This window comes from Notolepis coatsorum (assembly GCF_963971535.1).
Source record: "Notolepis coatsorum genome assembly, chromosome: 4".
Lineage (NCBI taxonomy): Eukaryota > Metazoa > Chordata > Actinopteri > Aulopiformes > Paralepididae > Notolepis > Notolepis coatsorum.
The window spans coordinates 137,522,042-137,594,130 of record NC_140168.1 but is presented as its reverse complement, the minus strand read 5'-3'; positions in this window follow the sequence as shown (position 1 = coordinate 137,594,130).

Sequence of the window (72,089 nt, the reverse complement as noted above, 5' to 3'; positions counted from 1 at the left end):
CACTCTACATTATTCTAGTGTGCAGCCTCTACATTATTCTAGTGTGCACCCTCTGTCTTATTCTAGTGTGCACCCTCTGCATTATTCTACTGTGCCCACTCTACATTATTCTACTGTGCATCCTCTACATTATTCTAGTGTGCACCCTCTACTTTATTATAGTGTGCATCCTCTACATTATTCTAGTGTGCACCCTCTGTCTTTTATTCTAGTGTGCACCCTCTGCATTATTCTACTGTGCTCCCTCTACATTATTCTACTGTGCTCCCTCTACATTATTCTACTGTGCAGCCTCTACATTATTCTAGTGTGCAGCCTCTACATTATTCTAGTGTGCCCTCTCTACATTATTCTAGTGTGCCTTCTCTACATTATTGTAGTGTGCAGCCTCTACATTATTCTAGTGTGCACTCTCTACATTATTATAGTGTGCACCCTCCACATTATTCTAGTGTGCACCCTCTACATTATTCTAGTGTGCCCTCTCTACATTATTCTAGTGTGCCACTCTACAATATTCTAGTGTGCAGCCTCTACATTATTCTAGTGTGCACCCTCTGTCTTATTCTAGTGTGCACCCTCTGCATTATTCTACTGTGCCCACTCTACATTATTCTACTGTGCATCCTCTACATTATTCTAGTGTGCACCCTCTACATTATTCTAGTGTACACCCTCTACATTATTCTAGTGTGCACCCTCTACAATATTCTAGTGCTTCTCTACATTATTCTAGTGTGCACCCTCTACATTATTCTAGTGTGCACCCTCTGTATTATTCTAGTGAGCACCCTCTACATTATTCTAGTGTGCCACTCTACATTATTCTAGTGTGCACCCTCTACATTCTTCTAGTGTGCCCCCTCTACATTATTCTAGTGTGCACTGCCTACATTATTCTAGTGTGCCTCTCTGCATTATTCTAGTGTGCACCCTCTACATTATTCTAGTGTGCACCCTCTACATTATTCTAGTGTGCACCCTCTGCAAGTCAAGTCAAGTCAAGCCTCTGTCTTATTCTAGTGTACCCCTCTGTATTCTTCTAGTGTGCACCCTCTGCATTATTCTACTGTGCTCCCTCTACATTATTCTACTGTGCATCCTCTACATTATTCTAGTGTGCACCCTCTGTCTTATTCTAGTGTGCACCCTCTGCATTATTCTACTGTGCCCACTCTAAATTATTCTACTGTGCGGCCTCTACATTATTCTAGTGTGCACCCTCTACTTTATTCTAGTGTGCACCTTCTACATTATTCTAGTGTGCCCTCTCTACATTATTCTAGTGTGCATCCTCTACATTATTCTAGTGTGCCCTCTCTACATTATTCTACTGTGCCACTCTGCATTATTCTACTGTGCACCCTCTACATTATTCTAGTGTGCAGCCTCTACATTATTCTAGTGTGCACCCTCTACATTATTCTAGTGTGCAGCCTCTACATTATTGTAGTGTGCCCTCTCTACATTATTCTACTGTGCACGCTCTGCATTATTCTACTGTGCACCCTCTACATTATTCTACTGTGCACGCTCTGCATTATTCTACTGTGCTTCTCTACATTATTCTAGTGTGCAGCCTCTACATTATTCTAGTGCGCAGCCTCTACATTATTCTAGTGTGCACCCTCTACATTATTCTAGTGTGCACCCTCTGTATTATTCTAGTGAGCACCCTCTACATTATTCTAGTGTGCAGCCTCTACATTATTCTAGTGTGTACTCTCTACATTATTATAGTGTGCACCCTCCACATTATTCTACTGTGCTCCCTCTACATTATTCTAGTGTGCACCCTCTACATTATTCTAGTGTGCACCCTCTACATTATTCTAGTGTGCACCCTCTGTATTATTCTAGTGAGCACCCTCTACATTATTCTAGTGTGCACCCTCTACATTATTCTAGTGTGCACCCTCTACATTATTCTAGTGTGCACCCTATACAATATTCTAGTGTGCAACCTCTACATTATTCTAGTGTGCACCCTCTGTATTATTCTAGTGAGCACCCTCTACATTATTCTAGTGTGCCACTCTACATTATTCTAGTGTGCACCCTCTACATTATTCTAGTGTGCCCCCTCTACATTATTCTAGTGTGCACTCTCTACATTATTCTAGTGTGCACTCCCTACATTATTCTAGTGTGCCTCTCTGCATTATTCTAGTGTGCACCCTCTACATTATTCTAGTGTGCACCCTCTACATTATTCTAGTGTGCACCCTCTGTATTATTCTATTGTGCACCCTCTACATTATTCTAGTGTGCACCCTCTACATTATTCTAGTGTGCACCCTCTACATTATTCTAGTGTGCACCCTCTGCATTATTCTAGTGTGCACTCTACATTATTCTAGTGTGCAGCCTCTGTCTTATTCTAGTGTGCCCCTCTGTATTCTTCTAGTGTGCACTCTCTGCATTATTCTACTGTGCTCCCTCTACATTATTCTACTGTGCCACTCTACATTATTCTAGTGTGCAGCCTCTACATTATTCTAGTGTGCACCCTCTGTCTTATTCTAGTGTGCACCCTCTGCATTATTCTACTGTGCCCACTCTACATTATTCTACTGTGCATCCTCTACATTATTCTAGTGTGCACCCTCTACTTTATTATAGTGTGCATCCTCTACATTATTCTAGTGTGCACCCTCTGTCTTTTATTCTAGTGTGCACCCTCTGCATTATTCTACTGTGCTCCCTCTACATTATTCTACTGTGCTCCCTCTACATTATTATACTGTGCAGCCTCTACATTATTCTAGTGTGCAGCCTCTACATTATTCTAGTGTGCCCTCTCTACATTATTCTAGTGTGCCTTCTCTACATTATTGTAGTGTGCAGCCTCTACATTATTCTAGTGTGCACTCTCTACATTATTATAGTGTGCACCCTCCACATTATTCTAGTGTGCACCCTCTACATTATTCTAGTGTGCCCTCTCTACATTATTCTAGTGTGCCACTCAACATTATTCTAGTGTGTACCCTCTGTATTATTCTAGTGAGCACCCTCTACATTATTCTACTGTGCCCACTCTACATTATTCTACTGTGCATCCTCTACATTATTCTAGTGTGCACCCTCTACATTATTCTAGTGTGCACCTCTACATTATTCTAGTGTGCACCCTCTGTATTATTCTAGTGATCACCCTCTACATTATTCTAGTGTGCCACTCTACATTATTCTAGTGTGCACCCTCTACATTCTTCTAGTGTGCCCCCTCTACATTATTCTAGTGTGCCCCCTCTACATTATTCTAGTGTGCACTCCCTACATTATTCTAGTGTGCAGCCTCTGTCTTATTCTAGTGTGCCCCTCTGTATTCTTCTAGTGTGCATCCTCTACATTATTCTACTGTGCAGCCTCAACATTATTCTAGTGTGCCACTCAACATTATTCTAGTGTGCAGCCTATGTCTTATTCTAGTGTGCACCCTCTGCATTATTCTACTGTGCCCACTCTACATTATTCTACTGTGCATCCTCTACATTATTCTAGTGTGCATCCTCTACTTTATTCTAGTGTGCATACTCTACATTATTCTAGTGTGCACCCTCTGTCTTATTCTAGTGTGCATCCTCTGCATTATTCTACTGTGCTCCCTCTACATTATTCTACTGTGCTCCCTCTACATTATTCTACTGTGCAGCCTCTACATTATTCTAGTGTGCACCCTCTACATTATTCTAGTGTGCAGCCTCTACATTATTCTAGTGTGCAGCCTCTACATTATTCTAGTGTGCATCCTCTACATTATTCTAGTGTGCATCCTCTACATTATTCTAGTGTGCAGCCTCTGCATTATTCTAGTGTGCACCCTCTACATTATTCTAGTGTGCACCCTCTACATTATTCTAGTGTGCACCCTCTGTATTATTCTATTGTGCACCCTCTACATTATTCTAGTGTGCACCCTCTACATTATTCTAGTGTGCACCCTCTACATTATTCTAGTGTGCACCCTCTGCATTATTCTAGTGTGCACTCTACATTATTCTAGTGTGCAGCCTCTGTCTTATTCTAGTGTGCCCCTCTGTATTCTTCTAGTGTGCACTCTCTGCATTATTCTACTGTGCTCCCTCTACATTATTCTACTGTGCCACTCTACATTATTCTAGTGTGCAGCCTCTACATTATTCTAGTGTGCACCCTCTGTCTTATTCTAGTGTGCACCCTCTGCATTATTCTACTGTGCCCACTCTACATTATTCTACTGTGCATCCTCTACATTATTCTAGTGTGCACCCTCTACTTTATTATAGTGTGCATCCTCTACATTATTCTAGTGTGCACCCTCTGTCTTTTATTCTAGTGTGCACCCTCTGCATTATTCTACTGTGCTCCCTCTACATTATTCTACTGTGCTCCCTCTACATTATTCTACTGTGCAGCCTCTACATTATTCTAGTGTGCAGCCTCTACATTATTCTAGTGTGCCCTCTCTACATTATTCTAGTGTGCCTTCTCTACATTATTGTAGTGTGCAGCCTCTACATTATTCTAGTGTGCACTCTCTACATTATTATAGTGTGCACCCTCCACATTATTCTAGTGTGCACCCTCTACATTATTCTAGTGTGCCCTCTCTACATTATTCTAGTGTGCCACTCAACATTATTCTAGTGTGTACCCTCTGTATTATTCTAGTGAGCACCCTCTACATTATTCTACTGTGCCCACTCTACATTATTCTACTGTGCATCCTCTACATTATTCTAGTGTGCACCCTCTACATTATTCTAGTGTGCACCTCTACATTATTCTAGTGTGCACCCTCTGTATTATTCTAGTGATCACCCTCTACATTATTCTAGTGTGCCACTCTACATTATTCTAGTGTGCACCCTCTACATTCTTCTAGTGTGCCCCCTCTACATTATTCTAGTGTGCCCCCTCTACATTATTCTAGTGTGCACTCCCTACATTATTCTAGTGTGCAGCCTCTGTCTTATTCTAGTGTGCCCCTCTGTATTCTTCTAGTGTGCATCCTCTACATTATTCTACTGTGCAGCCTCAACATTATTCTAGTGTGCCACTCAACATTATTCTAGTGTGCAGCCTATGTCTTATTCTAGTGTGCACCCTCTGCATTATTCTACTGTGCCCACTCTACATTATTCTACTGTACATCCTCTACATTATTCTAGTGTGCATCCTCTACTTTATTCTAGTGTGCATACTCTACATTATTCTAGTGTGCACCCTCTGTCTTATTCTAGTGTGCATCCTCTGCATTATTCTACTGTGCTCCCTCTACATTATTCTACTGTGCTCCCTCTACATTATTCTACTGTGCAGCCTCTACATTATTCTAGTGTGCACCCTCTACATTATTCTAGTGTGCACCCTCTGTCTTATTCTAGTGTGCACCCTCTGCATTATTCTACTGTGCCCACTCTACATTATTCTACTGTGCAGCCTCTACATTATTCTAGTGTGCCCCCTCTACTTTATTCTAGTGTGCCCTCTCTACATTATTCTAGTGTGCCCTCTCTACATTATTCTAGTGTGCAGCCTCTACATTATTCTAGTGTGCCCTCTCTACATTATTCTACTGTGCACCCTCTGCATTATTCTACTGTGCATTCTCTACATTATTCTAGTGTGCAGCCTCTACATTATTCTAGTGTGCACCCTCTACATTATTCTAGTGTGCAGCCTCTACATTATTCTAGTGTGCCCTCTCTACATTATTCTACTGTGCACCCTCTGCATTATTCTACTGTGCACCATCTACATTATTCTAGTGTGCACCCTCTAAATTATTCTAGTGTGCAGCCTCTACATTATTCTAGTGTGCAGCCTCTACATTATTCTAGTGTGCCACTCTACATTATTCTAGTGTGCCACTCTACATTATTCTAGTGTGCATCCTCTACATTATTCTAGTGTGCACTCTCTGCATTATTCTACTGTGCTCCCTCTACATTATTCTACTGTGCCACTCTACAATATTCTAGTGTGCAGCCTCTACATTATTCTAGTGTGCACCCTCTGTCTTATTCTAGTGTGCACCCTCTGCATTATTCTACTGTGCCCACTCTACATTATTCTACTGTGCATCCTCTACATTATTCTAGTGTGCACCCTCTACATTATTCTAGTGTACACCCTCTACATTATTCTAGTGTGCACCCTCTACAATATTCTAGTGCTTCTCTACATTATTCTAGTGTGCACCCTCTACATTATTCTAGTGTGCACCCTCTGTATTATTCTAGTGAGCACCCTCTACATTATTCTAGTGTGCCACTCTACATTATTCTAGTGTGCACCCTCTACATTCTTCTAGTGTGCCCCCTCTACATTATTCTAGTGTGCACTGCCTACATTATTCTAGTGTGCCTCTCTGCATTATTCTAGTGTGCACCCTCTACATTATTCTAGTGTGCACCCTCTACATTATTCTAGTGTGCACCCTCTGCAAGTCAAGTCAAGTCAAGCCTCTGTCTTATTCTAGTGTACCCCTCTGTATTCTTCTAGTGTGCACCCTCTGCATTATTCTACTGTGCTCCCTCTACATTATTCTACTGTGCATCCTCTACATTATTCTAGTGTGCACCCTCTGTCTTATTCTAGTGTGCACCCTCTGCATTATTCTACTGTGCCCACTCTAAATTATTCTACTGTGCGGCCTCTACATTATTCTAGTGTGCACCCTCTACTTTATTCTAGTGTGCACCTTCTACATTATTCTAGTGTGCCCTCTCTACATTATTCTAGTGTGCATCCTCTACATTATTCTAGTGTGCCCTCTCTACATTATTCTACTGTGCCACTCTGCATTATTCTACTGTGCACCCTCTACATTATTCTAGTGTGCAGCCTCTACATTATTCTAGTGTGCACCCTCTACATTATTCTAGTGTGCAGCCTCTACATTATTGTAGTGTGCCCTCTCTACATTATTCTACTGTGCACGCTCTGCATTATTCTACTGTGCACCCTCTACATTATTCTACTGTGCACGCTCTGCATTATTCTACTGTGCTTCTCTACATTATTCTAGTGTGCAGCCTCTACATTATTCTAGTGCGCAGCCTCTACATTATTCTAGTGTGCACCCTCTACATTATTCTAGTGTGCACCCTCTGTATTATTCTAGTGAGCACCCTCTACATTATTCTAGTGTGCAGCCTCTACATTATTCTAGTGTGTACTCTCTACATTATTATAGTGTGCACCCTCCACATTATTCTACTGTGCTCCCTCTACATTATTCTAGTGTGCACCCTCTACATTATTCTAGTGTGCACCCTCTACATTATTCTAGTGTGCACCCTCTGTATTATTCTAGTGAGCACCCTCTACATTATTCTAGTGTGCACCCTCTACATTATTCTAGTGTGCACCCTCTACATTATTCTAGTGTGCACCCTATACAATATTCTAGTGTGCACCCTCTACATTATTCTAGTGTGCAACCTCTACATTATTCTAGTGTGCACCCTCTGTATTATTCTAGTGAGCACCCTCTACATTATTCTAGTGTGCCACTCTACATTATTCTAGTGTGCACCCTCTACATTATTCTAGTGTGCCCCCTCTACATTATTCTAGTGTGCACTCTCTACATTATTCTAGTGTGCACTCCCTACATTATTCTAGTGTGCCTCTCTGCATTATTCTAGTGTGCACCCTCTACATTATTCTAGTGTGCACCCTCTACATTATTCTAGTGTGCACCCTCTGTATTATTCTATTGTGCACCCTCTACATTATTCTAGTGTGCACCCTCTACATTATTCTAGTGTGCACCCTCTACATTATTCTAGTGTGCACCCTCTGCATTATTCTAGTGTGCACTCTACATTATTCTAGTGTGCAGCCTCTGTCTTATTCTAGTGTGCCCCTCTGTATTCTTCTAGTGTGCACTCTCTGCATTATTCTACTGTGCTCCCTCTACATTATTCTACTGTGCCACTCTACATTATTCTAGTGTGCAGCCTCTACATTATTCTAGTGTGCACCCTCTGTCTTATTCTAGTGTGCACCCTCTGCATTATTCTACTGTGCCCACTCTACATTATTCTACTGTGCATCCTCTACATTATTCTAGTGTGCACCCTCTACTTTATTATAGTGTGCATCCTCTACATTATTCTAGTGTGCACCCTCTGTCTTTTATTCTAGTGTGCACCCTCTGCATTATTCTACTGTGCTCCCTCTACATTATTCTACTGTGCTCCCTCTACATTATTCTACTGTGCAGCCTCTACATTATTCTAGTGTGCAGCCTCTACATTATTCTAGTGTGCCCTCTCTACATTATTCTAGTGTGCCTTCTCTACATTATTGTAGTGTGCAGCCTCTACATTATTCTAGTGTGCACTCTCTACATTATTATAGTGTGCACCCTCCACATTATTCTAGTGTGCACCCTCTACATTATTCTAGTGTGCCCTCTCTACATTATTCTAGTGTGCCACTCTACAATATTCTAGTGTGCAGCCTCTACATTATTCTAGTGTGCACCCTCTGTCTTATTCTAGTGTGCACCCTCTGCATTATTCTACTGTGCCCACTCTACATTATTCTACTGTGCATCCTCTACATTATTCTAGTGTGCACCCTCTACATTATTCTAGTGTACACCCTCTACATTATTCTAGTGTGCACCCTCTACAATATTCTAGTGCTTCTCTACATTATTCTAGTGTGCACCCTCTACATTATTCTAGTGTGCACCCTCTGTATTATTCTAGTGAGCACCCTCTACATTATTCTAGTGTGCCACTCTACATTATTCTAGTGTGCACCCTCTACATTCTTCTAGTGTGCCCCCTCTACATTATTCTAGTGTGCACTGCCTACATTATTCTAGTGTGCCTCTCTGCATTATTCTAGTGTGCACCCTCTACATTATTCTAGTGTGCACCCTCTACATTATTCTAGTGTGCACCCTCTGCAAGTCAAGTCAAGTCAAGCCTCTGTCTTATTCTAGTGTACCCCTCTGTATTCTTCTAGTGTGCACCCTCTGCATTATTCTACTGTGCTCCCTCTACATTATTCTACTGTGCATCCTCTACATTATTCTAGTGTGCACCCTCTGTCTTATTCTAGTGTGCACCCTCTGCATTATTCTACTGTGCCCACTCTAAATTATTCTACTGTGCGGCCTCTACATTATTCTAGTGTGCACCCTCTACTTTATTCTAGTGTGCACCTTCTACATTATTCTAGTGTGCCCTCTCTACATTATTCTAGTGTGCATCCTCTACATTATTCTAGTGTGCCCTCTCTACATTATTCTACTGTGCCACTCTGCATTATTCTACTGTGCACCCTCTACATTATTCTAGTGTGCAGCCTCTACATTATTCTAGTGTGCACCCTCTACATTATTCTAGTGTGCAGCCTCTACATTATTGTAGTGTGCCCTCTCTACATTATTCTACTGTGCACGCTCTGCATTATTCTACTGTGCACCCTCTACATTATTCTACTGTGCACGCTCTGCATTATTCTACTGTGCTTCTCTACATTATTCTAGTGTGCAGCCTCTACATTATTCTAGTGCGCAGCCTCTACATTATTCTAGTGTGCACCCTCTACATTATTCTAGTGTGCACCCTCTGTATTATTCTAGTGAGCACCCTCTACATTATTCTAGTGTGCAGCCTCTACATTATTCTAGTGTGTACTCTCTACATTATTATAGTGTGCACCCTCCACATTATTCTACTGTGCTCCCTCTACATTATTCTAGTGTGCACCCTCTACATTATTCTAGTGTGCACCCTCTACATTATTCTAGTGTGCACCCTCTGTATTATTCTAGTGAGCACCCTCTACATTATTCTAGTGTGCACCCTCTACATTATTCTAGTGTGCACCCTCTACATTATTCTAGTGTGCACCCTATACAATATTCTAGTGTGCACCCTCTACATTATTCTAGTGTGCAACCTCTACATTATTCTAGTGTGCACCCTCTGTATTATTCTAGTGAGCACCCTCTACATTATTCTAGTGTGTCACTCTACATTATTCTAGTGTGCACCCTCTACATTATTCTAGTGTGCCCCCTCTACATTATTCTAGTGTGCACTCTCTACATTATTCTAGTGTGCACTCCCTACATTATTCTAGTGTGCCTCTCTGCATTATTCTAGTGTGCACCCTCTACATTATTCTAGTGTGCACCCTCTACATTATTCTAGTGTGCACCCTCTGTATTATTCTATTGTGCACCCTCTACATTATTCTAGTGTGCACCCTCTACATTATTCTAGTGTGCACCCTCTACATTATTCTAGTGTGCACCCTCTGCATTATTCTAGTGTGCACTCTACATTATTCTAGTGTGCAGCCTCTGTCTTATTCTAGTGTGCCCCTCTGTATTCTTCTAGTGTGCACTCTCTGCATTATTCTACTGTGCTCCCTCTACATTATTCTACTGTGCCACTCTACATTATTCTAGTGTGCAGCCTCTACATTATTCTAGTGTGCACCCTCTGTCTTATTCTAGTGTGCACCCTCTGCATTATTCTACTGTGCCCACTCTACATTATTCTACTGTGCATCCTCTACATTATTCTAGTGTGCACCCTCTACTTTATTATAGTGTGCATCCTCTACATTATTCTAGTGTGCACCCTCTGTCTTTTATTCTAGTGTGCACCCTCTGCATTATTCTACTGTGCTCCCTCTACATTATTCTACTGTGCTCCCTCTACATTATTCTACTGTGCAGCCTCTACATTATTCTAGTGTGCAGCCTCTACATTATTCTAGTGTGCCCTCTCTACATTATTCTAGTGTGCCTTCTCTACATTATTGTAGTGTGCAGCCTCTACATTATTCTAGTGTGCACTCTCTACATTATTATAGTGTGCACCCTCCACATTATTCTAGTGTGCACCCTCTACATTATTCTAGTGTGCCCTCTCTACATTATTCTAGTGTGCCACTCAACATTATTCTAGTGTGTACCCTCTGTATTATTCTAGTGAGCACCCTCTACATTATTCTACTGTGCCCACTCTACATTATTCTACTGTGCATCCTCTACATTATTCTAGTGTGCACCCTCTACATTATTCTAGTGTGCACCTCTACATTATTCTAGTGTGCACCCTCTGTATTATTCTAGTGATCACCCTCTACATTATTCTAGTGTGCCACTCTACATTATTCTAGTGTGCACCCTCTACATTCTTCTAGTGTGCCCCCTCTACATTATTCTAGTGTGCCCCCTCTACATTATTCTAGTGTGCACTCCCTACATTATTCTAGTGTGCAGCCTCTGTCTTATTCTAGTGTGCCCCTCTGTATTCTTCTAGTGTGCATCCTCTACATTATTCTACTGTGCAGCCTCAACATTATTCTAGTGTGCCACTCAACATTATTCTAGTGTGCAGCCTATGTCTTATTCTAGTGTGCACCCTCTGCATTATTCTACTGTGCCCACTCTACATTATTCTACTGTGCATCCTCTACATTATTCTAGTGTGCATCCTCTACTTTATTCTAGTGTGCATACTCTACATTATTCTAGTGTGCACCCTCTGTCTTATTCTAGTGTGCATCCTCTGCATTATTCTACTGTGCTCCCTCTACATTATTCTACTGTGCTCCCTCTACATTATTCTACTGTGCAGCCTCTACATTATTCTAGTGTGCACCCTCTACATTATTCTAGTGTGCAGCCTCTACATTATTCTAGTGTGCAGCCTCTACATTATTCTAGTGTGCATCCTCTACATTATTCTAGTGTGCATCCTCTACATTATTCTAGTGTGCAGCCTCTGCATTATTCTAGTGTGCCTCTCTACATTATTCGAGTGTGCAGCCTCTACATTATTCTAGTGTGCAGCCTCTACATTATTCTAGTGTGCATCCTCTAAATTATTCTAGTGTGTAGTCTCTACATTATTCTAGTGTGCATCCTCTACATTATTCTAGTGTGCAGCCTCTGCATTATTCTAGTGTGCACCCTCTGCATTATTCTAGTTTGCACCCTCTGTATTATTCTACTGTGCAGCCTCTACATTATTCTAGTGTGCACCCTCTACATTATTCTAGTGTGCAGCCTCTACATTATTCTAGTGTGCCCTCTCTACATTATTCGAGTGTGCAGCCTCTACATTATTCTAGTGTGCAGCCTCTACATTATTCTAGTGTGCAGCCTCTACATTATTCTACTGTACAGCCTCTACATTATTCTAGTGTGCAGCCTCTACATTATTCTAGTGTGCATCCTCTACATTATTCTAGTGTGCACCCTCTGTCTTATTCTAGTGTGCACCCTCTGCATTATTCTACTGTGCCCACTCTACATTATTCTACTGTGCAGCCTCTACATTATTCTAGTGTGCCCCCTCTACTTTATTCTAGTGTGCCCTCTCTACATTATTCTAGTGTGCCCTCTCTACATTATTCTAGTGTGCAGCCTCTACATTATTCTAGTGTGCCCTCTCTACATTATTCTACTGTGCACCCTCTGCATTATTCTACTGTGCATTCTCTACATTATTCTAGTGTGCAGCCTCTACATTATTCTAGTGTGCACCCTCTACATTATTCTAGTGTGCAGCCTCTACATTATTCTAGTGTGCCCTCTCTACATTATTCTACTGTGCACCCTCTGCATTATTCTACTGTGCACCATCTACATTATTCTAGTGTGCACCCTCTAAATTATTCTAGTGTGCAGCCTCTACATTATTCTAGTGTGCAGCCTCTACATTATTCTAGTGTGCCACTCTACATTATTCTAGTGTGCCACTCTACATTATTCTAGTGTGCATCCTCTACATTATTCTAGTGTGCACTCTCTGCATTATTCTACTGTGCTCCCTCTACATTATTCTACTGTGCCACTCTACAATATTCTAGTGTGCAGCCTCTACATTATTCTAGTGTGCACCCTCTGTCTTATTCTAGTGTGCACCCTCTGCATTATTCTACTGTGCCCACTCTACATTATTCTACTGTGCATCCTCTACATTATTCTAGTGTGCACCCTCTACATTATTCTAGTGTACACCCTCTACATTATTCTAGTGTGCACCCTCTACAATATTCTAGTGCTTCTCTACATTATTCTAGTGTGCACCCTCTACATTATTCTAGTGTGCACCCTCTGTATTATTCTAGTGAGCACCCTCTACATTATTCTAGTGTGCCACTCTACATTGTTCTAGTGTGCACCCTCTACATTCTTCTAGTGTGCCCCCTCTACATTATTCTAGTGTGCACTGCCTACATTATTCTAGTGTGCCTCTCTGCATTATTCTAGTGTGCACCCTCTACATTATTCTAGTGTGCACCCTCTACATTATTCTAGTGTGCACCCTCTGCAAGTCAAGTCAAGTCAAGCCTCTGTCTTATTCTAGTGTACCCCTCTGTATTCTTCTAGTGTGCACCCTCTGCATTATTCTACTGTGCTCCCTCTACATTATTCTACTGTGCATCCTCTACATTATTCTAGTGTGCACCCTCTGTCTTATTCTAGTGTGCACCCTCTGCATTATTCTACTGTGCCCACTCTACATTATTCTACTGTGCATCCTCTACATTATTCTAGTGTGCACCCTCTACTTTATTATAGTGTGCATCCTCTACATTATTCTAGTGTGCACCCTCTGTCTTTTATTCTAGTGTGCACCCTCTGCATTATTCTACTGTGCTCCCTCTACATTATTCTACTGTGCTCCCTCTACATTATTCTACTGTGCAGCCTCTACATTATTCTAGTGTGCAGCCTCTACATTATTCTAGTGTGCCCTCTCTACATTATTCTAGTGTGCCTTCTCTACATTATTGTAGTGTGCAGCCTCTACATTATTCTAGTGTGCACTCTCTACATTATTATAGTGTGCACCCTCCACATTATTCTAGTGTGCACCCTCTACATTATTCTAGTGTGCCCTCTCTACATTATTCTAGTGTGCCACTCAACATTATTCTAGTGTGTACCCTCTGTATTATTCTAGTGAGCACCCTCTACATTATTCTACTGTGCCCACTCTACATTATTCTACTGTGCATCCTCTACATTATTCTAGTGTGCACCCTCTACATTATTCTAGTGTGCACCTCTACATTATTCTAGTGTGCACCCTCTGTATTATTCTAGTGATCACCCTCTACATTATTCTAGTGTGCCACTCTACATTATTCTAGTGTGCACCCTCTACATTCTTCTAGTGTGCCCCCTCTACATTATTCTAGTGTGCCCCCTCTACATTATTCTAGTGTGCACTCCCTACATTATTCTAGTGTGCAGCCTCTGTCTTATTCTAGTGTGCCCCTCTGTATTCTTCTAGTGTGCATCCTCTACATTATTCTACTGTGCAGCCTCAACATTATTCTAGTGTGCCACTCAACATTATTCTAGTGTGCAGCCTATGTCTTATTCTAGTGTGCACCCTCTGCATTATTCTACTGTGCCCACTCTACATTATTCTACTGTGCATCCTCTACATTATTCTAGTGTGCATCCTCTACTTTATTCTAGTGTGCATACTCTACATTATTCTAGTGTGCACCCTCTGTCTTATTCTAGTGTGCATCCTCTGCATTATTCTACTGTGCTCCCTCTACATTATTCTACTGTGCTCCCTCTACATTATTCTACTGTGCAGCCTCTACATTATTCTAGTGTGCACCCTCTACATTATTCTAGTGTGCAGCCTCTACATTATTCTAGTGTGCAGCCTCTACATTATTCTAGTGTGCATCCTCTACATTATTCTAGTGTGCATCCTCTACATTATTCTAGTGTGCAGCCTCTGCATTATTCTAGTGTGCCTCTCTACATTATTCGAGTGTGCAGCCTCTACATTATTCTAGTGTGCAGCCTCTACATTATTCTAGTGTGCATCCTCTAAATTATTCTAGTGTGTAGTCTCTACATTATTCTAGTGTGCATCCTCTACATTATTCTAGTGTGCAGCCTCTGCATTATTCTAGTGTGCACCCTCTGCATTATTCTAGTTTGCACCCTCTGTATTATTCTACTGTGCAGCCTCTACATTATTCTAGTGTGCACCCTCTACATTATTCTAGTGTGCAGCCTCTACATTATTCTAGTGTGCCCTCTCTACATTATTCGAGTGTGCAGCCTCTACATTATTCTAGTGTGCAGCCTCTACATTATTCTAGTGTGCAGCCTCTACATTATTCTACTGTACAGCCTCTACATTATTCTAGTGTGCAGCCTCTACATTATTCTAGTGTGCATCCTCTACATTATTCTAGTGTGCACCCTCTGTCTTATTCTAGTGTGCACCCTCTGCATTATTCTACTGTGCCCACTCTACATTATTCTACTGTGCAGCCTCTACATTATTCTAGTGTGCCCCCTCTACTTTATTCTAGTGTGCCCTCTCTACATTATTCTAGTGTGCCCTCTCTACATTATTCTAGTGTGCAGCCTCTACATTATTCTAGTGTGCCCTCTCTACATTATTCTACTGTGCACCCTCTGCATTATTCTACTGTGCATTCTCTACATTATTCTAGTGTGCAGCCTCTACATTATTCTAGTGTGCACCCTCTACATTATTCTAGTGTGCAGCCTCTACATTATTCTAGTGTGCCCTCTCTACATTATTCTACTGTGCACCCTCTGCATTATTCTACTGTGCACCATCTACATTATTCTAGTGTGCACCCTCTAAATTATTCTAGTGTGCAGCCTCTACATTATTCTAGTGTGCAGCCTCTACATTATTCTAGTGTGCCACTCTACATTATTCTAGTGTGCCACTCTACATTATTCTAGTGTGCATCCTCTACATTATTCTAGTGTGCACTCTCTGCATTATTCTACTGTGCTCCCTCTACATTATTCTACTGTGCCACTCTACAATATTCTAGTGTGCAGCCTCTACATTATTCTAGTGTGCACCCTCTGTCTTATTCTAGTGTGCACCCTCTGCATTATTCTACTGTGCCCACTCTACATTATTCTACTGTGCATCCTCTACATTATTCTAGTGTGCACCCTCTACATTATTCTAGTGTACACCCTCTACATTATTCTAGTGTGCACCCTCTACAATATTCTAGTGCTTCTCTACATTATTCTAGTGTGCACCCTCTACATTATTCTAGTGTGCACCCTCTGTATTATTCTAGTGAGCACCCTCTACATTATTCTAGTGTGCCACTCTACATTGTTCTAGTGTGCACCCTCTACATTCTTCTAGTGTGCCCCCTCTACATTATTCTAGTGTGCACTGCCTACATTATTCTAGTGTGCCTCTCTGCATTATTCTAGTGTGCACCCTCTACATTATTCTAGTGTGCACCCTCTACATTATTCTAGTGTGCACCCTCTGCAAGTCAAGTCAAGTCAAGCCTCTGTCTTATTCTAGTGTACCCCTCTGTATTCTTCTAGTGTGCACCCTCTGCATTATTCTACTGTGCTCCCTCTACATTATTCTACTGTGCATCCTCTACATTATTCTAGTGTGCACCCTCTGTCTTATTCTAGTGTGCACCCTCTGCATTATTCTACTGTGCCCACTCTAAATTATTCTACTGTGCGTCCTCTACATTATTCTAGTGTGCACCCTCTACTTTATTCTAGTGTGCACCCTCTACATTATTCTAGTGTGCCCTCTCTACATTATTCTAGTGTGCATCCTCTACATTATTCTAGTGTGCCCTCTCTACATTATTCTACTGTGCCACTCTGCATTATTCTACTGTGCACCCTCTACATTATTCTAGTGTGCAGCCTCTACATTATTCTAGTGTGCACCCTCTACATTATTCTAGTGTGCAGCCTCTACATTTTTGTAGTGTGCCCTCTCTACATTATTCTACTGTGCACGCTCTGCATTATTCTACTGTGCACCCTCTACATTATTCTACTGTGCACGCTCTGCATTATTCTACTGTGCTTCTCTACATTATTCTAGTGTGCAGCCTCTACATTATTCTAGTGTGCAGCCTCTACATTATTATAGTGCGCAGCCTCTACATTATTCTAGTGTGCACCCTCTACATTATTCTAGTGTGCACCCTCTGTATTATTCTAGTGAGCACCCTCTACATTATTCTAGTGTGCAGCCTCTACATTATTCTAGTGTGCACTCTCTACATTATTATAGTGTGCACCCTCCACATTATTCTACTGTGCTCCCTCTACATTATTCTAGTGTGCACCCTCTACATTATTCTAGTGTGCACCCTCTACATTATTCTAGTGTGCACCCTCTGTATTATTCTAGTGAGCACCCTCTACATTATTCTAGTGTGCACCCTCTACATTATTCTAGTGTGCACCCTCTACATTATTCTAGTGTGCACCCTATACAATATTCTAGTGTGCACCCTCTACATTATTCTAGTGTGCAACCTCTACATTATTCTAGTGTGCACCCTCTGTATTATTCTAGTGAGCACCCTCTACATTATTCTAGTGTGCCACTCTACATTATTCTAGTGTGCACCCTCTACATTATTCTAGTGTGCCCCCTCTACATTATTCTAGTGTGCACTCTCTACATTATTCTAGTGTGCACTCCCTACATTATTCTAGTGTGCCTCTCTGCATTATTCTAGTGTGCACCCTCTACATTATTCTAGTGTGCACCCTCTACATTATTCTAGTGTGCACCCTCTGTATTATTCTATTGTGCACCCTCTACATTATTCTAGTGTGCACCCTCTACATTATTCTAGTGTGCACCCTCTACATTATTCTAGTGTGCACCCTCTGCATTATTCTAGTGTGCACTCTACATTATTCTAGTGTGCAGCCTCTGTCTTATTCTAGTGTGCCCCTCTGTATTCTTCTAGTGTGCACTCTCTGCATTATTCTACTGTGCTCCCTCTACATTATTCTACTGTGCCACTCTACATTATTCTAGTGTGCAGCCTCTACATTATTCTAGTGTGCACCCTCTGTCTTATTCTAGTGTGCACCCTCTGCATTATTCTACTGTGCCCACTCTACATTATTCTACTGTGCATCCTCTACATTATTCTAGTGTGCACCCTCTACTTTATTATAGTGTGCATCCTCTACATTATTCTAGTGTGCACCCTCTGTCTTTTATTCTAGTGTGCACCCTCTGCATTATTCTACTGTGCTGCCTCTACATTATTCTACTGTGCCCTCTCTACATTATTCTAGTGTGCACCCTCTACATTATTGTAGTGTGCAGCCTCTACATTATTCTAGTGTGCACTCTCTACATTATTATAGTGTGCACCCTCCACATTATTCTAGTGTGCACCCTCTACATTATTCTAGTGTGCCCTCTCTACATTATTCTAGTGTGCCACTCAACATTATTCTAGTGTGTACCCTCTGTATTATTCTAGTGAGCACCCTCTACATTATTCTAGTGTGCACCCTCTACATTATTCTAGTGTGCACCCTCTACAATATTCTAGTGTGCACCCTCTACATTATTCTAGTGTGCACCTCTACATTATTCTAGTGTGCACTCTCTGTATTATTCTAGTGATCACCCTCTACATTATTCTAGTGTGCCACTCTACATTATTCTACTGTGCTCCCTCTACATTATTCTACTGTGCAGCCTCTACATTATTCTAGTGTGCACCCTCTACATTATTCTAGTGTGCAGCCTCTACATTATTCTAGTGTGCAGCCTCTACATTATTCTAGTGTGCATCCTCTACATTATTCTAGTGTGCATCCTCTACATTATTCTAGTGTGCAGCCTCTGCATTATTCTAGTGTGCCTCTCTACATTATTCGAGTGTGCAGCCTCTACATTATTCTAGTGTGCAGCCTCTACATTATTCTAGTGTGCATCCTCTAAATTATTCTAGTGTGCAGTCTCTACATTATTCTAGTGTGCATCCTCTACATTATTCTAGTGTGCAGCCTCTGCATTATTCTAGTGTGCACCCTCTGCATTATTCTAGTTTGCACCCTCTGTATTATTCTACTGTGCAGCCTCTACATTATTCTAGTGTGCACCCTCTACATTATTCTAGTGTGCAGCCTCTACATTATTCTAGTGTGCCCTCTCTACATTATTCGAGTGTGCAGCCTCTACATTATTCTAGTGTGCAGCCTCTACATTATTCTAGTGTGCAGCCTCTACATTATTCTACTGTACAGCCTCTACATTATTCTAGTGTGCAGCCTCTACATTATTCTAGTGTGCATCCTCTACATTATTCTAGTGTGCACCCTCTGTCTTATTCTAGTGTGCACCCTCTGCATTATTCTACTGTGCCCACTCTACATTATTCTACTGTGCAGCCTCTACATTATTCTAGTGTGCCCCCTCTACTTTATTCTAGTGTGCCCTCTCTACATTATTCTAGTGTGCCCTCTCTACATTATTCTAGTGTGCAGCCTCTACATTATTCTAGTGTGCCCTCTCTACATTATTCTACTGTGCACCCTCTGCATTATTCTACTGTGCATTCTCTACATTATTCTAGTGTGCAGCCTCTACATTATTCTAGTGTGCACCCTCTACATTATTCTAGTGTGCAGCCTCTACATTATTCTAGTGTGCCCTCTCTACATTATTCTACTGTGCACCCTCTGCATTATTCTACTGTGCACCATCTACATTATTCTAGTGTGCACCCTCTAAATTATTCTAGTGTGCAGCCTCTACATTATTCTAGTGTGCAGCCTCTACATTATTCTAGTGTGCCACTCTACATTATTCTAGTGTGCCACTCTACATTATTCTAGTGTGCATCCTCTACATTATTCTAGTGTGCACTCTCTGCATTATTCTACTGTGCTCCCTCTACATTATTCTACTGTGCCACTCTACATTATTCTAGTGTGCAGCCTCTACATTATTCTAGTGTGCACCCTCTGTCTTATTCTAGTGTGCACCCTCTGCATTATTCTACTGTGCCCACTCTACATTATTCTACTGTGCATCCTCTACATTATTCTAGTGTGCACCCTCTACTTTATTCTAGTGTGCATCCTCTACATTATTCTAGTGTGCACCCTCTGTCTTTTATTCTAGTGTGCACCCTCTGCATTATTCTACTGTGCCCCCTCTACATTATTCTACTGTGCTCCCTCTACATTATTCTACTGTGCAGCCTCTACATTATTCTAGTGTGCACCCTCTACATTATTCTAGTGTGCAGCCTCTACATTATTCTAGTGTGCCCTCTCTACATTATTCTAGTGTGCACCCTCTACATTATTGTAGTGTGCAGCCTCTACATTATTCTAGTGTGCACTCTCTACATTATTATAGTGTGCACCCTCCACATTATTCTAGTGTGCACCCTCTACATTATTCTAGTGTGCCCTCTCTACATTATTCTAGTGTGCCACTCTACATTATTCTAGTGTGTACCCTCTGTATTATTCTAGTGAGCACCCTCTACATTATTCTAGTGTGCACCCTCTACAATATTCTAGTGTGCACCCTCTACAATATTCTAGTGTGCACCCTCTACATTATTCTAGTGTGCACCCTCTACATTATTCTAGTGTGCACCCTCTGTATTATTCTAGTGATCACCCTCTACATTATTCTAGTGTGCCACTCTACATTATTCTAGTGTGCACCCTCTACATTCTTCTAGTGTGCCCCCTCTACATTATTCTAGTGTGCCCTCTCTACATTATTCTAGTGTGCACTCCCTACATTATTCTAGTGTGCAGCCTCTGTCTTATTCTAGTGTGCCCCTCTGTATTCTTCTAGTGTGCACCCTCTACATTATTCTACTGTGCAGCCTCTACATTATTCTAGTGTGCCACTCAACATTATTCTAGTGTGCAGCCTATGTCTTATTCTAGTGTGCACCCTCTGCATTATTCTACTGTGCCCACTCTACATTATTCTACTGTGCATCCTCTACATTATTCTAGTGTGCATCCTCTACTTTATTCTAGTGTGCATACTCTACATTATTCTAGTGTGCACCCTCTGTCTTATTCTAGTGTGCACCCTCTGCATTATTCTACTGTGCTCCCTCTACATTATTCTACTGTGCTCCCTCTACATTATTCTACTGTGCAGCCTCTACATTATTCTAGTGTGCACCCTCTACATTATTCTAGTGTGCAGCCTCTACATTATTCTAGTGTGCAGCCTCTACATTATTCTAGTGTGCATCCTCTACATTATTCTAGTGTGCATCCTCTACATTATTCTAGTGTGCAGCCTCTGCATTATTCTAGTGTGCCTCTCTACATTATTCGAGTGTGCAGCCTCTACATTATTCTAGTGTGCAGCCTCTACATTATTCTAGTGTGCATCCTCTAAATTATTCTAGTGTGCAGTCTCTACATTATTCTAGTGTGCATCCTCTACATTATTCTAGTGTGCAGCCTCTGCATTATTCTAGTGTGCACCCTCTGCATTATTCTAGTTTGCACCCTCTGTATTATTCTACTGTGCAGCCTCTACATTATTCTAGTGTGCACCCTCTACATTATTCTAGTGTGCAGCCTCTACATTATTCTAGTGTGCCCTCTCTACATTATTCGAGTGTGCAGCCTCTACATTATTCTAGTGTGCAGCCTCTACATTATTCTAGTGTGCAGCCTCTACATTATTCTACTGTACAGCCTCTACATTATTCTAGTGTGCAGCCTCTACATTATTCTAGTGTGCATCCTCTACATTATTCTAGTGTGCACCCTCTGTCTTATTCTAGTGTGCACCCTCTGCATTATTCTACTGTGCCCACTCTACATTATTCTACTGTGCAGCCTCTACATTATTCTAGTGTGCCCCCTCTACTTTATTCTAGTGTGCCCTCTCTACATTATTCTAGTGTGCCCTCTCTACATTATTCTAGTGTGCAGCCTCTACATTATTCTAGTGCGCCCTCTCTACATTATTCTACTGTGCACCCTCTGCATTATTCTACTGTGCATTCTCTACATTATTCTAGTGTGCAGCCTCTACATTATTCTAGTGTGCACCCTCTACATTATTCTAGTGTGCAGCCTCTACATTATTCTAGTGTGCCCTCTCTACATTATTCTACTGTGCACCCTCTGCATTATTCTACTGTGCACCATCTACATTATTCTAGTGTGCACCCTCTAAATTATTCTAGTGTGCAGCCTCTACATTATTCTAGTGTGCAGCCTCTACATTATTCTACTGTGCAGCATCTACATTATTCTAGTGTGCCACTCTACATTATTCTAGTGTGCATCCTCTACATTATTCTAGTGTGCACACTCTGTCTTATTCTAGTGTGCACCCTCTGCATTATTCTACTGTGCCCACTCTACATTATTCTACTGTGCATCCTCTACATTATTCTACTGTGCACCCTCTACTTTATTCTAGTGTGCACCCTCTACATTATTCTAGTGTGCCCTCTCTACATTATTCTAGTGTGCAGCCTCTACATTATTCTAGTGTGCCCTCTCTGCATTATTCTAGTGTGCACCCTCTACATTATTCTAGTGTGCAGCCTCTACATTATTCTAGTGTGCCTTCTCTACATTATTCTACTGTGCACCCTCTGCATTATTCTACTGTGCACCATCTACATTATTCTAGTGTGCACCCTCTACATTATTCTAGTGTGCAGCCTCTACATTATTCTAGTGTGCAGCCTCTACATTATTCTACTGTGCAGCATCTACATTATTCTAGTGTGCCACTCTACATTATTCTAGTGTGCATCCTCTACATTATTCTAGTGTGCACACTCTGTCTTATTCTAGTGTGCACCCTCTGCATTATTCTACTGTGCCCACTCTACATTATTCTACTGTGCAGCCTCTACATTATTCTACTGTGCACCCTCTACTTTATTCTAGTGTGCACCCTCTACATTATTCTAGTGTGCCCTCTCTACATTATTCTAGTGTGCATCCTCTACATTATTCTAGTGTGCCCCCTCTACATTATTCTAGTGTGCACCCTCTACATTATTCTAGTGTGCATCCTCTACATTATTCTAGTGTGCATCCTCTACATTATTCTAGTGTTTACCCTCTACATTATTCTAGTGTGCACTCTCTACATTATTCTAGTGTGCACTGCCTACATTATTCTAGTGTGCCTCTCTGCATTATTCTAGTGTGCACCCTCTACATTATTCTAGTGTGCACCCTCTACATTATTCTAGTGTACACCCTCTACATTATTCTAGTGTGCACCCTCTGTCTTATTCTAGTGTGCACCCTCTGCATTATTCTACTGTGCCCACTCTACATTATTCTAGTGTGCATCCTCTACATTATTCTAGTGTGCCCTCTCTACATTATTCTACTGTGCCACTCTGCATTATTCTACTGTGCACCCTCTACATTATTCTAGTGTGCAGCCTCTACATTATTCTAGTGTCCCCTCTCTACATTATTCTACTGTGCCACTCTGCATTATTCTACTGTGCACCCTCTACATTATTCTAGTGTGCAGCCTCTACATTATTCTAGTGTGCACCCTCTACATTATTCTAGTGTGCAGCCTCTACATTATTGTAGTGTGCCCTCTCTACATTATTCTACTGTGCACGCTCTGCATTATTCTACTGTGCACCCTCTACATTATTCTACTGTGCACGCTCTGCATTATTCTACTGTGCTTCTCTACATTATTCTAGTGTGCAGCCTCTACATTATTCTAGTGTGCAGCCTCTACATTATTCTAGTGTGCAGCCTCTACATTATTCTAGTGTGCACCCTCTACATTATTCTAGTGTGCACCCTCTGTATTATTCTAGTGAGCACCCTCTACATTATTCTAGTGTGCAGCATCTACATTATTCTAGTGTGCACTCTCTACATTATTATAGTGTGCACCCTCCACATTATTCTACTGTGCTCCCTCTACATTATTCTAGTGTGCACCCTCTACATTATTCTAGTGTGCACCCTCTACATTATTCTAGTGTGCACCCTCTGTATTATTCTAGTGAGCACCCTCTACATTATTCTAGTGTGCACCCTCTACATTATTCTAGTGTGCACCCTCTACATTATTCTAGTGTGCACCCTATACAATATTCTAGTGTGCACCCTCTACATTATTCTAGTGTGCAACCTCTACATTATTCTAGTGTGCACCCTCTGTATTATTCTAGTGAGCACCCTCTACATTATTCTAGTGTGCCACTCTACATTATTCTAGTGTGCACCCTCTGTCTTATTCTAGTGTGCACCCTCTGCATTATTCTACTGTGCCCACTCTACATTATTCTACTGTGCAGCATCTACATTATTCTAGTGTGCCACTCTACATTATTCTAGTGTGCATCCTCTACATTATTCTAGTGTGCACACTCTGTCTTATTCTAGTGTGCACCCTCTACATTATTCTAGTGTGCCCTCTCTACATTATTCTAGTGTGCACCCTCTGTCTTATTCTAGTGTGCACCCTCTGCATTATTCTACTGTGCCCACTCTACATTATTCTACTGTGCATCCTCTACATTATTCTAGTGTGCACCCTCTACTTTATTCTAGTGTGCATCCTCTACATTATTCTAGTGTGCACCCTCTGTCTTTTATTCTAGTGTGCACCCTCTGCATTATTCTACTGTGCCCCCTCTACATTATTCTACTGTGCTCCCTCTACATTATTCTACTGTGCAGCCTCTACATTATTCTAGTGTGCACCCTCTACATTATTCTAGTGTGCAGCCTCTACATTATTCTAGTGTGCCCTCTCTACATTATTCTAGTGTGCACCCTCTACATTATTGTAGTGTGCAGCCTCTACATTATTCTAGTGTGCACTCTCTACATTATTATAGTGTGCACCCTCCACATTATTCTAGTGTGCACCCTCTACATTATTCTAGTGTGCCCTCTCTACATTATTCTAGTGTGCCACTCTACATTATTCTAGTGTGTACCCTCTGTATTATTCTAGTGAGCACCCTCTACATTATTCTAGTGTGCACCCTCTACAATATTCTAGTGTGCACCCTCTACAATATTCTAGTGTGCACCCTCTACATTATTCTAGTGTGCACCCTCTACATTATTCTAGTGTGCCCTCTCTACATTATTATACTGTGCACCCTCTGCATTATTCTACTGTGCACCATCTACATTATTCTAGTGTGCACCCTCTACATTATTCTAGTGTGCAGCCTCTACATTATTCTAGTGTGCAGCCTCTACATTATTCTAGTGTGCACCCTCTACATTATTCTAGTGTGCCTCTCTTTATTATTCTAGTGAGCACCCTCTACATTATTCGAGTGTGCAGCCTCTACATTATTCTAGTGTGCACTCTCTACATTATTATAGTGTGCACCCTCCACATTAATATAGTGCTCCTCTACATTATTTGAGTGTGCACTCTCTACATTATTCTAGTGTGCGCCCTCTACATTATTCTAGTGTGCACTCTCTACATTATTCTAGTGTGCCCCTCTACATTATTCTAGTGTGTACCCTCTACATTATTCTAGTGTGCACCCTCTGTATTATTCTAGTGTGCACTCTCTACATTATTCTAGTGTGCACTGCCTACATTATTCTAGTGTGCCTCTCTCTTATTATAGTGTGCACCCTCCACATTATTCTAGTGTGCACCCTCTACATTATTCTAGTGTGCCCTCTCTACATTATTCTAGTGTGCCACTCTACATTATTCTAGTGTGTACCCTCTGTATTATTCTAGTGAGCACCCTCTACATTATTCTAGTGTGCACCCTCTACAATATTCTAGTGTGCACCCTCTACAATATTCTAGTGTGCACCCTCTACATTATTCTAGTGTGCACCCTCTACATTATTCTAGTGTGCCCTCTCTACATTATTATACTGTGCACCCTCTGCATTATTCTACTGTGCACCATCTACATTATTCTAGTGTGCACCCTCTACATTATTCTAGTGTGCAGCCTCTACATTATTCTAGTGTGCAGCCTCTACATTATTCTAGTGTGCACCCTCTACATTATTCTAGTGTGCCTCTCTTTATTATTCTAGTGAGCACCCTCTACATTATTCGAGTGTGCAGCCTCTACATTATTCTAGTGTGCACTCTCTACATTATTATAGTGTGCACCCTCCACATTAATATAGTGCTCCTCTACATTATTTGAGTGTGCACTCTCTACATTATTCTAGTGTGCGCCCTCTACATTATTCTAGTGTGCACTCTCTACATTATTCTAGTGTGCCCCTCTACATTATTCTAGTGTGTACCCTCTACATTATTCTAGTGTGCACCCTCTGTATTATTCTAGTGTGCACTCTCTACATTATTCTAGTGTGCACTGCCTACATTATTCTAGTGTGCCTCTCTGCATTATTCTAGTGTGCACCCTCTACATTATTCTAGTGTGCACCCTCTACATTATTCTAGTGTACACCCTCTACATTATTCTAGTGTGCACCCTCTGTCTTATTCTAGTGTGCACCCTCTGCATTATTCTACTGTGCCCACTCTACATTATTCTAGTGTGCATCCTCTACATTATTCTAGTGTGCCCTCTCTACATTATTCTACTGTGCCACTCTGCATTATTCTACTGTGCACCCTCTACATTATTCTAGTGTGCAGCCTCTACATTATTCTAGTGTCCCCTCTCTACATTATTCTACTGTGCCACTCTGCATTATTCTACTGTGCACCCTCTACATTATTCTAGTGTGCAGCCTCTACATTATTCTAGTGTGCACCCTCTACATTATTCTAGTGTGCAGCCTCTACATTATTGTAGTGTGCCCTCTCTACATTATTCTACTGTGCACGCTCTGCATTATTCTACTGTGCACCCTCTACATTATTCTACTGTGCACGCTCTGCATTATTCTACTGTGCTTCTCTACATTATTCTAGTGTGCAGCCTCTACATTATTCTAGTGTGCAGCCTCTACATTATTCTAGTGTGCAGCCTCTACATTATTCTAGTGTGCACCCTCTACATTATTCTAGTGTGCACCCTCTGTATTATTCTAGTGAGCACCCTCTACATTATTCTAGTGTGCAGCATCTACATTATTCTAGTGTGCACTCTCTACATTATTATAGTGTGCACCCTCCACATTATTCTACTGTGCTCCCTCTACATTATTCTAGTGTGCACCCTCTACATTATTCTAGTGTGCACCCTCTACATTATTCTAGTGTGCACCCTCTGTATTATTCTAGTGAGCACCCTCTACATTATTCTAGTGTGCACCCTCTACATTATTCTAGTGTGCATCCTCTACATTATTCTAGTGTGCACCCTATACAATATTCTAGTGTGCACCCTCTACATTATTCTAGTGTGCAACCTCTACATTATTCTAGTGTGCACCCTCTGTATTATTCTAGTGAGCACCCTCTACATTATTCTAGTGTGCCACTCTACATTATTCTAGTGTGCACCCTCTGTCTTATTCTAGTGTGCACCCTCTGCATTATTCTACTGTGCCCACTCTACATTATTCTACTGTGCAGCATCTACATTATTCTAGTGTGCCACTCTACATTATTCTAGTGTGCATCCTCTACATTATTCTAGTGTGCACACTCTGTCTTATTCTAGTGTGCACCCTCTACATTATTCTAGTGTGCCCTCTCTACATTATTCTAGTGTGCACCCTCTGTCTTATTCTAGTGTGCACCCTCTGCATTATTCTACTGTGCCCACTCTACATTATTCTACTGTGCATCCTCTACATTATTCTAGTGTGCACCCTCTACTTTATTCTAGTGTGCATCCTCTACATTATTCTAGTGTGCACCCTCTGTCTTTTATTCTAGTGTGCACCCTCTGCATTATTCTACTGTGCCCCCTCTACATTATTCTACTGTGCTCCCTCTACATTATTCTACTGTGCAGCCTCTACATTATTCTAGTGTGCACCCTCTACATTATTCTAGTGTGCAGCCTCTACATTATTCTAGTGTGCCCTCTCTACATTATTCTAGTGTGCACCCTCTACATTATTGTAGTGTGCAGCCTCTACATTATTCTAGTGTGCACTCTCTACATTATTATAGTGTGCACCCTCCACATTATTCTAGTGTGCACCCTCTACATTATTCTAGTGTGCCCTCTCTACATTATTCTAGTGTGCCACTCTACATTATTCTAGTGTGTACCCTCTGTATTATTCTAGTGAGCACCCTCTACATTATTCTAGTGTGCACCCTCTACAATATTCTAGTGTGCACCCTCTACAATATTCTAGTGTGCACCCTCTACATTATTCTAGTGTGCACCCTCTACATTATTCTAGTGTGCCCTCTCTACATTATTATACTGTGCACCCTCTGCATTATTCTACTGTGCACCATCTACATTATTCTAGTGTGCACCCTCTACATTATTCTAGTGTGCAGCCTCTACATTATTCTAGTGTGCAGCCTCTACATTATTCTAGTGTGCACCCTCTACATTATTCTAGTGTGCCTCTCTTTATTATTCTAGTGAGCACCCTCTACATTATTCGAGTGTGCAGCCTCTACATTATTCTAGTGTGCACTCTCTACATTATTATAGTGTGCACCCTCCACATTAATATAGTGCTCCTCTACATTATTTGAGTGTGCACTCTCTACATTATTCTAGTGTGCGCCCTCTACATTATTCTAGTGTGCACTCTCTACATTATTCTAGTGTGCCCCTCTACATTATTCTAGTGTGTACCCTCTACATTATTCTAGTGTGCACCCTCTGTATTGTTCTAGTGAGCACCCTCTACATTATTCTAGTGTGCCACTCTACATTATTCTAGTGTGCACCCTCTACATTATTCTAGTGTGCCCCCTCTACATTATTCTAGTGTGCACTCCCTACATTATTCTAGTGTGCAGCCTCTACATTATTCTAGTATGCACCCTCTGCATTATTCTAGTATGCATCCTCTACATTATTCTAGCGTGCCGCTCTACATTATTCTAGTGTGCACCCTCTGTATTATTCTAGTGTTTACCCTCTACATTATTATAGTGTGCATCCTCTACATTATTATAGTGTGCATCCTCTACATTATTCGAGTGTGCACCCTCTGCATTATTCTAGTGTGCACCCTCTACATTATTCTAGTGTGCACCCTCTACATTATTCTAGTGTGCATCCTCTACATTATTCTAGTGTGCATCCTCTACATTATTCTAGTGTGCCCCCTCTACATTATTCTAGTGTGCACCCTCTACATTATTCTAGTGTGCATCCTCTACATTATTCTAGTGTGCATCCTCTACATTATTCTAGTGTTTACCCTCTACATTATTCTAGTGTGCACTCTCTACATTATTCTAGTGTGCACTGCCTACATTATTCTAGTGTGCCTCTCTGCATTATTCTAGTGTGCACCCTCTACATTATTCTAGTGTGCACCCTCTACATTATTCTAGTGTACACCCTCTACATTATTCTAGTGTGCACCCTCTGTCTTATTCTAGTGTGCACCCTCTGCATTATTCTACTGTGCCCACTCTACATTATTCTAGTGTGCATCCTCTACATTATTCTAGTGTGCCCTCTCTACATTATTCTACTGTGCCACTCTGCATTATTCTACTGTGCACCCTCTACATTATTCTAGTGTGCAGCCTCTACATTATTCTAGTGTCCCCTCTCTACATTATTCTACTGTGCCACTCTGCATTATTCTACTGTGCACCCTCTACATTATTCTAGTGTGCAGCCTCTACATTATTCTAGTGTGCACCCTCTACATTATTCTAGTGTGCAGCCTCTACATTATTGTAGTGTGCCCTCTCTACATTATTCTACTGTGCACGCTCTGCATTATTCTACTGTGCCCTCTCTACATTATTCTACTGTGCACGCTCTGCATTATTCTACTGTGCTTCTCTACATTATTCTAGTGTGCAGCCTCTACATTATTCTAGTGTGCAGCCTCTACATTATTCTAGTGTGCAGCCTCTACATTATTCTAGTGTGCACCCTCTACATTATTCTAGTGTGCACCCTCTGTATTATTCTAGTGAGCACCCTCTACATTATTCTAGTGTGCAGCATCTACATTATTCTAGTGTGCACTCTCTACATTATTATAGTGTGCACCCTCCACATTATTCTACTGTGCTCCCTCTACATTATTCTAGTGTGCACCCTCTACATTATTCTAGTGTGCACCCTCTACATTATTCTAGTGTGCACCCTCTGTATTATTCTAGTGAGCACCCTCTACATTATTCTAGTGTGCACCCTCTACATTATTCTAGTGTGCACCCTCTACATTATTCTAGTGTGCACCCTATACAATATTCTAGTGTGCACCCTCTACATTATTCTAGTGTGCAACCTCTACATTATTCTAGTGTGCACCCTCTGTATTATTCTAGTGAGCACCCTCTACATTATTCTAGTGTGCCACTCTACATTATTCTAGTGTGCACCCTCTGTCTTATTCTAGTGTGCACCCTCTGCATTATTCTACTGTGCCCACTCTACATTATTCTACTGTGCAGCCTCTACATTATTCTAGTGTGCCCCCTCTACTTTATTCTAGTGTGCCCTCTCTACATTATTCTAGTGTGCCCTCTCTACATTATTCTAGTGTGCAGCCTCTACATTATTCTAGTGCGCCCTCTCTACATTATTCTACTGTGCACCCTCTGCATTATTCTACTGTGCATTCTCTACATTATTCTAGTGTGCAGCCTCTACATTATTCTAGTGTGCACCCTCTACATTATTCTAGTGTGCAGCCTCTACATTATTCTAGTGTGCCCTCTCTACATTATTCTACTGTGCACCCTCTGCATTATTCTACTGTGCACCATCTACATTATTCTAGTGTGCACCCTCTAAATTATTCTAGTGTGCAGCCTCTACATTATTCTAGTGTGCAGCCTCTACATTATTCTACTGTGCAGCATCTACATTATTCTAGTGTGCCACTCTACATTATTCTAGTGTGCATCCTCTACATTATTCTAGTGTGCACACTCTGTCTTATTCTAGTGTGCACCCTCTACATTATTCTAGTGTGCCCTCTCTACATTATTCTAGTGTGCACCCTCTGTCTTATTCTAGTGTGCACCCTCTGCATTATTCTACTGTGCCCACTCTACATTATTCTACTGTGCATCCTCTACATTATTCTAGTGTGCACCCTCTACTTTATTCTAGTGTGCATCCTCTACATTATTCTAGTGTGCACCCTCTGTCTTTTATTCTAGTGTGCACCCTCTGCATTATTCTACTGTGCCCCCTCTACATTATTCTACTGTGCTCCCTCTACATTATTCTACTGTGCAGCCTCTACATTATTCTAGTGTGCACCCTCTACATTATTCTAGTGTGCAGCCTCTACATTATTCTAGTGTGCCCTCTCTACATTATTCTAGTGTGCACCCTCTACATTATTGTAGTGTGCAGCCTCTACATTATTCTAGTGTGCACTCTCTACATTATTATAGTGTGCACCCTCCACATTATTCTAGTGTGCACCCTCTACATTATTCTAGTGTGCCCTCTCTACATTATTCTAGTGTGCCACTCTACATTATTCTAGTGTGTACCCTCTGTATTATTCTAGTGAGCACCCTCTACATTATTCTAGTGTGCACCCTCTACAATATTCTAGTGTGCACCCTCTACAATATTCTAGTGTGCACCCTCTACATTATTCTAGTGTGCACCCTCTACATTATTCTAGTGTGCACCCTCTGTATTATTCTAGTGATCACCCTCTACATTATTCTAGTGTGCCACTCTACATTATTCTAGTGTGCACCCTCTACATTCTTCTAGTGTGCCCCCTCTACATTATTCTAGTGTGCCCTCTCTACATTATTCTAGTGTGCACTCCCTACATTATTCTAGTGTGCAGCCTCTGTCTTATTCTAGTGTGCCCCTCTGTATTCTTCTAGTGTGCACCCTCTACATTATTCTACTGTGCAGCCTCTACATTATTCTAGTGTGCCACTCAACATTATTCTAGTGTGCAGCCTATGTCTTATTCTAGTGTGCACCCTCTGCATTATTCTACTGTGCCCACTCTACATTATTCTACTGTGCATCCTCTACATTATTCTAGTGTGCATCCTCTACTTTATTCTAGTGTGCATACTCTACATTATTCTAGTGTGCACCCTCTGTCTTATTCTAGTGTGCACCCTCTGCATTATTCTACTGTGCTCCCTCTACATTATTCTACTGTGCTCCCTCTACATTATTCTACTGTGCAGCCTCTACATTATTCTAGTGTGCACCCTCTACATTATTCTAGTGTGCAGCCTCTACATTATTCTAGTGTGCAGCCTCTACATTATTCTAGTGTGCATCCTCTACATTATTCTAGTGTGCATCCTCTACATTATTCTAGTGTGCAGCCTCTGCATTATTCTAGTGTGCCTCTCTACATTATTCGAGTGTGCAGCCTCTACATTATTCTAGTGTGCAGCCTCTACATTATTCTAGTGTGCATCCTCTAAATTATTCTAGTGTGCAGTCTCTACATTATTCTAGTGTGCATCCTCTACATTATTCTAGTGTGCAGCCTCTGCATTATTCTAGTGTGCACCCTCTGCATTATTCTAGTTTGCACCCTCTGTATTATTCTACTGTGCAGCCTCTACATTATTCTAGTGTGCACCCTCTACATTATTCTAGTGTGCAGCCTCTACATTATTCTAGTGTGCCCTCTCTACATTATTCGAGTGTGCAGCCTCTACATTATTCTAGTGTGCAGCCTCTACATTATTCTAGTGTGCAGCCTCTACATTATTCTACTGTACAGCCTCTACATTATTCTAGTGTGCAGCCTCTACATTATTCTAGTGTGCATCCTCTACATTATTCTAGTGTGCACCCTCTGTCTTATTCTAGTGTGCACCCTCTGCATTATTCTACTGTGCCCACTCTACATTATTCTACTGTGCAGCCTCTACATTATTCTAGTGTGCCCCCTCTACTTTATTCTAGTGTGCCCTCTCTACATTATTCTAGTGTGCCCTCTCTACATTATTCTAGTGTGCAGCCTCTACATTATTCTAGTGCGCCCTCTCTACATTATTCTACTGTGCACCCTCTGCATTATTCTACTGTGCATTCTCTACATTATTCTAGTGTGCAGCCTCTACATTATTCTAGTGTGCACCCTCTACATTATTCTAGTGTGCAGCCTCTACATTATTCTAGTGTGCCCTCTCTACATTATTCTACTGTGCACCCTCTGCATTATTCTACTGTGCACCATCTACATTATTCTAGTGTGCACCCTCTAAATTATTCTAGTGTGCAGCCTCTACATTATTCTAGTGTGCAGCCTCTACATTATTCTACTGTGCAGCATCTACATTATTCTAGTGTGCCACTCTACATTATTCTAGTGTGCATCCTCTACATTATTCTAGTGTGCACACTCTGTCTTATTCTAGTGTGCACCCTCTGCATTATTCTACTGTGCCCACTCTACATTATTCTACTGTGCATCCTCTACATTATTCTACTGTGCACCCTCTACTTTATTCTAGTGTGCACCCTCTACATTATTCTAGTGTGCCCTCTCTACATTATTCTAGTGTGCAGCCTCTACATTATTCTAGTGTGCCCTCTCTGCATTATTCTAGTGTGCACCCTCTACATTATTCTAGTGTGCAGCCTCTACATTATTCTAGTGTGCCTTCTCTACATTATTCTACTGTGCACCCTCTGCATTATTCTACTGTGCACCATCTACATTATTCTAGTGTGCACCCTCTACATTATTCTAGTGTGCAGCCTCTACATTATTCTAGTGTGCAGCCTCTACATTATTCTAGTGTGCACTCCCTACATTATTCTAGTGTGCAGCCTCTGTCTTATTCTAGTGTGCCCCTCTGTATTCTTCTAGTGTGCACCCTCTACATTATTCTACTGTGCAGCCTCTACATTATTCTAGTGTGCCACTCAACATTATTCTAGTGTGCAGCCTATGTCTTATTCTAGTGTGCACCCTCTGCATTATTCTACTGTGCCCACTCTACATTATTCTACTGTGCATCCTCTACATTATTCTAGTGTGCATCCTCTACTTTATTCTAGTGTGCATACTCTACATTATTCTAGTGTGCACTCTCTGTCTTATTCTAGTGTGCATCCTCTGCATTATTCTACTGTGCTCCCTCTACATTATTCTACTGTGCTCCCTCTACATTATTCTACTGTGCAGCCTCTACATTATTCTAGTGTGCACCCTCTACATTATTCTAGTGTGCAGCCTCTACATTATTCTAGTGTGCAGCCTCTACATTATTCTAGTGTGCATCCTCTACATTATTCTAGTGTGCATCCTCTACATTATTCTAGTGTGCAGCCTCTGCATTATTCTAGTGTGCCTCTCTACATTATTCGAGTGTGCAGCCTCTACATTATTCTAGTGTGCAGCCTCTACATTATTCTAGTGTGCATCCTCTAAATTATTCTAGTGTGCAGTCTCTACATTATTCTAGTGTGCATCCTCTACATTATTCTAGTGTGCAGCCTCTGCATTATTCTAGTGTGCACCCTCTGCATTATTCTAGTTTGCACCCTCTGTATTATTCTACTGTGCAGCCTCTACATTATTCTAGTGTGCACCCTCTACATTATTCTAGTGTGCAGCCTCTACATTATTCTAGTGTGCCCTCTCTACATTATTCGAGTGTGCAGCCTCTACATTATTCTAGTGTGCAGCCTCTACATTATTCTAGTGTGCAGCCTCTACATTATTCTACTGTACAGCCTCTACATTATTCTAGTGTGCAGCCTCTACATTATTCTAGTGTGCATCCTCTACATTATTCTAGTGTGCACCCTCTGTCTTATTCTAGTGTGCACCCTCTGCATTATTCTACTGTGCCCACTCTACATTATTCTACTGTGCAGCCTCTACATTATTCTAGTGTGCCCCCTCTACTTTATTCTAGTGTGCCCTCTCTACATTATTCTAGTGTGCCCTCTCTACATTATTCTAGTGTGCAGCCTCTACATTATTCTAGTGTGCCCTCTCTACATTATTCTACTGTGCACCCTCTGCATTATTCTACTGTGCATTCTCTACATTATTCTAGTGTGCAGCCTCTACATTATTCTAGTGTGCACCCTCTACATTATTCTAGTGTGCAGCCTCTACATTATTCTAGTGTGCCCTCTCTACATTATTCTACTGTGCACCCTCTGCATTATTCTACTGTGCACCATCTACATTATTCTAGTGTGCACCCTCTAAATTATTCTAGTGTGCAGCCTCTACATTATTCTAGTGTGCAGCCTCTACATTATTCTAGTGTGCCACTCTACATTATTCTAGTGTGCCACTCTACATTATTCTAGTGTGCATCCTCTACATTATTCTAGTGTGCACTCTCTGCATTATTCTACTGTGCTCCCTCTACATTATTCTACTGTGCCACTCTACATTATTCTAGTGTGCAGCCTCTACATTATTCTAGTGTGCACCCTCTGTCTTATTCTAGTGTGCACCCTCTGCATTATTCTACTGTGCCCACTCTACATTATTCTACTGTGCATCCTCTACATTATTCTAGTGTGCACCCTCTACTTTATTCTAGTGTGCATCCTCTACATTATTCTAGTGTGCACCCTCTGTCTTTTATTCTAGTGTGCACCCTCTGCATTATTCTACTGTGCCCACTCTACATTATTCTACTGTGCTCCCTCTACATTATTCTACTGTGCAGCCTCTACATTATTCTAGTGTGCACCCTCTACATTATTCTAGTGTGCAGCCTCTACATTATTCTAGTGTGCCCTCTCTACATTATTCTAGTGTGCACCCTCTACATTATTGTAGTGTGCAGCCTCTACATTATTCTAGTGTGCACTCTCTACATTATTATAGTGTGCACCCTCCACATTATTCTAGTGTGCACCCTCTACATTATTCTAGTGTGCCCTCTCTACATTATTCTAGTGTGCCACTCTACATTATTCTAGTGTGTACCCTCTGTATTATTCTAGTGAGCACCCTCTACATTATTCTAGTGTGCACCCTCTACAATATTCTAGTGTGCACCCTCTACAATATTCTAGTGTGCACCCTCTACATTATTCTAGTGTGCACCCTCTACATTATTCTAGTGTGCACCCTCTGTATTATTCTAGTGATCACCCTCTACATTATTCTAGTGTGCCACTCTACATTATTCTAGTGTGCACCCTCTACATTCTTCTAGTGTGCCCCCTCTACATTATTCTAGTGTGCCCTCTCTACATTATTCTAGTGTGCACTCCCTACATTATTCTAGTGTGCAGCCTCTGTCTTATTCTAGTGTGCCCCTCTGTATTCTTCTAGTGTGCACCCTCTACATTATTCTACTGTGCAGCCTCTACATTATTCTAGTGTGCCACTCAACATTATTCTAGTGTGCAGCCTATGTCTTATTCTAGTGTGCACCCTCTGCATTATTCTACTGTGCCCACTCTACATTATTCTACTGTGCATCCTCTACATTATTCTAGTGTGCATCCTCTACTTTATTCTAGTGTGCATACTCTACATTATTCTAGTGTGCACCCTCTGTCTTATTCTAGTGTGCACCCTCTGCATTATTCTACTGTGCTCCCTCTACATTATTCTACTGTGCTCCCTCTACATTATTCTACTGTGCAGCCTCTACATTATTCTAGTGTGCACCCTCTACATTATTCTAGTGTGCAGCCTCTACATTATTCTAGTGTGCAGCCTCTACATTATTCTAGTGTGCATCCTCTACATTATTCTAGTGTGCATCCTCTACATTATTCTAGTGTGCAGCCTCTGCATTATTCTAGTGTGCCTCTCTACATTATTCGAGTGTGCAGCCTCTACATTATTCTAGTGTGCAGCCTCTACATTATTCTAGTGTGCATCCTCTAAATTATTCTAGTGTGCAGTCTCTACATTATTCTAGTGTGCATCCTCTACATTATTCTAGTGTGCAGCCTCTGCATTATTCTAGTGTGCACCCTCTGCATTATTCTAGTTTGCACCCTCTGTATTATTCTACTGTGCAGCCTCTACATTATTCTAGTGTGCACCCTCTACATTATTCTAGTGTGCAGCCTCTACATTATTCTAGTGTGCCCTCTCTACATTATTCGAGTGTGCAGCCTCTACATTATTCTAGTGTGCAGCCTCTACATTATTCTAGTGTGCAGCCTCTACATTATTCTACTGTACAGCCTCTACATTATTCTAGTGTGCAGCCTCTACATTATTCTAGTGTGCATCCTCTACATTATTCTAGTGTGCACCCTCTGTCTTATTCTAGTGTGCACCCTCTGCATTATTCTACTGTGCCCACTCTACATTATTCTACTGTGCAGCCTCTACATTATTCTAGTGTGCCCCCTCTACTTTATTCTAGTGTGCCCTCTCTACATTATTCTAGTGTGCCCTCTCTACATTATTCTAGTGTGCAGCCTCTACATTATTCTAGTGCGCCCTCTCTACATTATTCTACTGTGCACCCTCTGCATTATTCTACTGTGCATTCTCTACATTATTCTAGTGTGCAGCCTCTACATTATTCTAGTGTGCACCCTCTACATTATTCTAGTGTGTAGCCTCTACATTATTCTAGTGTGCCCTCTCTACATTATTCTACTGTGCACCCTCTGCATTATTCTACTGTGCACCATCTACATTATTCTAGTGTGCACCCTCTAAATTATTCTAGTGTGCAGCCTCTACATTATTCTAGTGTGCAGCCTCTACATTATTCTACTGTGCAGCATCTACATTATTCTAGTGTGCCACTCTACATTATTCTAGTGTGCATCCTCTACATTATTCTAGTGTGCACACTCTGTCTTATTCTAGTGTGCACCCTCTGCATTATTCTACTGTGCCCACTCTACATTATTCTACTGTGCATCCTCTACATTATTCTACTGTGCACCCTCTACTTTATTCTAGTGTGCACCCTCTACATTATTCTAGTGTGCCCTCTCTACATTATTCTAGTGTGCAGCCTCTACATTATTCTAGTGTGCCCTCTCTGCATTATTCTAGTGTGCACCCTCTACATTATTCTAGTGTGCAGCCTCTACATTATTCTAGTGTGCCTTCTCTACATTATTCTACTGTGCACCCTCTGCATTATTCTACTGTGCACCATCTACATTATTCTAGTGTGCACCCTCTACATTATTCTAGTGTGCAGCCTCTACATTATTCTAGTGTGCAGCCTCTACATTATTCTACTGTGCAGCATCTACATTATTCTAGTGTGCCACTCTACATTATTCTAGTGTGCATCCTCTACATTATTCTAGTGTGCACACTCTGTCTTATTCTAGTGTGCACCCTCTGCATTATTCTACTGTGCCCACTCTACATTATTCTACTGTGCAGCCTCTACATTATTCTACTGTGCACCCTCTACTTTATTCTAGTGTGCACCCTCTACATTATTCTAGTGTGCCCTCTCTACATTATTCTAGTGTGCAGCCTCTACATTATTCTAGTGTGCCCTCTCTGCATTATTCTACTGTGCACCCTCTACATTATTCTAGTGTGCACCCTCTACATTATTCTAGTGTGCCCTCTCTACATTATTATACTGTGCACCCTCTGCATTATTCTACTGTGCACCATCTACATTATTCTAGTGTGCACCCTCTACATTATTCTAGTGTGCAGCCTCTACATTATTCTAGTGTGCAGCCTCTACATTATTCTAGTGTGCACCCTCTACATTATTCTAGTGTGCCTCTCTTTATTATTCTAGTGAGCACCCTCTACATTATTCGAGTGTGCAGCCTCTACATTATTCTAGTGTGCACTCTCTACATTATTATAGTGTGCACCCTCCACATTAATATAGTGCTCCTCTACATTATTTGAGTGTGCACTCTCTACATTATTCTAGTGTGCGCCCTCTACATTATTCTAGTGTGCACTCTCTACATTATTCTAGTGTGCCCCTCTACATTATTCTAGTGTGTACCCTCTACATTATTCTAGTGTGCACCCTCTGTATTGTTCTAGTGAGCACCCTCTACATTATTCTAGTGTGCCACTCTACATTATTCTAGTGTGCACCCTCTACATTATTCTAGTGTGCCCCCTCTACATTATTCTAGTGTGCACTCCCTACATTATTCTAGTGTGCATCCTCTACATTATTCTAGTATGCACCCTCTGCATTATTCTAGTATGCACCCTCTACATTATTCTAGCGTGCCGCTCTACATTATTCTAGTGTGCACCCTCTGTATTATTCTAGTGTTTACCCTCTACATTATTATAGTGTGCATCCTCTACATTATTATAGTGTGCATCCTCTACATTATTCGAGTGTGCACCCTCTGCATTATTCTAGTGTGCACCCTCTACATTATTCTAGTGTGCACCCTCTACATTATTCTAGTGTGCATCCTCTACATTATTCTAGTGTGCATCCTCTACATTATTCTAGTGTGCCCCCTCTACATTATTCTAGTGTGCACCATCTACATTATTCTAGTGTGCATCCTCTACATTATTCTAGTGTGCATCCTCTACATTATTCTAGTGTTTACCCTCTACATTATTCTAGTGTGCACTCTCTACATTATTCTAGTGTGCACTGCCTACATTATTCTAGTGTGCCTCTCTGCATTATTCTAGTGTGCACCCTCTACATTATTCTAGTGTGCACCCTCTACATTATTCTAGTGTACACCCTCTACATTATTCTAGTGTGCACCCTCTGTCTTATTCTAGTGTGCACCCTCTGCATTATTCTACTGTGCCCACTCTACATTATTCTAGTGTGCATCCTCTACATTATTCTAGTGTGCCCTCTCTACATTATTCTACTGTGCCACTCTGCATTATTCTACTGTGCACCCTCTACATTATTCTAGTGTGCAGCCTCTACATTATTCTAGTGTCCCCTCTCTACATTATTCTACTGTGCCACTCTGCATTATTCTACTGTGCACCCTCTACATTATTCTAGTGTGCAGCCTCTACATTATTCTAGTGTGCACCCTCTACATTATTCTAGTGTGCAGCCTCTACATTATTGTAGTGTGCCCTCTCTACATTATTCTACTGTGCACGCTCTGCATTATTCTACTGTGCACCCTCTACATTATTCTACTGTGCACGCTCTGCATTATTCTACTGTGCTTCTCTACATTATTCTAGTGTGCAGCCTCTACATTATTCTAGTGTGCAGCCTCTACATTATTCTAGTGTGCAGCCTCTACATTATTCTAGTGTGCACCCTCTACATTATTCTAGTGTGCACCCTCTGTATTATTCTAGTGAGCACCCTCTACATTATTCTAGTGTGCAGCATCTACATTATTCTAGTGTGCACTCTCTACATTATTATAGTGTGCACCCTCCACATTATTCTACTGTGCTCCCTCTACATTATTCTAGTGTGCACCCTCTACATTATTCTAGTGTGCACCCTCTACATTATTCTAGTGTGCACCCTCTGTATTATTCTAGTGAGCACCCTCTACATTATTCTAGTGTGCACCCTCTACATTATTCTAGTGTGCACCCTCTACATTATTCTAGTGTGCACCCTATACAATATTCTAGTGTGCACCCTCTACATTATTCTAGTGTGCAACCTCTACATTATTCTAGTGTGCACCCTCTGTATTATTCTAGTGAGCACCCTCTACATTATTCTAGTGTGCCACTCTACATTATTCTAGTGTGCACCCTCTGTCTTATTCTAGTGTGCACCCTCTGCATTATTCTACTGTGCCCACTCTACATTATTCTACTGTGCAGCCTCTACATTATTCTAGTGTGCCCCCTCTACTTTATTCTAGTGTGCCCTCTCTACATTATTCTAGTGTGCCCTCTCTACATTATTCTAGTGTGCAGCCTCTACATTATTCTAGTGCGCCCTCTCTACATTATTCTACTGTGCACCCTCTGCATTATTCTACTGTGCATTCTCTACATTATTCTAGTGTGCAGCCTCTACATTATTCTAGTGTGCACCCTCTACATTATTCTAGTGTGCAGCCTCTACATTATTCTAGTGTGCCCTCTCTACATTATTCTACTGTGCACCCTCTGCATTATTCTACTGTGCACCATCTACATTATTCTAGTGTGCACCCTCTAAATTATTCTAGTGTGCAGCCTCTACATTATTCTAGTGTGCAGCCTCTACATTATTCTACTGTGCAGCATCTACATTATTCTAGTGTGCCACTCTACATTATTCTAGTGTGCATCCTCTACATTATTCTAGTGTGCACACTCTGTCTTATTCTAGTGTGCACCCTCTACATTATTCTAGTGTGCCCTCTCTACATTATTCTAGTGTGCACCCTCTGTCTTATTCTAGTGTGCACCCTCTGCATTATTCTACTGTGCCCACTCTACATTATTCTACTGTGCATCCTCTACATTATTCTAGTGTGCACCCTCTACTTTATTCTAGTGTGCATCCTCTACATTATTCTAGTGTGCACCCTCTGTCTTTTATTCTAGTGTGCACCCTCTGCATTATTCTACTGTGCCCCCTCTACATTATTCTACTGTGCTCCCTCTACATTATTCTACTGTGCAGCCTCTACATTATTCTAGTGTGCACCCTCTACATTATTCTAGTGTGCAGCCTCTACATTATTCTAGTGTGCCCTCTCTACATTATTCTAGTGTGCACCCTCTACATTATTGTAGTGTGCAGCCTCTACATTATTCTAGTGTGCACTCTCTACATTATTATAGTGTGCACCCTCCACATTATTCTAGTGTGCACCCTCTACATTATTCTAGTGTGCCCTCTCTACATTATTCTAGTGTGCCACTCTACATTATTCTAGTGTGTACCCTCTGTATTATTCTAGTGAGCACCCTCTACATTATTCTAGTGTGCACCCTCTACAATATTCTAGTGTGCACCCTCTACAATATTCTAGTGTGCACCCTCTACATTATTCTAGTGTGCACCCTCTACATTATTCTAGTGTGCACCCTCTGTATTATTCTAGTGATCACCCTCTACATTATTCTAGTGTGCCACTCTACATTATTCTAGTGTGCACCCTCTACATTCTTCTAGTGTGCCCCCTCTACATTATTCTAGTGTGCCCTCTCTACATTATTCTAGTGTGCACTCCCTACATTATTCTAGTGTGCAGCCTCTGTCTTATTCTAGTGTGCCCCTCTGTATTCTTCTAGTGTGCACCCTCTACATTATTCTACTGTGCAGCCTCTACATTATTCTAGTGTGCCACTCAACATTATTCTAGTGTGCAGCCTATGTCTTATTCTAGTGTGCACCCTCTGCATTATTCTACTGTGCCCACTCTACATTATTCTACTGTGCATCCTCTACATTATTCTAGTGTGCATCCTCTACTTTATTCTAGTGTGCATACTCTACATTATTCTAGTGTGCACCCTCTGTCTTATTCTAGTGTGCACCCTCTGCATTATTCTACTGTGCTCCCTCTACATTATTCTACTGTGCTCCCTCTACATTATTCTACTGTGCAGCCTCTACATTATTCTAGTGTGCACCCTCTACATTATTCTAGTGTGCAGCCTCTACATTATTCTAGTGTGCAGCCTCTACATTATTCTAGTGTGCATCCTCTACATTATTCTAGTGTGCATCCTCTACATTATTCTAGTGTGCAGCCTCTGCATTATTCTAGTGTGCCTCTCTACATTATTCGAGTGTGCAGCCTCTACATTATTCTAGTGTGCAGCCTCTACATTATTCTAGTGTGCATCCTCTAAATTATTCTAGTGTGCAGTCTCTACATTATTCTAGTGTGCATCCTCTACATTATTCTAGTGTGCAGCCTCTGCATTATTCTAGTGTGCACCCTCTGCATTATTCTAGTTTGCACCCTCTGTATTATTCTACTGTGCAGCCTCTACATTATTCTAGTGTGCACCCTCTACATTATTCTAGTGTGCAGCCTCTACATTATTCTAGTGTGCCCTCTCTACATTATTCGAGTGTGCAGCCTCTACATTATTCTAGTGTGCAGCCTCTACATTATTCTAGTGTGCAGCCTCTACATTATTCTACTGTACAGCCTCTACATTATTCTAGTGTGCAGCCTCTACATTATTCTAGTGTGCATCCTCTACATTATTCTAGTGTGCACCCTCTGTCTTATTCTAGTGTGCACCCTCTGCATTATTCTACTGTGCCCACTCTACATTATTCTACTGTGCAGCCTCTACATTATTCTAGTGTGCCCCCTCTACTTTATTCTAGTGTGCCCTCTCTACATTATTCTAGTGTGCCCTCTCTACATTATTCTAGTGTGCAGCCTCTACATTATTCTAGTGTGCACCCTCTACATTATTCTAGTGTGCAGCCTCTACATTATTCTAGTGTGCCCTCTCTACATTATTCTACTGTGCACCCTCTGCATTATTCTACTGTGCACCATCTACATTATTCTAGTGTGCACCCTCTAAATTATTCTAGTGTGCATCCTCTACATTATTCTAGTGTGCACCCTCTGTCTTATTCTAGTGTGCACCCTCTGCATTATTCTACTGTGCCCACTCTACATTATTCTACTGTGCAGCCTCTACATTATTCTAGTGTGCCCCCTCTACATTATTCTACTGTGCACCCTCTGCATTATTCTACTGTGCATTCTCTACATTATTCTAGTGTGCAGCCTCTACATTATTCTAGTGTGCACCCTCTACATTATTCTAGTGTGCAGCCTCTACATTATTCTAGTGTGCCCTCTCTACATTATTCTACTGTGCACCCTCTGCATTATTCTACTGTGCACCATCTACATTATTCTAGTGTGCACCCTCTAAATTATTCTAGTGTGCAGCCTCTACATTATTCTAGTGTGCAGCCTCTACATTATTCTACTGTGCAGCATCTACATTATTCTAGTGTGCCACTCTACATTATTCTAGTGTGCATCCTCTACATTATTCTAGTGTGCACACTCTGTCTTATTCTAGTGTGCACCCTCTGCATTATTCTACTGTGCCCACTCTACATTATTCTACTGTGCATCCTCTACATTATTCTACTGTGCACCCTCTACTTTATTCTAGTGTGCACCCTCTACATTATTCTAGTGTGCCCTCTCTACATTATTCTAGTGTGCAGCCTCTACATTATTCTAGTGTGCCCTCTCTGCATTATTCTAGTGTGCACCCTCTACATTATTCTAGTGTGCAGCCTCTACATTATTCTAGTGTGCCTTCTCTACATTATTCTACTGTGCACCCTCTGCATTATTCTACTGTGCACCATCTACATTATTCTAGTGTGCACCCTCTACATTATTCTAGTGTGCAGCCTCTACATTATTCTAGTGTGCAGCCTCTACATTATTCTACTGTGCAGCATCTACATTATTCTAGTGTGCCACTCTACATTATTCTAGTGTGCATCCTCTACATTATTCTAGTGTGCACACTCTGTCTTATTCTAGTGTGCACCCTCTGCATTATTCTACTGTGCCCACTCTACATTATTCTACTGTGCAGCCTCTACATTATTCTACTGTGCACCCTCTACTTTATTCTAGTGTGCACCCTCTACATTATTCTAGTGTGCCCTCTCTACATTATTCTAGTGTGCAGCCTCTACATTATTCTAGTGTGCCCTCTCTGCATTATTCTACTGTGCACCCTCTACATTATTCTAGTGTGCACCCTCTACATTATTCTAGTGTGCCCTCTCTACATTATTATACTGTGCACCCTCTGCATTATTCTACTGTGCACCATCTACATTATTCTAGTGTGCACCCTCTACATTATTCTAGTGTGCAGCCTCTACATTATTCTAGTGTGCAGCCTCTACATTATTCTAGTGTGCACCCTCTACATTATTCTAGTGTGCCTCTCTTTATTATTCTAGTGAGCACCCTCTACATTATTCGAGTGTGCAGCCTCTACATTATTCTAGTGTGCACTCTCTACATTATTATAGTGTGCACCCTCCACATTAATATAGTGCTCCTCTACATTATTTGAGTGTGCACTCTCTACATTATTCTAGTGTGCGCCCTCTACATTATTCTAGTGTGCACTCTCTACATTATTCTAGTGTGCCCCTCTACATTATTCTAGTGTGTACCCTCTACATTATTCTAGTGTGCACCCTCTGTATTGTTCTAGTGAGCACCCTCTACATTATTCTAGTGTGCCACTCTACATTATTCTAGTGTGCACCCTCTACATTATTCTAGTGTGCCCCCTCTACATTATTCTAGTGTGCACTCCCTACATTATTCTAGTGTGCATCCTCTACATTATTCTAGTATGCACCCTCTGCATTATTCTAGTATGCACCCTCTACATTATTCTAGCGTGCCGCTCTACATTATTCTAGTGTGCACCCTCTGTATTATTCTAGTGTTTACCCTCTACATTATTATAGTGTGCATCCTCTACATTATTATAGTGTGCATCCTCTACATTATTCGAGTGTGCACCCTCTGCATTATTCTAGTGTGCACCCTCTACATTATTCTAGTGTGCACCCTCTACATTATTCTAGTGTGCATCCTCTACATTATTCTAGTGTGCATCCTCTACATTATTCTAGTGTGCCCCCTCTACATTATTCTAGTGTGCACCCTCTACATTATTCTAGTGTGCATCCTCTACATTATTCTAGTGTGCATCCTCTACATTATTCTAGTGTTTACCCTCTACATTATTCTAGTGTGCACTCTCTACATTATTCTAGTGTGCACTGCCTACATTATTCTAGTGTGCCTCTCTGCATTATTCTAGTGTGCACCCTCTACATTATTCTAGTGTGCACCCTCTACATTATTCTAGTGTACACCCTCTACATTATTCTAGTGTGCACCCTCTGTCTTATTCTAGTGTGCACCCTCTGCATTATTCTACTGTGCCCACTCTACATTATTCTAGTGTGCATCCTCTACATTATTCTAGTGTGCCCTCTCTACATTATTCTACTGTGCCACTCTGCATTATTCTACTGTGCACCCTCTACATTATTCTAGTGTGCAGCCTCTACATTATTCTAGTGTCCCCTCTCTACATTATTCTACTGTGCCACTCTGCATTATTCTACTGTGCACCCTCTACATTATTCTAGTGTGCAGCCTCTACATTATTCTAGTGTGCACCCTCTACATTATTCTAGTGTGCAGCCTCTACATTATTGTAGTGTGCCCTCTCTACATTATTCTACTGTGCACGCTCTGCATTATTCTACTGTGCACCCTCTACATTATTCTACTGTGCACGCTCTGCATTATTCTACTGTGCTTCTCTACATTATTCTAGTGTGCAGCCTCTACATTATTCTAGTGTGCAGCCTCTACATTATTCTAGTGTGCAGCCTCTACATTATTCTAGTGTGCACCCTCTACATTATTCTAGTGTGCACCCTCTGTATTATTCTAGTGAGCACCCTCTACATTATTCTAGTGTGCAGCATCTACATTATTCTAGTGTGCACTCTCTACATTATTATAGTGTGCACCCTCCACATTATTCTACTGTGCTCCCTCTACATTATTCTAGTGTGCACCCTCTACATTATTCTAGTGTGCACCCTCTACATTATTCTAGTGTGCACCCTCTGTATTATTCTAGTGAGCACCCTCTACATTATTCTAGTGTGCACCCTCTACATTATTCTAGTGTGCACCCTCTACATTATTCTAGTGTGCACCCTATACAATATTCTAGTGTGCACCCTCTACATTATTCTAGTGTGCAACCTCTACATTATTCTAGTGTGCACCCTCTGTATTATTCTAGTGAGCACCCTCTACATTATTCTAGTGTGCCACTCTACATTATTCTAGTGTGCACCCTCTGTCTTATTCTAGTGTGCACCCTCTGCATTATTCTACTGTGCCCACTCTACATTATTCTACTGTGCAGCCTCTACATTATTCTAGTGTGCCCCCTCTACTTTATTCTAGTGTGCCCTCTCTACATTATTCTAGTGTGCCCTCTCTACATTATTCTAGTGTGCAGCCTCTACATTATTCTAGTGCGCCCTCTCTACATTATTCTACTGTGCACCCTCTGCATTATTCTACTGTGCATTCTCTACATTATTCTAGTGTGCAGCCTCTACATTATTCTAGTGTGCACCCTCTACATTATTCTAGTGTGCAGCCTCTACATTATTCTAGTGTGCCCTCTCTACATTATTCTACTGTGCACCCTCTGCATTATTCTACTGTGCACCATCTACATTATTCTAGTGTGCACCCTCTAAATTATTCTAGTGTGCAGCCTCTACATTATTCTAGTGTGCAGCCTCTACATTATTCTACTGTGCAGCATCTACATTATTCTAGTGTGCCACTCTACATTATTCTAGTGTGCATCCTCTACATTATTCTAGTGTGCACACTCTGTCTTATTCTAGTGTGCACCCTCTACATTATTCTAGTGTGCCCTCTCTACATTATTCTAGTGTGCACCCTCTGTCTTATTCTAGTGTGCACCCTCTGCATTATTCTACTGTGCCCACTCTACATTATTCTACTGTGCATCCTCTACATTATTCTAGTGTGCACCCTCTACTTTATTCTAGTGTGCATCCTCTACATTATTCTAGTGTGCACCCTCTGTCTTTTATTCTAGTGTGCACCCTCTGCATTATTCTACTGTGCCCCCTCTACATTATTCTACTGTGCTCCCTCTACATTATTCTACTGTGCAGCCTCTACATTATTCTAGTGTGCACCCTCTACATTATTCTAGTGTGCAGCCTCTACATTATTCTAGTGTGCCCTCTCTACATTATTCTAGTGTGCACCCTCTACATTATTGTAGTGTGCAGCCTCTACATTATTCTAGTGTGCACTCTCTACATTATTATAGTGTGCACCCTCCACATTATTCTAGTGTGCACCCTCTACATTATTCTAGTGTGCCCTCTCTACATTATTCTAGTGTGCCACTCTACATTATTCTAGTGTGTACCCTCTGTATTATTCTAGTGAGCACCCTCTACATTATTCTAGTGTGCACCCTCTACAATATTCTAGTGTGCACCCTCTACAATATTCTAGTGTGCACCCTCTACATTATTCTAGTGTGCACCCTCTACATTATTCTAGTGTGCACCCTCTGTATTATTCTAGTGATCACCCTCTACATTATTCTAGTGTGCCACTCTACATTATTCTAGTGTGCACCCTCTACATTCTTCTAGTGTGCCCCCTCTACATTATTCTAGTGTGCCCTCTCTACATTATTCTAGTGTGCACTCCCTACATTATTCTAGTGTGCAGCCTCTGTCTTATTCTAGTGTGCCCCTCTGTATTCTTCTAGTGTGCACCCTCTACATTATTCTACTGTGCAGCCTCTACATTATTCTAGTGTGCCACTCAACATTATTCTAGTGTGCAGCCTATGTCTTATTCTAGTGTGCACCCTCTGCATTATTCTACTGTGCCCACTCTACATTATTCTACTGTGCATCCTCTACATTATTCTAGTGTGCATCCTCTACTTTATTCTAGTGTGCATACTCTACATTATTCTAGTGTGCACCCTCTGTCTTATTCTAGTGTGCACCCTCTGCATTATTCTACTGTGCTCCCTCTACATTATTCTACTGTGCTCCCTCTACATTATTCTACTGTGCAGCCTCTACATTATTCTAGTGTGCACCCTCTACATTATTCTAGTGTGCAGCCTCTACATTATTCTAGTGTGCAGCCTCTACATTATTCTAGTGTGCATCCTCTACATTATTCTAGTGTGCATCCTCTACATTATTCTAGTGTGCAGCCTCTGCATTATTCTAGTGTGCCTCTCTACATTATTCGAGTGTGCAGCCTCTACATTATTCTAGTGTGCAGCCTCTACATTATTCTAGTGTGCATCCTCTAAATTATTCTAGTGTGCAGTCTCTACATTATTCTAGTGTGCATCCTCTACATTATTCTAGTGTGCAGCCTCTGCATTATTCTAGTGTGCACCCTCTGCATTATTCTAGTTTGCACCCTCTGTATTATTCTACTGTGCAGCCTCTACATTATTCTAGTGTGCACCCTCTACATTATTCTAGTGTGCAGCCTCTACATTATTCTAGTGTGCCCTCTCTACATTATTCGAGTGTGCAGCCTCTACATTATTCTAGTGTGCAGCCTCTACATTATTCTAGTGTGCAGCCTCTACATTATTCTACTGTACAGCCTCTACATTATTCTAGTGTGCAGCCTCTACATTATTCTAGTGTGCATCCTCTACATTATTCTAGTGTGCACCCTCTGTCTTATTCTAGTGTGCACCCTCTGCATTATTCTACTGTGCCCACTCTACATTATTCTACTGTGCAGCCTCTACATTATTCTAGTGTGCCCCCTCTACTTTATTCTAGTGTGCCCTCTCTACATTATTCTAGTGTGCCCTCTCTACATTATTCTAGTGTGCAGCCTCTACATTATTCTAGTGTGCACCCTCTACATTATTCTAGTGTGCAGCCTCTACATTATTCTAGTGTGCCCTCTCTACATTATTCTACTGTGCACCCTCTGCATTATTCTACTGTGCACCATCTACATTATTCTAGTGTGCACCCTCTAAATTATTCTAGTGTGCATCCTCTACATTATTCTAGTGTGCACCCTCTGTCTTATTCTAGTGTGCACCCTCTGCATTATTCTACTGTGCCCACTCTACATTATTCTACTGTGCAGCCTCTACATTATTCTAGTGTGCCCCCTCTACATTATTCTACTGTGCACCCTCTGCATTATTCTACTGTGCATTCTCTACATTATTCTAGTGTGCAGCCTCTACATTATTCTAGTGTGCACCCTCTACATTATTCTAGTGTGCAGCCTCTACATTATTCTAGTGTGCCCTCTCTACATTATTCTACTGTGCACCCTCTGCATTATTCTACTGTGCACCATCTACATTATTCTAGTGTGCACCCTCTAAATTATTCTAGTGTGCAGCCTCTACATTATTCTAGTGTGCAGCCTCTACATTATTCTACTGTGCAGCATCTACATTATTCTAGTGTGCCACTCTACATTATTCTAGTGTGCATCCTCTACATTATTCTAGTGTGCACACTCTGTCTTATTCTAGTGTGCACCCTCTGCATTATTCTACTGTGCCCACTCTACATTATTCTACTGTGCATCCTCTACATTATTCTACTGTGCACCCTCTACTTTATTCTAGTGTGCACCCTCTACATTATTCTAGTGTGCCCTCTCTACATTATTCTAGTGTGCAGCCTCTACATTATTCTAGTGTGCCCTCTCTGCATTATTCTAGTGTGCACCCTCTACATTATTCTAGTGTGCAGCCTCTACATTATTCTAGTGTGCCTTCTCTACATTATTCTACTGTGCACCCTCTGCATTATTCTACTGTGCACCATCTACATTATTCTAGTGTGCACCCTCTACATTATTCTAGTGTGCAGCCTCTACATTATTCTAGTGTGCAGCCTCTACATTATTCTACTGTGCAGCATCTACATTATTCTAGTGTGCCACTCTACATTATTCTAGTGTGCATCCTCTACATTATTCTAGTGTGCACACTCTGTCTTATTCTAGTGTGCACCCTCTGCATTATTCTACTGTGCCCACTCTACATTATTCTACTGTGCAGCCTCTACATTATTCTACTGTGCACCCTCTACTTTATTCTAGTGTGCACCCTCTACATTATTCTAGTGTGCCCTCTCTACATTATTCTAGTGTGCAGCCTCTACATTATTCTAGTGTGCCCTCTCTGCATTATTCTACTGTGCACCCTCTACATTATTCTAGTGTGCACCCTCTACATTATTCTAGTGTGCCCTCTCTACATTATTATACTGTGCACCCTCTGCATTATTCTACTGTGCACCATCTACATTATTCTAGTGTGCACCCTCTACATTATTCTAGTGTGCAGCCTCTACATTATTCTAGTGTGCAGCCTCTACATTATTCTAGTGTGCACCCTCTACATTATTCTAGTGTGCCTCTCTTTATTATTCTAGTGAGCACCCTCTACATTATTCGAGTGTGCAGCCTCTACATTATTCTAGTGTGCACTCTCTACATTATTATAGTGTGCACCCTCCACATTAATATAGTGCTCCTCTACATTATTTGAGTGTGCACTCTCTACATTATTCTAGTGTGCGCCCTCTACATTATTCTAGTGTGCACTCTCTACATTATTCTAGTGTGCCCCTCTACATTATTCTAGTGTGTACCCTCTACATTATTCTAGTGTGCACCCTCTGTATTGTTCTAGTGAGCACCCTCTACATTATTCTAGTGTGCCACTCTACATTATTCTAGTGTGCACCCTCTACATTATTCTAGTGTGCCCCCTCTACATTATTCTAGTGTGCACTCCCTACATTATTCTAGTGTGCATCCTCTACATTATTCTAGTATGCACCCTCTGCATTATTCTAGTATGCACCCTCTACATTATTCTAGCGTGCCGCTCTACATTATTCTAGTGTGCACCCTCTGTATTATTCTAGTGTTTACCCTCTACATTATTATAGTGTGCATCCTCTACATTATTATAGTGTGCATCCTCTACATTATTCGAGTGTGCACCCTCTGCATTATTCTAGTGTGCACCCTCTACATTATTCTAGTGTGCACCCTCTACATTATTCTAGTGTGCATCCTCTACATTATTCTAGTGTGCACCCTCTACATTATTCTAGTGTGCATCCTCTACATTATTCTAGTGTGCATCCTCTACATTATTCTAGTGTGCCCCCTCTACATTATTCTAGTGTGCACCCTCTACATTATTCTAGTGTGCATCCTCTACATTATTCTAGTGTGCATCCTCTACATTATTCTAGTGTTTACCCTCTACATTATTCTAGTGTGCACTCTCTACATTATTCTAGTGTGCACTGCCTACATTATTCTAGTGTGCCTCTCTGCATTATTCTAGTGTGCACCCTCTACATTATTCTAGTGTGCACCCTCTACATTATTCTAGTGTACACCCTCTACATTATTCTAGTGTGCACCCTCTGTCTTATTCTAGTGTGCACCCTCTGCATTATTCTACTGTGCCCACTCTACATTATTCTAGTGTGCATCCTCTACATTATTCTAGTGTGCCCTCTCTACATTATTCTACTGTGCCACTCTGCATTATTCTACTGTGCACCCTCTACATTATTCTAGTGTGCAGCCTCTACATTATTCTAGTGTCCCCTCTCTACATTATTCTACTGTGCCACTCTGCATTATTCTACTGTGCACCCTCTACATTATTCTAGTGTGCAGCCTCTACATTATTCTAGTGTGCACCCTCTACATTATTCTAGTGTGCAGCCTCTACATTATTGTAGTGTGCCCTCTCTACATTATTCTACTGTGCACGCTCTGCATTATTCTACTGTGCACCCTCTACATTATTCTACTGTGCACGCTCTGCATTATTCTACTGTGCTTCTCTACATTATTCTAGTGTGCAGCCTCTACATTATTCTAGTGTGCAGCCTCTACATTATTCTAGTGTGCAGCCTCTACATTATTCTAGTGTGCACCCTCTACATTATTCTAGTGTGCACCCTCTGTATTATTCTAGTGAGCACCCTCTACATTATTCTAGTGTGCAGCATCTACATTATTCTAGTGTGCACTCTCTACATTATTATAGTGTGCACCCTCCACATTATTCTACTGTGCCCACTCTACATTATTCTACTGTGCAGCCTCTACATTATTCTAGTGTGCCCCCTCTACTTTATTCTAGTGTGCCCTCTCTACATTATTCTAGTGTGCCCTCTCTACATTATTCTAGTGTGCAGCCTCTACATTATTCTAGTGTGCCCTCTCTACATTATTCTACTGTGCACCCTCTGCATTATTCTACTGTGCATTCTCTACATTATTCTAGTGTGCAGCCTCTACATTATTCTAGTGTGCACCCTCTACATTATTCTAGTGTGCAGCCTCTACATTATTCTAGTGTGCCCTCTCTACATTATTCTACTGTGCACCCTCTGCATTATTCTACTGTGCACCATCTACATTATTCTAGTGTGCACCCTCTAAATTATTCTAGTGTGCAGCCTCTACATTATTCTAGTGTGCAGCCTCTACATTATTCTAGTGTGCCACTCTACATTATTCTAGTGTGCCACTCTACATTATTCTAGTGTGCATCCTCTACATTATTCTAGTGTGCACTCTCTGCATTATTCTACTGTGCTCCCTCTACATTATTCTACTGTGCCACTCTACATTATTCTAGTGTGCAGCCTCTACATTATTCTAGTGTGCACCCTCTGTCTTATTCTAGTGTGCACCCTCTGCATTATTCTACTGTGCCCACTCTACATTATTCTACTGTGCATCCTCTACATTATTCTAGTGTGCACCCTCTACTTTATTCTAGTGTGCATCCTCTACATTATTCTAGTGTGCACCCTCTGTCTTTTATTCTAGTGTGCACCCTCTGCATTATTCTACTGTGCCCCCTCTACATTATTCTACTGTGCTCCCTCTACATTATTCTACTGTGCAGCCTCTACATTATTCTAGTGTGCACCCTCTACATTATTCTAGTGTGCAGCCTCTACATTATTCTAGTGTGCCCTCTCTACATTATTCTAGTGTGCACCCTCTACATTATTGTAGTGTGCAGCCTCTACATTATTCTAGTGTGCACTCTCTACATTATTATAGTGTGCACCCTCCACATTATTCTAGTGTGCACCCTCTACATTATTCTAGTGTGCCCTCTCTACATTATTCTAGTGTGCCACTCTACATTATTCTAGTGTGTACCCTCTGTATTATTCTAGTGAGCACCCTCTACATTATTCTAGTGTGCACCCTCTACAATATTCTAGTGTGCACCCTCTACAATATTCTAGTGTGCACCCTCTACATTATTCTAGTGTGCACCCTCTACATTATTCTAGTGTGCACCCTCTGTATTATTCTAGTGATCACCCTCTACATTATTCTAGTGTGCCACTCTACATTATTCTAGTGTGCACCCTCTACATTCTTCTAGTGTGCCCCCTCTACATTATTCTAGTGTGCCCTCTCTACATTATTCTAGTGTGCACTCCCTACATTATTCTAGTGTGCAGCCTCTGTCTTATTCTAGTGTGCCCCTCTGTATTCTTCTAGTGTGCACCCTCTACATTATTCTACTGTGCAGCCTCTACATTATTCTAGTGTGCCACTCAACATTATTCTAGTGTGCAGCCTATGTCTTATTCTAGTGTGCACCCTCTGCATTATTCTACTGTGCCCACTCTACATTATTCTACTGTGCATCCTCTACATTATTCTAGTGTGCATCCTCTACTTTATTCTAGTGTGCATACTCTACATTATTCTAGTGTGCACCCTCTGTCTTATTCTAGTGTGCACCCTCTGCATTATTCTACTGTGCTCCCTCTACATTATTCTACTGTGCTCCCTCTACATTATTCTACTGTGCAGCCTCTACATTATTCTAGTGTGCACCCTCTACATTATTCTAGTGTGCAGCCTCTACATTATTCTAGTGTGCAGCCTCTACATTATTCTAGTGTGCATCCTCTACATTATTCTAGTGTGCATCCTCTACATTATTCTAGTGTGCAGCCTCTGCATTATTCTAGTGTGCCTCTCTACATTATTCGAGTGTGCAGCCTCTACATTATTCTAGTGTGCAGCCTCTACATTATTCTAGTGTGCATCCTCTAAATTATTCTAGTGTGCAGTCTCTACATTATTCTAGTGTGCATCCTCTACATTATTCTAGTGTGCAGCCTCTGCATTATTCTAGTGTGCACCCTCTGCATTATTCTAGTTTGCACCCTCTGTATTATTCTACTGTGCAGCCTCTACATTATTCTAGTGTGCACCCTCTACATTATTCTAGTGTGCAGCCTCTACATTATTCTAGTGTGCCCTCTCTACATTATTCGAGTGTGCAGCCTCTACATTATTCTAGTGTGCAGCCTCTACATTATTCTAGTGTGCAGCCTCTACATTATTCTACTGTACAGCCTCTACATTATTCTAGTGTGCAGCCTCTACATTATTCTAGTGTGCATCCTCTACATTATTCTAGTGTGCCCTCTCTACATTATTCTAGTGTGCAGCCTCTACATTATTCTAGTGCGCCCTCTCTACATTATTCTACTGTGCACCCTCTGCATTATTCTACTGTGCATTCTCTACATTATTCTAGTGTGCAGCCTCTACATTATTCTAGTGTGCACCCTCTACATTATTCTAGTGTGTAGCCTCTACATTATTCTAGTGTGCCCTCTCTACATTATTCTACTGTGCACCCTCTGCATTATTCTACTGTGCACCATCTACATTATTCTAGTGTGCACCCTCTAAATTATTCTAGTGTGCAGCCTCTACATTATTCTAGTGTGCAGCCTCTACATTATTCTACTGTGCAGCATCTACATTATTCTAGTGTGCCACTCTACATTATTCTAGTGTGCATCCTCTACATTATTCTAGTGTGCACACTCTGTCTTATTCTAGTGTGCACCCTCTGCATTATTCTACTGTGCCCACTCTACATTATTCTACTGTGCATCCTCTACATTATTCTACTGTGCACCCTCTACTTTATTCTAGTGTGCACCCTCTACATTATTCTAGTGTGCCCTCTCTACATTATTCTAGTGTGCAGCCTCTACATTATTCTAGTGTGCCCTCTCTGCATTATTCTAGTGTGCACCCTCTACATTATTCTAGTGTGCAGCCTCTACATTATTCTAGTGTGCCTTCTCTACATTATTCTACTGTGCACCCTCTGCATTATTCTACTGTGCACCATCTACATTATTCTAGTGTGCACCCTCTACATTATTCTAGTGTGCATCCTCTACATTATTCTAGTGTGCAGCCTCTACATTATTCTACTGTGCAGCATCTACATTATTCTAGTGTGCCACTCTACATTATTCTAGTGTGCATCCTCTACATTATTCTAGTGTGCACACTCTGTCTTATTCTAGTGTGCACCCTCTGCATTATTCTACTGTGCCCACTCTACATTATTCTACTGTGCAGCCTCTACATTATTCTACTGTGCACCCTCTACTTTATTCTAGTGTGCACCCTCTACATTATTCTAGTGTGCCCTCTCTACATTATTCTAGTGTGCAGCCTCTACATTATTCTAGTGTGCCCTCTCTGCATTATTCTACTGTGCACCCTCTACATTATTCTAGTGTGCACCCTCTACATTATTCTAGTGTGCCCTCTCTACATTATTATACTGTGCACCCTCTGCATTATTCTACTGTGCACCATCTACATTATTCTAGTGTGCACCCTCTACATTATTCTAGTGTGCAGCCTCTACATTATTCTAGTGTGCAGCCTCTACATTATTCTAGTGTGCACCCTCTACATTATTCTAGTGTGCCTCTCTTTATTATTCTAGTGAGCACCCTCTACATTATTCGAGTGTGCAGCCTCTACATTATTCTAGTGTGCACTCTCTACATTATTATAGTGTGCACCCTCCACATTAATATAGTGCTCCTCTACATTATTTGAGTGTGCACTCTCTACATTATTCTAGTGTGCGCCCTCTACATTATTCTAGTGTGCACTCTCTACATTATTCTAGTGTGCCCCTCTACATTATTCTAGTGTGTACCCTCTACATTATTCTAGTGTGCACCCTCTGTATTGTTCTAGTGAGCACCCTCTACATTATTCTAGTGTGCCACTCTACATTATTCTAGTGTGCACCCTCTACATTATTCTAGTGTGCCCCCTCTACATTATTCTAGTGTGCACTCCCTACATTATTCTAGTGTGCATCCTCTACATTATTCTAGTATGCACCCTCTGCATTATTCTAGTATGCACCCTCTACATTATTCTAGCGTGCCGCTCTACATTATTCTAGTGTGCACCCTCTGTATTATTCTAGTGTTTACCCTCTACATTATTATAGTGTGCATCCTCTACATTATTATAGTGTGCATCCTCTACATTATTCGAGTGTGCACCCTCTGCATTATTCTAGTGTGCACCCTCTACATTATTCTAGTGTGTACCCTCTACATTATTCTAGTGTGCATCCTCTACATTATTCTAGTGTGCATCCTCTACATTATTCTAGTGTGCCCCCTCTACATTATTCTAGTGTGCACCCTCTACATTATTCTAGTGTGCATCCTCTACATTATTCTAGTGTGCATCCTCTACATTATTCTAGTGTTTACCCTCTACATTATTCTAGTGTGCACTCTCTACATTATTCTAGTGTGCACTGCCTACATTATTCTAGTGTGCCTCTCTGCATTATTCTAGTGTGCACCCTCTACATTATTCTAGTGTGCACCCTCTACATTATTCTAGTGTACACCCTCTACATTATTCTAGTGTGCACCCTCTGTCTTATTCTAGTGTGCACCCTCTGCATTATTCTACTGTGCCCACTCTACATTATTCTAGTGTGCATCCTCTACATTATTCTAGTGTGCCCTCTCTACATTATTCTACTGTGCCACTCTGCATTATTCTACTGTGCACCCTCTACATTATTCTAGTGTGCAGCCTCTACATTATTCTAGTGTCCCCTCTCTACATTATTCTACTGTGCCACTCTGCATTATTCTAGTGTGCACTCTCTACATTATTATAGTGTGCACCCTCCACATTAATATAGTGCTCCTCTACATTATTTGAGTGTGCACTCTCTACATTATTCTAGTGTGCGCCCTCTACATTATTCTAGTGTGCACTCTCTACATTATTCTAGTGTGCCCCTCTACATTATTCTAGTGTGTACCCTCTACATTATTCTAGTGTGCACCCTCTGTATTGTTCTAGTGAGCACCCTCTACATTATTCTAGTGTGCCACTCTACATTATTCTAGTGTGCACCCTCTACATTATTCTAGTGTGCCCCCTCTACATTATTCTAGTGTGCACTCCCTACATTATTCTAGTGTGCATCCTCTACATTATTCTAGTATGCACCCTCTGCATTATTCTAGTATGCACCCTCTACATTATTCTAGCGTGCCGCTCTACATTATTCTAGTGTGCACCCTCTGTATTATTCTAGTGTTTACCCTCTACATTATTATAGTGTGCATCCTCTACATTATTATAGTGTGCATCCTCTACATTATTCGAGTGTGCACCCTCTGCATTATTCTAGTGTGCACCCTCTACATTATTCTAGTGTGCACCCTCTACATTATTCTAGTGTGCATCCTCTACATTATTCTAGTGTGCATCCTCTACATTATTCTAGTGTGCCCCCTCTACATTATTCTAGTGTGCACCCTCTACATTATTCTAGTGTGCACCCTCTACAATATTCTAGTGTGCACCCTCTACAATATTCTAGTGTGCACCCTCTACATTATTCTAGTGTGCACCCTCTACATTATTCTAGTGTGCACCCTCTGTATTATTCTAGTGATCACCCTCTACATTATTCTAGTGTGCCACTCTACATTATTCTAGTGTGCACCCTCTACATTCTTCTAGTGTGCCCCCTCTACATTATTCTAGTGTGCCCTCTCTACATTATTCTAGTGTGCACTCCCTACATTATTCTAGTGTGCAGCCTCTGTCTTATTCTAGTGTGCCCCTCTGTATTCTTCTAGTGTGCACCCTCTACATTATTCTACTGTGCAGCCTCTACATTATTCTAGTGTGCCACTCAACATTATTCTAGTGTGCAGCCTATGTCTTATTCTAGTGTGCACCCTCTGCATTATTCTACTGTGCCCACTCTACATTATTCTACTGTGCATCCTCTACATTATTCTAGTGTGCATCCTCTACTTTATTCTAGTGTGCATACTCTACATTATTCTAGTGTGCACCCTCTGTCTTATTCTAGTGTGCACCCTCTGCATTATTCTACTGTGCTCCCTCTACATTATTCTACTGTGCTCCCTCTACATTATTCTACTGTGCAGCCTCTACATTATTCTAGTGTGCACCCTCTACATTATTCTAGTGTGCAGCCTCTACATTATTCTAGTGTGCAGCCTCTACATTATTCTAGTGTGCATCCTCTACATTATTCTAGTGTGCATCCTCTACATTATTCTAGTGTGCAGCCTCTGCATTATTCTAGTGTGCCTCTCTACATTATTCGAGTGTGCAGCCTCTACATTATTCTAGTGTGCAGCCTCTACATTATTCTAGTGTGCATCCTCTAAATTATTCTAGTGTGCAGTCTCTACATTATTCTAGTGTGCATCCTCTACATTATTCTAGTGTGCAGCCTCTGCATTATTCTAGTGTGCACCCTCTGCATTATTCTAGTTTGCACCCTCTGTATTATTCTACTGTGCAGCCTCTACATTATTCTAGTGTGCACCCTCTACATTATTCTAGTGTGCAGCCTCTACATTATTCTAGTGTGCCCTCTCTACATTATTCGAGTGTGCAGCCTCTACATTATTCTAGTGTGCAGCCTCTACATTATTCTAGTGTGCAGCCTCTACATTATTCTACTGTACAGCCTCTACATTATTCTAGTGTGCAGCCTCTACATTATTCTAGTGTGCATCCTCTACATTATTCTAGTGTGCCCTCTCTACATTATTCTAGTGTGCAGCCTCTACATTATTCTAGTGCGCCCTCTCTACATTATTCTACTGTGCACCCTCTGCATTATTCTACTGTGCATTCTCTACATTATTCTAGTGTGCAGCCTCTACATTATTCTAGTGTGCACCCTCTACATTATTCTAGTGTGTAGCCTCTACATTATTCTAGTGTGCCCTCTCTACATTATTCTACTGTGCACCCTCTGCATTATTCTACTGTGCACCATCTACATTATTCTAGTGTGCACCCTCTAAATTATTCTAGTGTGCAGCCTCTACATTATTCTAGTGTGCAGCCTCTACATTATTCTACTGTGCAGCATCTACATTATTCTAGTGTGCCACTCTACATTATTCTAGTGTGCATCCTCTACATTATTCTAGTGTGCACACTCTGTCTTATTCTAGTGTGCACCCTCTGCATTATTCTACTGTGCCCACTCTACATTATTCTACTGTGCATCCTCTACATTATTCTACTGTGCACCCTCTACTTTATTCTAGTGTGCACCCTCTACATTATTCTAGTGTGCCCTCTCTACATTATTCTAGTGTGCAGCCTCTACATTATTCTAGTGTGCCCTCTCTGCATTATTCTAGTGTGCACCCTCTACATTATTCTAGTGTGCAGCCTCTACATTATTCTAGTGTGCCTTCTCTACATTATTCTACTGTGCACCCTCTGCATTATTCTACTGTGCACCATCTACATTATTCTAGTGTGCACCCTCTACATTATTCTAGTGTGCAGCCTCTACATTATTCTAGTGTGCAGCCTCTACATTATTCTACTGTGCAGCATCTACATTATTCTAGTGTGCCACTCTACATTATTCTAGTGTGCATCCTCTACATTATTCTAGTGTGCACACTCTGTCTTATTCTAGTGTGCACCCTCTGCATTATTCTACTGTGCCCACTCTACATTATTCTACTGTGCAGCCTCTACATTATTCTACTGTGCACCCTCTACTTTATTCTAGTGTGCACCCTCTACATTATTCTAGTGTGCCCTCTCTACATTATTCTAGTGTGCAGCCTCTACATTATTCTAGTGTGCCCTCTCTGCATTATTCTACTGTGCACCCTCTACATTATTCTAGTGTGCACCCTCTACATTATTCTAGTGTGCCCTCTCTACATTATTATACTGTGCACCCTCTGCATTATTCTACTGTGCACCATCTACATTATTCTAGTGTGCACCCTCTACATTATTCTAGTGTGCAGCCTCTACATTATTCTAGTGTGCAGCCTCTACATTATTCTAGTGTGCACCCTCTACATTATTCTAGTGTGCCTCTCTTTATTATTCTAGTGAGCACCCTCTACATTATTCGAGTGTGCAGCCTCTACATTATTCTAGTGTGCACTCTCTACATTATTATAGTGTGCACCCTCCACATTAATATAGTGCTCCTCTACATTATTTGAGTGTGCACTCTCTACATTATTCTAGTGTGCGCCCTCTACATTATTCTAGTGTGCACTCTCTACATTATTCTAGTGTGCCCCTCTACATTATTCTAGTGTGTACCCTCTACATTATTCTAGTGTGCACCCTCTGTATTGTTCTAGTGAGCACCCTCTACATTATTCTAGTGTGCCACTCTACATTATTCTAGTGTGCACCCTCTACATTATTCTAGTGTGCCCCCTCTACATTATTCTAGTGTGCACTCCCTACATTATTCTAGTGTGCATCCTCTACATTATTCTAGTATGCACCCTCTGCATTATTCTAGTATGCACCCTCTACATTATTCTAGCGTGCCGCTCTACATTATTCTAGTGTGCACCCTCTGTATTATTCTAGTGTTTACCCTCTACATTATTATAGTGTGCATCCTCTACATTATTATAGTGTGCATCCTCTACATTATTCGAGTGTGCACCCTCTGCATTATTCTAGTGTGCACCCTCTACATTATTCTAGTGTGTACCCTCTACATTATTCTAGTGTGCATCCTCTACATTATTCTAGTGTGCATCCTCTACATTATTCTAGTGTGCCCCCTCTACATTATTCTAGTGTGCACCCTCTACATTATTCTAGTGTGCATCCTCTACATTATTCTAGTGTGCATCCTCTACATTATTCTAGTGTTTACCCTCTACATTATTCTAGTGTGCACTCTCTACATTATTCTAGTGTGCACTGCCTACATTATTCTAGTGTGCCTCTCTGCATTATTCTAGTGTGCACCCTCTACATTATTCTAGTGTGCACCCTCTACATTATTCTAGTGTACACCCTCTACATTATTCTAGTGTGCACCCTCTGTCTTATTCTAGTGTGCACCCTCTGCATTATTCTACTGTGCCCACTCTACATTATTCTAGTGTGCATCCTCTACATTATTCTAGTGTGCCCTCTCTACATTATTCTACTGTGCCACTCTGCATTATTCTACTGTGCACCCTCTACATTATTCTAGTGTGCAGCCTCTACATTATTCTAGTGTCCCCTCTCTACATTATTCTACTGTGCCACTCTGCATTATTCTAGTGTGCACTCTCTACATTATTATAGTGTGCACCCTCCACATTAATATAGTGCTCCTCTACATTATTTGAGTGTGCACTCTCTACATTATTCTAGTGTGCGCCCTCTACATTATTCTAGTGTGCACTCTCTACATTATTCTAGTGTGCCCCTCTACATTATTCTAGTGTGTACCCTCTACATTATTCTAGTGTGCACCCTCTGTATTGTTCTAGTGAGCACCCTCTACATTATTCTAGTGTGCCACTCTACATTATTCTAGTGTGCACCCTCTACATTATTCTAGTGTGCCCCCTCTACATTATTCTAGTGTGCACTCCCTACATTATTCTAGTGTGCATCCTCTACATTATTCTAGTATGCACCCTCTGCATTATTCTAGTATGCACCCTCTACATTATTCTAGCGTGCCGCTCTACATTATTCTAGTGTGCACCCTCTGTATTATTCTAGTGTTTACCCTCTACATTATTATAGTGTGCATCCTCTACATTATTATAGTGTGCATCCTCTACATTATTCGAGTGTGCACCCTCTGCATTATTCTAGTGTGCACCCTCTACATTATTCTAGTGTGCACCCTCTACATTATTCTAGTGTGCATCCTCTACATTATTCTAGTGTGCATCCTCTACATTATTCTAGTGTGCCCCCTCTACATTATTCTAGTGTGCACCCTCTACATTATTCTAGTGTGCATCCTCTACATTATTCTAGTGTGCATCCTCTACATTATTCTAGTGTTTACCCTCTACATTATTCTAGTGTGCACTCTCTACATTATTCTAGTGTGCACTGCCTACATTATTCTAGTGTGCCTCTCTGCATTATTCTAGTGTGCACCCTCTACATTATTCTAGTGTGCAGCCTCTACATTATTCTAGTGTGCACCCTCTACATTATTCTAGTGTGCAGCCTCTACATTATTCTAGTGTGCACCCTCTACATTATTCTAGTGTGCAGCCTCTACATTATTGTAGTGTGCCCTCTCTACATTATTCTACTGTGCACGCTCTGCATTATTCTACTGTGCACCCTCTACATTATTCTACTGTGCACGCTCTGCATTATTCTACTGTGCTTCTCTACATTATTCTAGTGTGCAGCCTCTACATTATTCTAGTGTGCAGCCTCTACATTATTCTAGTGTGCAGCCTCTACATTATTCTAGTGTGCACCCTCTACATTATTCTAGTGTGCACCCTCTGTATTATTCTAGTGAGCACCCTCTACATTATTCTAGTGTGCAGCATCTACATTATTCTAGTGTGCACTCTCTACATTATTATAGTGTGCACCCTCCACATTATTCTACTGTGCTCCCTCTACATTATTCTAGTGTGCACCCTCTACATTATTCTAGTGTGCACCCTCTACATTATTCTAGTGTGCACCCTCTGTATTATTCTAGTGAGCACCCTCTACATTATTCTAGTGTGCACCCTCTACATTATTCTAGTGTGCACCCTCTACATTATTCTAGTGTGCACCCTATACAATATTCTAGTGTGCACCCTCTACATTATTCTAGTGTGCAACCTCTACATTATTCTAGTGTGCACCCTCTGTATTATTCTAGTGAGCACCCTCTACATTATTCTAGTGTGCCACTCTACATTATTCTAGTGTGCACCCTCTGTCTTATTCTAGTGTGCACCCTCTGCATTATTCTACTGTGCCCACTCTACATTATTCTACTGTGCAGCCTCTACATTATTCTAGTGTGCCCCCTCTACTTTATTCTAGTGTGCCCTCTCTACATTATTCTAGTGTGCCCTCTCTACATTATTCTAGTGTGCAGCCTCTACATTATTCTAGTGCGCCCTCTCTACATTATTCTACTGTGCACCCTCTGCATTATTCTACTGTGCATTCTCTACATTATTCTAGTGTGCAGCCTCTACATTATTCTAGTGTGCACCCTCTACATTATTCTAGTGTGCAGCCTCTACATTATTCTAGTGTGCCCTCTCTACATTATTCTACTGTGCACCCTCTGCATTATTCTACTGTGCACCATCTACATTATTCTAGTGTGCACCCTCTAAATTATTCTAGTGTGCAGCCTCTACATTATTCTAGTGTGCAGCCTCTACATTATTCTACTGTGCAGCATCTACATTATTCTAGTGTGCCACTCTACATTATTCTAGTGTGCATCCTCTACATTATTCTAGTGTGCACACTCTGTCTTATTCTAGTGTGCACCCTCTACATTATTCTAGTGTGCCCTCTCTACATTATTCTAGTGTGCACCCTCTGTCTTATTCTAGTGTGCACCCTCTGCATTATTCTACTGTGCCCACTCTACATTATTCTACTGTGCATCCTCTACATTATTCTAGTGTGCACCCTCTACTTTATTCTAGTGTGCATCCTCTACATTATTCTAGTGTGCACCCTCTGTCTTTTATTCTAGTGTGCACCCTCTGCATTATTCTACTGTGCCCCCTCTACATTATTCTACTGTGCTCCCTCTACATTATTCTACTGTGCAGCCTCTACATTATTCTAGTGTGCACCCTCTACATTATTCTAGTGTGCAGCCTCTACATTATTCTAGTGTGCCCTCTCTACATTATTCTAGTGTGCACCCTCTACATTATTGTAGTGTGCAGCCTCTACATTATTCTAGTGTGCACTCTCTACATTATTATAGTGTGCACCCTCCACATTATTCTAGTGTGCACCCTCTACATTATTCTAGTGTGCCCTCTCTACATTATTCTAGTGTGCCACTCTACATTATTCTAGTGTGTACCCTCTGTATTATTCTAGTGAGCACCCTCTACATTATTCTAGTGTGCACTCTCTACAATATTCTAGTGTGCACCCTCTACAATATTCTAGTGTGCACCCTCTACATTATTCTAGTGTGCACCCTCTACATTATTCTAGTGTGCACCCTCTGTATTATTCTAGTGATCACCCTCTACATTATTCTAGTGTGCCACTCTACATTATTCTAGTGTGCACCCTCTACATTCTTCTAGTGTGCCCCCTCTACATTATTCTAGTGTGCCCTCTCTACATTATTCTAGTGTGCACTCCCTACATTATTCTAGTGTGCAGCCTCTGTCTTATTCTAGTGTGCCCCTCTGTATTCTTCTAGTGTGCACCCTCTACATTATTCTACTGTGCAGCCTCTACATTATTCTAGTGTGCCACTCAACATTATTCTAGTGTGCAGCCTATGTCTTATTCTAGTGTGCACCCTCTGCATTATTCTACTGTGCCCACTCTACATTATTCTACTGTGCATCCTCTACATTATTCTAGTGTGCATCCTCTACTTTATTCTAGTGTGCATACTCTACATTATTCTAGTGTGCACCCTCTGTCTTATTCTAGTGTGCACCCTCTGCATTATTCTACTGTGCTCCCTCTACATTATTCTACTGTGCTCCCTCTACATTATTCTACTGTGCAGCCTCTACATTATTCTAGTGTGCACCCTCTACATTATTCTAGTGTGCAGCCTCTACATTATTCTAGTGTGCAGCCTCTACATTATTCTAGTGTGCATCCTCTACATTATTCTAGTGTGCATCCTCTACATTATTCTAGTGTGCAGCCTCTGCATTATTCTAGTGTGCCTCTCTACATTATTCGAGTGTGCAGCCTCTACATTATTCTAGTGTGCAGCCTCTACATTATTCTAGTGTGCATCCTCTAAATTATTCTAGTGTGCAGTCTCTACATTATTCTAGTGTGCATCCTCTACATTATTCTAGTGTGCAGCCTCTGCATTATTCTAGTGTGCACCCTCTGCATTATTCTAGTTTGCACCCTCTGTATTATTCTACTGTGCAGCCTCTACATTATTCTAGTGTGCACCCTCTACATTATTCTAGTGTGCAGCCTCTACATTATTCTAGTGTGCCCTCTCTACATTATTCGAGTGTGCAGCCTCTACATTATTCTAGTGTGCAGCCTCTACATTATTCTAGTGTGCAGCCTCTACATTATTCTACTGTACAGCCTCTACATTATTCTAGTGTGCAGCCTCTACATTATTCTAGTGTGCATCCTCTACATTATTCTAGTGTGCACCCTCTGTCTTATTCTAGTGTGCACCCTCTGCATTATTCTACTGTGCCCACTCTACATTATTCTACTGTGCAGCCTCTACATTATTCTAGTGTGCCCCCTCTACTTTATTCTAGTGTGCCCTCTCTACATTATTCTAGTGTGCCCTCTCTACATTATTCTAGTGTGCAGCCTCTACATTATTCTAGTGCGCCCTCTCTACATTATTCTACTGTGCACCCTCTGCATTATTCTACTGTGCATTCTCTACATTATTCTAGTGTGCAGCCTCTACATTATTCTAGTGTGCACCCTCTACATTATTCTAGTGTGCAGCCTCTACATTATTCTAGTGTGCCCTCTCTACATTATTCTACTGTGCACCCTCTGCATTATTCTACTGTGCACCATCTACATTATTCTAGTGTGCACCCTCTAAATTATTCTAGTGTGCAGCCTCTACATTATTCTAGTGTGCAGCCTCTACATTATTCTACTGTGCAGCATCTACATTATTCTAGTGTGCCACTCTACATTATTCTAGTGTGCATCCTCTACATTATTCTAGTGTGCACACTCTGTCTTATTCTAGTGTGCACCCTCTGCATTATTCTACTGTGCCCACTCTACATTATTCTACTGTGCATCCTCTACATTATTCTACTGTGCACCCTCTACTTTATTCTAGTGTGCACCCTCTACATTATTCTAGTGTGCCCTCTCTACATTATTCTAGTGTGCAGCCTCTACATTATTCTAGTGTGCCCTCTCTGCATTATTCTAGTGTGCACCCTCTACATTATTCTAGTGTGCAGCCTCTACATTATTCTAGTGTGCCTTCTCTACATTATTCTACTGTGCACCCTCTGCATTATTCTACTGTGCACCATCTACATTATTCTAGTGTGCACCCTCTACATTATTCTAGTGTGCAGCCTCTACATTATTCTAGTGTGCAGCCTCTACATTATTCTACTGTGCAGCATCTACATTATTCTAGTGTGCCACTCTACATTATTCTAGTGTGCATCCTCTACATTATTCTAGTGTGCACACTCTGTCTTATTCTAGTGTGCACCCTCTGCATTATTCTACTGTGCCCACTCTACATTATTCTACTGTGCAGCCTCTACATTATTCTACTGTGCACCCTCTACTTTATTCTAGTGTGCACCCTCTACATTATTCTAGTGTGCCCTCTCTACATTATTCTAGTGTGCAGCCTCTACATTATTCTAGTGTGCCCTCTCTGCATTATTCTACTGTGCACCCTCTACATTATTCTAGTGTGCACCCTCTACATTATTCTAGTGTGCCCTCTCTACATTATTATACTGTGCACCCTCTGCATTATTCTACTGTGCACCATCTACATTATTCTAGTGTGCACCCTCTACATTATTCTAGTGTGCAGCCTCTACATTATTCTAGTGTGCAGCCTCTACATTATTCTAGTGTGCACCCTCTACATTATTCTAGTGTGCCTCTCTTTATTATTCTAGTGAGCACCCTCTACATTATTCGAGTGTGCAGCCTCTACATTATTCTAGTGTGCACTCTCTACATTATTATAGTGTGCACCCTCCACATTAATATAGTGCTCCTCTACATTATTTGAGTGTGCACTCTCTACATTATTCTAGTGTGCGCCCTCTACATTATTCTAGTGTGCACTCTCTACATTATTCTAGTGTGCCCCTCTACATTATTCTAGTGTGTACCCTCTACATTATTCTAGTGTGCACCCTCTGTATTGTTCTAGTGAGCACCCTCTACATTATTCTAGTGTGCCACTCTACATTATTCTAGTGTGCACCCTCTACATTATTCTAGTGTGCCCCCTCTACATTATTCTAGTGTGCACTCCCTACATTATTCTAGTGTGCATCCTCTACATTATTCTAGTATGCACCCTCTGCATTATTCTAGTATGCACCCTCTACATTATTCTAGCGTGCCGCTCTACATTATTCTAGTGTGCACCCTCTGTATTATTCTAGTGTTTACCCTCTACATTATTATAGTGTGCATCCTCTACATTATTATAGTGTGCATCCTCTACATTATTCGAGTGTGCACCCTCTGCATTATTCTAGTGTGCACCCTCTACATTATTCTAGTGTGCACCCTCTACATTATTCTAGTGTGCATCCTCTACATTATTCTAGTGTGCACCCTCTACATTATTCTAGTGTGCATCCTCTACATTATTCTAGTGTGCATCCTCTACATTATTCTAGTGTGCCCCCTCTACATTATTCTAGTGTGCACCCTCTACATTATTCTAGTGTGCATCCTCTACATTATTCTAGTGTGCATCCTCTACATTATTCTAGTGTTTACCCTCTACATTATTCTAGTGTGCACTCTCTACATTATTCTAGTGTGCACTGCCTACATTATTCTAGTGTGCCTCTCTGCATTATTCTAGTGTGCACCCTCTACATTATTCTAGTGTGCACCCTCTACATTATTCTAGTGTACACCCTCTACATTATTCTAGTGTGCACCCTCTGTCTTATTCTAGTGTGCACCCTCTGCATTATTCTACTGTGCCCACTCTACATTATTCTAGTGTGCATCCTCTACATTATTCTAGTGTGCCCTCTCTACATTATTCTACTGTGCCACTCTGCATTATTCTACTGTGCACCCTCTACATTATTCTAGTGTGCAGCCTCTACATTATTCTAGTGTCCCCTCTCTACATTATTCTACTGTGCCACTCTGCATTATTCTACTGTGCACCCTCTACATTATTCTAGTGTGCAGCCTCTACATTATTCTAGTGTGCACCCTCTACATTATTCTAGTGTGCAGCCTCTACATTATTGTAGTGTGCCCTCTCTACATTATTCTACTGTGCACGCTCTGCATTATTCTACTGTGCACCCTCTACATTATTCTACTGTGCACGCTCTGCATTATTCTACTGTGCTTCTCTACATTATTCTAGTGTGCAGCCTCTACATTATTCTAGTGTGCAGCCTCTACATTATTCTAGTGTGCAGCCTCTACATTATTCTAGTGTGCACCCTCTACATTATTCTAGTGTGCACCCTCTGTATTATTCTAGTGAGCACCCTCTACATTATTCTAGTGTGCAGCATCTACATTATTCTAGTGTGCACTCTCTACATTATTATAGTGTGCACCCTCCACATTATTCTACTGTGCTCCCTCTACATTATTCTAGTGTGCACCCTCTACATTATTCTAGTGTGCACCCTCTACATTATTCTAGTGTGCACCCTCTGTATTATTCTAGTGAGCCCCCTCTACATTATTCTAGTGTGCACCCTCTACATTATTCTAGTGTGCACCCTCTACATTATTCTAGTGTGCACCCTATACAATATTCTAGTGTGCACCCTCTACATTATTCTAGTGTGCAACCTCTACATTATTCTAGTGTGCACCCTCTGTATTATTCTAGTGAGCACCCTCTACATTATTCTAGTGTGCCACTCTACATTATTCTAGTGTGCACCCTCTGTCTTATTCTAGTGTGCACCCTCTGCATTATTCTACTGTGCCCACTCTACATTATTCTACTGTGCAGCCTCTACATTATTCTAGTGTGCCCCCTCTACTTTATTCTAGTGTGCCCTCTCTACATTATTCTAGTGTGCCCTCTCTACATTATTCTAGTGTGCAGCCTCTACATTATTCTAGTGCGCCCTCTCTACATTATTCTACTGTGCACCCTCTGCATTATTCTACTGTGCATTCTCTACATTATTCTAGTGTGCAGCCTCTACATTATTCTAGTGTGCACCCTCTACATTATTCTAGTGTGCAGCCTCTACATTATTCTAGTGTGCCCTCTCTACATTATTCTACTGTGCACCCTCTGCATTATTCTACTGTGCACCATCTACATTATTCTAGTGTGCACCCTCTAAATTATTCTAGTGTGCAGCCTCTACATTATTCTAGTGTGCAGCCTCTACATTATTCTACTGTGCAGCATCTACATTATTCTAGTGTGCCACTCTACATTATTCTAGTGTGCATCCTCTACATTATTCTAGTGTGCACACTCTGTCTTATTCTAGTGTGCACCCTCTGCATTATTCTACTGTGCCCACTCTACATTATTCTACTGTGCATCCTCTACATTATTCTACTGTGCACCCTCTACTTTATTCTAGTGTGCACCCTCTACATTATTCTAGTGTGCCCTCTCTACATTATTCTAGTGTGCAGCCTCTACATTATTCTAGTGTGCCCTCTGTGCATTATTCTAGTGTGCACCCTCTACATTATTCTAGTGTGCAGCCTCTACATTATTCTAGTGTGCCCTCTCTACATTATTCTACTGTGCACCCTCTGCATTATTCTACTGTGCACCATCTACATTATTCTAGTGTGCACCCTCTACATTATTCTAGTGTGCAGCCTCTACATTATTCTAGTGTGCAGCCTCTACATTATTCTACTGTGCAGCATCTACATTATTCTAGTGTGCCACTCTACATTATTCTAGTGTGCATCCTCTACATTATTCTAGTGTGCACACTCTGTCTTATTCTAGTGTGCACCCTCTGCATTATTCTACTGTGCCCACTCTACATTATTCTACTGTGCAGCCTCTACATTATTCTACTGTGCACCCTCTACTTTATTCTAGTGTGCACCCTCTACATTATTCTAGTGTGCCCTCTCTACATTATTCTAGTGTGCATCCTCTACATTATTCTAGTGTGCCCTCTCTGCATTATTCTACTGTGCACCCTCTACATTATTCTAGTGTGCACCCTCTACATTATTCTAGTGTGCCCTCTCTACATTATTATACTGTGCACCCTCTGCATTATTCTACTGTGCACCATCTACATTATTCTAGTGTGCACCCTCTACATTATTCTAGTGTGCAGCCTCTACATTATTCTAGTGTGCAGCCTCTACATTATTCTAGTGTGCACCCTCTACATTATTCTAGTGTGCCTCTCTTTATTATTCTAGTGAGCACCCTCTACATTATTCGAGTGTGCAGCCTCTACATTATTCTAGTGTGCACTCTCTACATTATTATAGTGTGCACCCTCCACATTAATATAGTGCTCCTCTACATTATTTGAGTGTGCAGCCTCTACATTATTCTAGTGTGCCCTCTCTACATTATTCTAGTGTGCCACTCTACATTATTCTAGTGTGCATCCTCTACATTATTCTAGTGTGCACACTCTGTCTTATTCTAGTGTGCACCCTCTACATTATTCTAGTGTGCCCTCTCTACATTATTCTAGTGTGCACCCTCTGTCTTATTCTAGTGTGCACCCTCTGCATTATTCTACTGTGCCCACTCTACATTATTCTACTGTGCATCCTCTACATTATTCTAGTGTGCACCCTCTACTTTATTCTAGTGTGCATCCTCTACATTATTCTAGTGTGCACCCTCTGTCTTTTATTCTAGTGTGCACCCTCTGCATTATTCTACTGTGCCCCCTCTACATTATTCTACTGTGCTCCCTCTACATTATTCTACTGTGCAGCCTCTACATTATTCTAGTGTGCACCCTCTACATTATTCTAGTGTGCAGCCTCTACATTATTCTAGTGCGCCCTCTCTACATTATTCTACTGTGCACCCTCTGCATTATTCTACTGTGCATTCTCTACATTATTCTAGTGTGCAGCCTCTACATTATTCTAGTGTGCACCCTCTACATTATTCTAGTGTGCAGCCTCTACATTATTCTAGTGTGCCCTCTCTACATTATTCTACTGTGCACCCTCTGCATTATTCTACTGTGCACCATCTACATTATTCTAGTGTGCACCCTCTAAATTATTCTAGTGTGCAGCCTCTACATTATTCTAGTGTGCAGCCTCTACATTATTCTACTGTGCAGCATCTACATTATTCTAGTGTGCCACTCTACATTATTCTAGTGTGCATCCTCTACATTATTCTAGTGTGCACACTCTGTCTTATTCTAGTGTGCACCCTCTGCATTATTCTACTGTGCCCACTCTACATTATTCTACTGTGCATCCTCTACATTATTCTACTGTGCACCCTCTACTTTATTCTAGTGTGCACCCTCTACATTATTCTAGTGTGCCCTCTCTACATTATTCTAGTGTGCAGCCTCTACATTATTCTAGTGTGCCCTCTGTGCATTATTCTAGTGTGCACCCTCTACATTATTCTAGTGTGCAGCCTCTACATTATTCTAGTGTGCCCTCTCTACATTATTCTACTGTGCACCCTCTGCATTATTCTACTGTGCACCATCTACATTATTCTA